This window comes from Takifugu flavidus, chromosome 8 (assembly GCF_003711565.1).
Source record: "Takifugu flavidus isolate HTHZ2018 chromosome 8, ASM371156v2, whole genome shotgun sequence".
Classification (NCBI taxonomy): Eukaryota; Metazoa; Chordata; class Actinopteri; order Tetraodontiformes; family Tetraodontidae; genus Takifugu; species Takifugu flavidus.
The window spans coordinates 862,525-934,613 of NC_079527.1; the positions used below are offsets into that span (position 1 = coordinate 862,525).

The window sequence follows — 72,089 nt, forward strand, 5'->3', positions numbered from 1 at the left end:
CGACCGCCAGAGGAGCGACTGTCATCTTCAAGGAGGGACAGAACGAGCTCATCCATAAAGACGGTATGACATTTGGGATTCAAGTGTATGATAGGCTGTATTATTTAAACACTGCTGAGCCTATAGATGAAAGTAATGATGAAGATGGATGTCATGGATGCTATGATTTACAAACATGGCATGAAATTTTGGGACACTGTAATTATGATGATGTGTTGAAGTTGGAAAGTGTCACAGAAGGGATGAAAATTAAAGGTAAATCTGATAAGTCGAACCTGAAATGTGAGGTCTGTATGCAAGGGAAATTTGCTCAGAGCAGGAACAGAGAACCAGATGAGAGAGCAATCACACCACTTGCACTTGTACATACAGATTCGGCTGGCCCTATAGAACCAGCAGCAAAAGATGGGTTCAGGTACCTCTTTGGCATTCACTGATGACTATTCAGGTGCAATTTTTGTATATTTTTTGAAAGCCAAGGGTGACACAGTCAGAGCTACAGAAAAGTTTATTGCTGATGTTGCACCTTATGGGAAAATCAAGTGTATTAGATCTGATAATGGCACTGAGTTTACATCAAAAGAGTTTCAGTCACTAATCAGTAAAAATGCCATTAGACATGAAAACTCAGCCCCTTATTCCCCCCATCAAAATGGGACAGCTGAGAGAAACTGGAGAACACTGTTTGAAATGGCAAGATGTACAGTATGTTGATTGAGAGTAACCTGCCAGAAGAACTCTGGACATATGCAGTTCAGACTGCTGCAGCTGTCCGCAATAGATGTTACAACAAGCGGACAGGACAGACTCCATACTACATGCTGACTGGGAAAGTGCCTGATCTGTCAAGAATGAAATGTTTTGGGTCAGTATGTTATGCATACAAATATAACAAAAGGAAGCTTGACTCACAATCTGAAAGGGGGATTTTTGTTGGTTCAAGAATAGTTCGGCATATCTAATCTTTTACCCTGAAACAGGAAGAGTACTCAAAAACAGGTTGGTAAAGTTTATCAGCAAATGTGTGAATGAGTGTCAGACTCAGACAGACCAGGAGACTGAATACATCCTGTATAGGGAGAGGGGTGAAACCACTTTTCCAAAAAATTATGTAGTGACACCAATCACACAGGAAATTAAAGCTGAGATTTGTGACACAGACACCACTACAGGTGAGGGTGAGAGTGTTAAAAATGCCTGACCCCAGACAAGCAACAGTGGCAAGGAAAAACTCCCCTTTAACAGGAAGAAACCTTGAGCAGGACCAGGCTCATGTAGGGGGACCCTCCGGCTGATGGCCGGCTGGGTAAAGAGAGGAGAAGGGGGAGGACAGGTAGAGGATAGGATAGGTAGGAGAGGAGAGGAGAGGGGTAGAGGAGAGGAGAAGGAGGGGGAGAGGAGAGGAGAGGAGAGGCACAGAGCACAGAAACACACACAAAAAATATGATATACAATCACTTCAGCGGGGCTGGAGGTCATTATGCAGCTCCGAGGGTGGCGATACCTGTAAATAAATAGAGGGGGGAGAAGCAGAAAAACTACACAAGAATCAGCATAACTAGTCTGCTTGATGAGGAGAGGAGAGGAGAGGAAACCATGACCCAGTGGAGTGACAGAGGCCTGTCAGGTGATCATGTTTCCGGACCCCGGCAGCCTTGGCCTATAACAGCATAACTAAGATGTGACCTAACGATTAGACGACCCCCTAAGTGTGATAATTTGTCTGTCTATGACAGTAACTGGAACTACTGAATTAGTAACAATAAGCTTTTTCAAAGAGGTAGGTTTTGAGTCTGATCTTAAAAGTAGCGATGGAGTCAGCCTCCCGTACCTGGACAGGGAGCTGGTTCCATAGCAGGGGGGCCTGGTAGCTAAATGCCCGGCCCCCCATTCTACTCCTGGAAACTCTGGGAACCACAAGTAGACCAGCATTCTGAGAGCGGAGCGGTCTATTGGGCTGATAAGGTATCACTAGCTCCTCCAGGTAGGATGGAGCTAGGCCTCTGAGGACCTTGTAGGTCAAAAGAAGGGTTTTAAAAATTATTCTAAATTTAACGGGCAGCCAATGAAGCAATGCCAGTACAGGAGTAATGTGATCTCTTTTGTCAATACCTGTCAGAACTCTGGCTGCAGCATTTTGGATCAACTGGAGGCTTCTTAAAGAGGAGTTTGGACACCCTGATAATAAAGAGTTACAGTAGTCCAGCCTGGAAGTAACAAATGCATGGACTAACTTTTCAGCATCATGCCGCGTCAGCAGTTTCCTGATCTTTGTGATGTTCCTCAAGTGAAAAAAGGCACTTCTAGAGACTAATTTAATGTGTGAGTTGAAGGAGAGATTTTGATCAAAAGTTACTCCTAGATTCCTCACAGAGAGACTAGATGTTAATGAGATACCATCTAGAGTGATCCTGTGATCTAATCTATCCCTGAGAGGTTCAGGACCAAACACCATGACCTCAGTTTTTCCTGGGTTAAGGAGGAGGAAATTTGAAGACATCCAGGACTTTATGTCTTTAAGACAGGTCTGGAGCTTCACTAACTTCTCTGTCTCTTCGGGTTTCATGGATAAATAGAGCTGAGTGTCATCAGCATAACAATGAAAATTTATCCCATGCTGCCGAATAATGTTCCCTAAGGGAAGCATGTACAATGTGAAGAGGATTGGTCCGAGTACAGAACCTTGAGGAACTCCATGGCTAACCCTACTGTATGATGAGGGAACACCATGGACATGGGCAAACTGGTATCTATCAGATAAGTATGATCTAAACCAGTCTAGTGCTGTCCCTTTAATCCCAATCACATGTTCCAGTCTCTGTAACAGGATGCTGTGATCAACTGTATCAAAAGCAGCACTGAGGTCCAGCAGAACCAGCATAGAGACCAGTCCATGTTTGGAAGCTATGAGAAGATCATTAGTGACTTTAAGAAGTGCTGTTTCTGTGCTGTGGTGAGCTCTAAAGCCTGACTGAAACATCTCAAACAGGCTGTTCCTCTGCAGGTGCTCCAGTAACTGAGTCACCACCACCTTCTCTAGAACTTTAGAGATAAAAGGAAGGTTGGATATCGGCCTATAATTTGCTAAGACATCAGGATCCAGTGATGGTTTTTTAAGCAACGGCTTAATCACTGCCACCTTGTAGGACCGGGGTACATAACCTGACACTAAAGAACCATTGATCTGGTCCAGGATAGAACTGCCTATCAATGGTAAAACATCCTTCAACAGGTGTGTTGGGATGGGATCTAAAAGACACGTGGTGGTCTTGGATTTCTGAATTAGCGATGACGCCTCAGAAAAATATATAGGGCTGAAGGAGCTTAAGGGCTCGTTGGAGACCCTGTATGTTCCCACAGTCGGCACATCTGGTGATGGTCCAGTTGTTGGGATGGCCTGGTTAGCTTTCTCTCTGATAGCTAGAACTTTATCAGTGAAGAAGCTCATGAAGTCTTCACCACTCAGGGAAGAAGGGATACGTGGATCTAAAACACTGTGACTCTTAGTTAATTTGGCCACAGTGCTGAAAAGAAACCTGGGGTTGCTCTTATTTTCCTCAATCAAAGAAGAAAAATAAGCTGTTCTAGCCTTGCGAAGGGCCTTTTTGTAAACTAATAGTCAGTCTTTCCAGGCTACATGGTAGCTGTCTATTTTACAAGAATGCCACTTCCTTTCCAGTCTTCGCACTTTCTGCTTGAGGGTCCTGATATGTGAATTATACCAGGGGGCACACCTCCTCTGATTTACTATTTTCTTTTTCAGGGGGGCAACAGAATCAAGCGTGATTCTCAGTGAAGTTGCTGCACCTTCAGCAATAGAGTCAACCTCGGCAGGGCTAAGATTATAATGACTGATCCCTGGGGAAACACACGGTGGTCCTGGGATCAGCACAGGGATCACTTCCTTAAACTTAGCTACAGCATTATCTGAAAGACATCTGCTATAGTCAGACTTTGTTCTGAGCATAGAAGAATCCTTAATCATAAATGTAAAAGTGATCAAAGAATGGTCTGACAGGACTGGATTCTGAGGGAACACTGACACATGTTCTACCTCAACACCATAAGTCAGAACTAGATCTAGGGTGTGGTTAAAGCTATGAGTTGGTTGGTTTATCTGCTGGAGGAAACCAACTGACTCAAGTAATGAAATGAAGCCATTTCTAAAGCTGTCATTTATAATGTCCATATGACTTTTTCCGTTCTAAGGACCAAGTCAGATAAGAAATCAGAGAACTCAGACAGGAACTCTGAATGTGGCCCAGCAGGGGGCCGATATACAACTACAAACAGAAGTGGCTTTTCTGTCCTCCAGTTCAGATGAGTGATGCCAAGAGTCAGGCTTTCAAATGAACTGAAGCTATGTTTTGGTCTGGGATTAATTAATAACTTGGAGTGATAGATTGCTGCCACTCCCCCTCCTCGACCAGTAACACAAGGAATATGATAATTAAGATGGGTAGGAGGAGTAGATTCATTTAAGCTCACATACTCCTCCTCCTGAAGCCAGGTCTCAGTAAGACAAAATAAATCAATGTGATGATTCGCTATCAGGTCGTGCACTAACAGGGATTTACACAAAAGAGATCTAATATTTAACAGTCCACACTTAATTGTGATATTAGTTTCTCCAACTTGTGCTTCAGTATTAATTTTAATAAGATTTTGGTGATTGACCACTCCCCTGCTCTGTGCTTGGTGAACTTTTAACCGTGGAACAGAGACTACCTCTATAGTGTTAAATATGTTATTGTTGGCAGATGAGGGTTCTAAGGAAGCAGCAGAGAGGTGTGTAAGACTACAACTCTGCATCCTGGTCTGGACCCTGGATTGTCAGGTCACTTTGGGTCTAATAAAATTAGCCAGATTACTAGAAATGAGAGAAGCGCCATCTCGTGTGGGATGGACACCGTCTCTCCTAATCAGACCAGGTTTTCCCCAAAAGGTGCTCCAATTGTCTACAAAGGCCACCTGGTTTTCGGGGCACCACCGTGACAGCCAGCGACAAAGCGACGACATGCAGCTAAACATCTCATCGCTGGCCAGATTGGGGAGGGGACCAGAGAATGCTACGGAGTCCGACATCGTTTTTGCGTAGTTACACACCGACTCCAAGTTAATTTTAGTGACCTCCGACTGACGAAGTCGGGTGTCGTTGGCTCCGACGTGAATAATAACTTTACCAAATTTACGTTTACGTCTCACCAGCAGCCATAAATTTGCTTCTATGTCGCCCGCTCTGGCCCCCGGAATGCACCTAACTATGGTCGCTGGAGTCGGCTTCACGCGGCGCAAAATAGAGTCGCCAATTACCAGGGTCGGTTTCTCAGCGGGTGTGTCGCCGAGTGGGGGAAAAGCGGTTACCCACGGGAAGCGGTTGGTGGTGCACCGTGGGCCTTTGTTTTGGGCTACGCTTCCTACGAACCGTCACCCAGCCGCCCTGGCTAGCTGGCTGCTCGGCTGCTGCCGGGGGACCGCTAGCTGTAGCTACGCTAGGCGGCTCCGCAGCAGCTAGCTTACCCTGGCTACTTGACGCAACTCCAGCTAACTCCAAACTGCGGAACCGCGTCTCAAGCTCGCTAAGTCTCGCCTCCATAGCCATAAATAAACTACACTTTCTGCACCTATTCCCTTCACTAAGGGAGGCAGAGGAGTAACTAAACATTTCGCACGCTGAACAGACAAAGACACCGGGTGAAACAGACGGTGAAGCCATGCTAACGCTAGTGATCGGCGAAGCCCTGTATTTGTTTAATATGGGTTGTTTCTCACTGTTGATATCAGGTGACTAGAATGTCCCAAGTGTTCAAAATTTTAAGTAAAGTGAATACAACACACCAAGTGTTCAATAGTAAGTGAATACGGCACCCCGTGCACAATGCAACCAACGAACGATAGAGGAGACAGGAAGTGACGCAATACTCACGCAACCAATCAGAACTAAAAGTCAGGACTTTGGGAAGGCCATTCTAAAACCTTAATACTAGCCTGATTTAGCCATTCCATTACCACTTTTGATGTGTGTTTGGGGTCATTGTCCTGTTGGAACACCCAACTGCACCCAAGACCCAACCTTCGGGCTGATGACTTTACGTTTTCTTGAATAATTTGAAGGTAATCCTCCTTCTTCATTGTCCCATTGACTCTCTGTAAAGCACCAGTTCCATTGGCAGCAAAACAGGCCCACAGCATAATACTACCACCACCGTGCTTGATGGTAGGCATGGTGTTCTTGGGGTTAAAGGCCTCACCTTTGCTCCTCCAAACATATTGCTGGGCATTGTGGCCAAACAGCTCAATTTTTGTTTCATCTGACCACAGAACTTTCCTCCAGAAGGTCTTATCTTTGTCCATGTGATCAGCAGCAAACTTTAGTCGAGCCTTAAGGTGCCACTTTTGGTGCCACTTCCTCCTTGCACGGCAGCCTCTCAGTCCATGGCGATGCAAAACACGCTTGACTGTGGACACTGACACCTGTGTTCCAGCAGCTTCTAATTCTTGGCAGATCTGCTTTTTGGTGCTCCTGGGTTGACTCTTCACCCTCCTGACCAGTTTTCTCTCAGCAGCAGGTGACAGCTTGCATTTTCTTCCTGATCGTGGCAGTGACAAAACAGCGCCATGCACTTTATACTTCCAAACAATTGTTTGCACTGTTGCTCTTGGAACCTGCAGCTGCTTTGAAATGGCTCCAAGTGACTTTCCTGACTTGTTCAAGTCAATGATTCTCTTTTTCAGATCTGTGCTGAGCTCCTTTGACTTTCCCATTGTAGCGTTTGTGGGTGTTTTTATCCAATGAGCCCTTTTTAAATGGCCTCAGAGAAGTCACCAGCTGTAGTCACTCATGATCACTCACAAGAAGTTGAGAGGCCATGCTATGAAGCTCATGTCATTGACACAACTTTCTAAGTCTCCAAAATTGCTCGTTCATGTTGCTGTATGTATATTTTTGACCCAGCAGATTTGGTCACACTTTCAGTTTACCCATAATAAAATCATAAAAGAACCAAACTTCATGAATGTTTTTTATGACAAAGAAGGATCTGTTCCAATCACTATATCAGAGAAAAATCAGAGTTGTAGAAATAACTGGAAACTCAAGACAGCCATGACATTATGTTCTTTACAAGTGTATGTAAACCTTTGACCACCACTGTAAGTACTATAATGATTATGAATGCAAGATAAAATGTGTTGATGATGATGATGGTCAAGGGTTAACTGTTGACTACTGTTACCGGGTTATGTCAGATGCACCTCGAACTTTGCAGGAAGCCATGAGCTCACCGAAATCAAATTTGTGGGTTAAAGCTATGAAAGATGAAATGGACTCTCTGAAAGAAAATGAGACATTTACCTTTACCACTTTGCCAGAAGGTAAACATGCAGTAGGGGGAAGATGGGTTTACACTGTAAAAGAAAATCCGGATGAGACAAAAGCCAGGTATGTAGCAAAGGGTTATAGTCAAGTTGCAGGGATTGATTATAATGAAACCTTTTCTCCAACTGCTAGTATGACATCTGTACGCAGTCTGATGCAGCTCGCAGTGCAGCATGGCTTAGAATTGTACCAGATGGATATTAAAACTGCATACCTGCATGCTCCTATTGATTGTGAAGTGTACATGGAGCAGCCTGATGGGTTTGAAGTTAAGTCAGAGATGGGTGAGAAACTAGTCTGTAAACTTAATAGATCATTGTATGGTCTGAAGCAGTCGGGACGAAATTGGAACAAAATGCTTCATGATTTTCTATTTGAAAATGGTTACAGTCAAAACCCGGCTGACCATTGTGTTTATAGTAGACAGACTGCAAATGAGAGGGTTATATTGTTAATCTGGGTTGATGACCTTATCATTGCTGCTAATGACAATCAAACTGTGAAAAATGTAAAAGAAATGTTGGGAGCAAAATTTAGAATGAAAGATCTTGGTGAACTCAAACATTTCTTGGGTACTGATTTTGTGCAAAGAGGAGGTGAAATAAAGATGAGTCAAAAAAGGTACATTACAAAGATTTTGGAGAGGTTTGAAATGATCAACTGTAAACCTAGATTTACTCCATGTGAAAACAAACTGAAATTTGACAACGAGGGTCAACCTGTTGATCAAAAGAAATATCGTGAGGTTGTTGGCAGTTTGCTTTATGCCATGATATGTACAAGACCAGATCTAAGTTGGATTGTAAGCAAACTGTCACAATACCTGTTTGAACCAAAAGAACAACATTGGGTAACAGCAAAACATGTGTTGAGATATTTGAAGGGAACTGTAAATCAGGAATTGTGTTTCAAAAGAAGTGATGTAAATCTTGTGTGTAAAAACTTGTGGCATATAGTGATGCAGATTGGGCAGAAGACCAGAATGACAGGAAAAGTACAACTGGGTACTGTTTTAGTTTGTCTGAGACAGGGCCTGTTATTTCCTGGAAGTCAAGGAAACAGCCCACAGTTGCTTTATCCACATATGAGGCAGAGTACATGGCCCTGGCAGCAACAACTCAGGAAAGCATGTATCTCGTACAGCTGTTAAATGGAATGGACTGTGACAGTGAATATGCACCAGTGACAGTTTTTGAGGACAATCAGGGTGCTATTGCTTTGTCGAAAAATCCGGTATTGCGTCAGAGATGTAAACATGTGGACATCAAATATCATTTTGTTCGGTCTGCTCTCAGTGATGGGAAAATCTGCATTAAATATTGCCCAAATGTTGACATGGTGGCAGATGTATTAACTAAACCTGTAACAAGGGTCAGGATGGATAAGTTTGTGTTTTTTATGTTTGGGAGGAAGTGAAATGTATGTCATGTTACTGTAGATCTTGCTGTCAGTATCAGATCAAATGGGGGTGTTAAACCGTTGCAGAATGTCTGCTACTGTTCTTGAATGTGCCCTCATGCTGACACCAGTGCACCAGGTAAAGCAAATCTACCGTATTTTCACGACTATAAGGCGCACCTAAAAGCCTAGAATTTTCTAAAAAATCTACGGTGCGCCTTTTAACCCGGAGCGCCTTTTGTATGGATTACGGTAATATTGGTTAATCGCGGCTACCGTAGTCAGTAGGCGTGGCCGAGGTAACAGCAGTAAATTCAGTCCCAAACCATTTCTATCTGTAAAGACCCCAAAATGGCTCCTTGCAAGAGACGCGCTTACGACGCAGAGTTCAAACTGAAGGCAATCAGTCACGCAGTCGAACACGGAAATATAGCAGCGGCAAGAGAATTTAACGTGAACGAATCAATGGTGCGGAAGTGGAGGAAGCAACAAGACGACCTGCGCCAGGTAAAGAAGACTCAACGGAGCTTCCGAGGAAACAAAGCAAGACGTGGATTAACAAAGGAACTGCAGCCGCTAGATATTGGTGTCAATGGGGCATTCAAAGCTAGACTGCGAACTGCGTGGGAGCGGTGGATGACGAACGGCGAACACACGTTCACCAAGACGGGGAGACGGCGCCGAGCGTCATACGTCACTATCTGCCAGTGGATCGTAAATGCCTGGGCATCGACCGTGGTCCGAGCTTTCGGGAAGGCAGGGATTGTCACTGAAATGCCAGACAACACCAGCGACACCGACCCTGATGACGACTTTGACGAGACGGAGCCGGCCATGTTGGACGCTGTATTCGCACAACTGTTCAATTCGGACACCGAAGAAGAAGAATTCGAGGGATTCCTGGATGAGGAATGAACTGATAAAGTGATCTTTACGTGTTTCTTTTGTGTGTTTACAACTTAACAAGGCTGGTCATACTGTGAATATGGACATTACCGTTTGAACAACGTTGTTATATTGCTATTGTTATATTGCTATTGCTATCACTTTTCACTACTTCGAGAGTTCGAGTTACCGTACATTGTGTTTGCACTAACGTTTGATTTACCGCAACGGTACTACGTGATAAAAATGTTGCACTAAATCGAAGATTTATTAAACTCCACTATCCACTTGTGATAAAAATGTTGCACTGCCTGTTATAACTCGCTGTTATTAAACGAACTGTGTTACGCGAAAACACTACGTCACTCGGGAAAAATAATAAAACAGCTGTTTATTCATTTTGGGAGTGAATGGAGTTGTGAGAACGCCGGTTTGTATTCTATTAATAAAGTTTGACTGACTTATCTGGCTGTTTTTATTGACATTCCTTTTAGCGCAGCTCGATCTAGTGAATGCGTCATGAAACCACAGGCACTACGCAATTTCTATGCTATGCGCCTTATAACACGGTGCGCCCTGTGTATGAAAATATTTCTAAAATATGTCGTTAATTGAAGGTGCGCCCTATAATACGGTGCGCCTTGTGGTCGTGAAAATACGGTAATAAATGACTGATGGCTTTTCTTTGTGCCAGTTTTCTCCCCAGTCAAAGACCACGATTGTGTAGTCTCTTACTATGTGTACCCGGTTATCCAGCTCTTTATGATGGCTGCGCCAACAGGAACAGTCAGCGCTTTAGCTCGTTTTACGGGGCACTGGTTAATTTAACGTCCCCAAACTGCCGATTGCGAATTAGTCGACGATTATATTTACAAATGATGGGGGTTTTTTTGTTTTGTTTTTTAATCAATCTATGAACTTTTTTGTGCTGGATTCCACTTTTTGTGCTGAAGAGAATGTCTTTATCTTGTTACTATGTGTTCTACCATATGTTTCTGTTTTCTGTTAGAAGTACTTTAGAAGTTAGGAATGGTAGAATCTTTAGTAAGTGTAATAAAGGTCAGTTGACCCTTCCTTGACATGATTGTTGTTTAGGCAGTTGTAATCAGCAGGAGGCAGTCAGACGGGAAGTGTTAAACCCACATCGTAAAACGTGACAGCATAGTTTACTGGTGTTGATAAGTTCCTCTGCAAGAAGGTGAACTTTGGTCTGGCCATTTGGGAAACAACAGAAAACAAGGACTGTGTCAGCATCCAATGGGACTGGAAGAAGAAGACGAGGTCATCCAAGACGAAGGACTGGATTGGACTGAATTAGCAACAAAAATTTACATATGTGTTTCTTTAAAAGACTGGGTCAAGGGATAGTTCGGTTGTCAGACTTCATGCCCTGACAATTGACTCTGTTATTGCAGGGTTATGAACTGGACCGGAGCTCTGTAATATTTGTATCTTGAATTGGTTCTATTTGCTAAATACATTTTGAAATTGGCATTTTTCTTCTTGAAGTCTTCATTCAAAGAACACGTGGATTAGCAGTGACACATGAGAGGTATTGCGATCCAACAGTGCCTAGGAGGCACACCCAATGAATCAACACACTATCACAATCCATATCTTCTTTAATAATACAAACCATAATTCAAGCAAGTCCTTACACTCACACACTATTCAACACAGTTAACTTCCATGCAGCTACAGAATACACTCTTTATATGCCTGCAGACTTTGACAAACCATTTAGAAACTTTAACCTTAAACACGCCTTTCTTTTAAGAAGGTGATTTGCTGCTGTTTTCAGAAGTGGTGGCAGCAGAGTAGTCACTACTGGAGACATCCTCTGATGAATAGCTGTCAGCTTCAGAGGATGCACCATCAGAAGTTCCATTACTGGAGACTGTTTCTTCCTCACATAATGAGGTAGAATTTTCATTTGAGGTATCTACACAAGACGTATCACGAGTAGAATCTTCAGAGGACTCTAGTTGCGAGGACTCTATGTATTCCACTGGGCTCTCTGTAGATTTAGTATCGCTGATTTCCTTCTGTGAGGACTCACTCTCTTCTTCCAATTAGGATTCTGTATGTTTGGCCTTATTGGCCTCCCCTTCAGTTAACTTGCTGTTAAGAGCAAGGCACAGAAGCTCCTCTGAGAAATTAATGTCTTTTGCTGGTAAGGTCCCGATGATTTCCTTCTGTGAGGACTCACAGTCTATTTCCTCTAGAGATTGTGTGAATTTTCCCTTCAAGGACATGATGGCTTCTGCCTCAGAGGTCTCACTGGTTTCTGTTTCGGAGGACTCGCTGGATTTTCCCTTCAAGGACATGATGGCTTCTGCCTCAGAGGTCTCACTGGATTCGGCCTCGGAGGACTCGCTGAATTCTGAGTCACTGGGTCTCCTGGAATGGTGTGAATGTTTGTTTTGCTGTTGGAAGGAGTGGAGGACTGCATTGTATGTGGGTGATAGGAAGTGCCTCAGGCCACCACCTCTGTTTAAGGATGGTTTTTCCAATTTGACATGGATAGCTTCCTTGACACCCCTTTCAAACCAGCTGTCTTCTCTGGCCAGTATCCGGCCAATACTGGCTGCAGGGCTTTCTCAGGAGAGATTCTCAGACGCTCATCAAAGTGGAATAACTTCTTAAGGAGATCATAAAGAGCCCTGGGGTCCTTCATTTCATTTCTGTCATTTGTTGGATTGGCCTGCCATTGGAATCAGTGATTTAATACAAAGATAATCAATTACGAACAATGAAATTAATTATAACTGGTTAAAAAAAAGAGAGTGCTTACCGAAAACAATTGTGTGAGAGAATATCTAAAACACTGAGGAATGTCATTGAAGTTCTTTAAGTTAGCTGGACCATATTCAACTGGTGTCTGAAAGAACAAACCCAACAGTGAACATACACTTTTCCTGCCTTCCCAGCATTTCAGCAGATAGGAAAAGGATTGGAGATGTTACACCCAAATTCAAATATCCTTGGACACTTGGAAATAGTATGAGTGAGTAACATATTTATGTTTGCAGTGGTGGATAAGATCAGCATCAAAATGCAGAGAACATGTACTCACCTTTAATCTCCATGAATAATCAGAATGGTTTGCCACCTTTACAAAATATCTGCTGGTGTATCTCCCAGCATTTAATATGTAGTTTCGGGGCATACCCAGTTGGTCCATCATGTGTCTCATCTGTACACCAAACATTCACAGTTGTTAAGAGGACATGCTCTAATTGCCTATAGATATTTTTGTCAAGTATACTTGCATTTTGATATGATGAGTAATTGCGGATGGTTTGAGGGTTGTATAAAAACAAAAGGATTTGGCCAACTCCCCAAATATCTCAATCTTTATTTATATAGCGTCTTTTACAATTAGAATTGTTTCAAGGCGCTTTCCAGAATCCCAGGGCCTAACCCCAGACAAGCAACAGTGGCAAAGAAAAACTCCCCTTTAACAGGAAGAAACCTTGAGCAGGACCAGGCTCATGTAGGGGGACCCTCCTGCTGATGGCCGGCTAGGAAGAGAGAGAGGAGAAGGGGGAAGACAGGTAGAGGATAGAATAGGTAGGAGAGGAGAGGAGAGGGGTAGAGGAGAGGAGAGGAGAGGAGAGGAGAGGTAGAGGGAAGGGGAGGGGAGGTAGAGGAGAGGAGAGGCATAGAGCATAGAAATACATACAAAAATACATTATATTGAATTAAATTGAATTGAATAAGCTGCTGGTTGAGTGGTTCAGCGGGGTCGGAGGTCAATATACAGCTCTGAAGGCGGCAATACTTGTATATGGATACAGAAGGGGGGGGGGCAGAAAAACTACACAGGAAATAGCATTACTAGTCTACTTGATGAGGAGGAGGAGAGGAGGGAAGAGGAAACCATGACCCAGTGGGGTGACGGAGGCCTGTCAGGTGATCATGTTTCTTGACCCAGCAGCCTTGGCCTATAGCAGCATAGCCAAGATGTTAACCTAATGATTAGACGACCCCCTAAGTATGATAATTTGTCTGTCTATGATAATAACCGGAACTACAGAATTAGTAACAATAAGCTTTTTCAAAGAGGTAGGTTTTAAGCATAATCTTAAAAGTAGCGATGGAGTCAGCCTCCCGTACCTGGACAGGGAGCTGGTTCCACAGCAGGGGGGCCTGGTAGCTAAATGCTCGGCCCCCCATTCTACTCCTAGAAACTCTGGGGACCACAAGTAGACCAGCATTCTGTGAGTGGTCTATTGGGCTGGTAAGGTGTCACTAGCTCCCCCAGGTAGGATGGAGCTAGGCCTCTGAGGACCTTGTACGTCAAAAGAAGGGTTTTTAAAAATTATTCTAAATTTAACGGACAGCCAATGAAGCGACGCCATTACAGGAGTTATGTGATCTCTTTTGTCAATACCTGTCAGAACTCTGGCTGCAGCATTTTGGATCAACTGGAGGCTTCTTAAAGAGTTGTTTGGACACCCTAATAATTACAATAGTCGAGCCTGGAAGTAACAAATGCGTGGACTAACTTTTCAGCATCATGCTGCTGCAGTAGCTTCCTGATCTTTGTGATGTTCCTCAGGTGAAAAAAGGCACTTCTAGAGACTAATTTAATGTGTGAGTTGAAGGAGAGATTTTGATCAAAAGTTCCTCCTAGATTCCTCACAGAGAGACTAGATGTTAATGAGATACCATCTAGAGTGATCATGTGATCTAATCTATCCCTGAGAGGTTCAGGACCAAACACCATGACCTCAGTTTTTCCTGGGTTAAGGAGGAGGAAATTTGAAGACATCCAGGACTTGATGTCTTTAAGACAGGCCTGAAGCTTCACTAACTTCTCTGTCTCCTCTGGTTTCATGGATAAATAAAGCTGAGTGTCATCAGCATAACAATGACAATTTATTCCATGCTGGCGAATGTTTCCTAAGGGAAGCATGTACAAGGTGCAAAAGATTGGTCAAAGTACATAACCTTGTGGAACTCCATGGCTAACCCTACTGTATGAAGAGGGAACACCGTGTACATGAGGAAACTGGTATCTATCTGATAGATATGATCTAAACCAGTCTAGTGCTGACCCTTTATTCCCAATCACATGTTCCAGTCTATGTATGTTGTCACGTAAATGGCAGCTTTAGAAATGGCTTCATTTCATTACTTGAGTCAGTTGGTTTCCTCCAGCAGATAAACCAACCAACTCATATCTTCAACCACACCTTAGATCTAGTTCTGACTCATGGTGTTGAGGTAGAACATGTGTCAGTGTTCCCTCAGAACCCCCTCCTGTCAGATCATTCTTTGATCACTTTTACATTTATGATTAAGGATTTTCTATGTTAGGAACTCAGTCTTACTATAGCAGATGTCTTTCAGATAATGCTGTAGCTAAGTTTAAGGAAGCGATCCCTGTGCTAATCCCAGGACCACCGTGTGTTTCCCCAGGGATCAATCATTATAATCTTAGCCCTGCTGAGGTTGACTCTATTGCTGAAGGTGCAGCAACCTCAATGAAAATCATGCTTGATTCTGTTGCCCCCTTGAAAAAGAAAATAGTAAATCAGAGGTGTGCCCCCTGGTATAACTCACATATCAGGACCCTCAAGCAGAAAGTGCGAAGACTAGAAAGGAAATAGTATTCTTGTAAAATAGATAGCTACCATGTAGCCTGGAAAAACTGTCTAGTAGTTTACAAAAAGGCCCTCCATAAGGCTAGAACAGCTTATTTTTCTTCTTTAATTGAAGAAAACAAGAACAACTCCAGACTTCTTTTCAGCACTGTGGCCAAATTAACCAAGAGTCACAGTGTGACAAAACTCACTCTGAGGACTCTCTGAGCGCAGAGTTTCAGGATGTAACAGTCTTTATTACAACTCAAGACACCTCCAAGGAGGGATGAAACAAAGAACCGACTAAACCAAGAGAAATCTAGAAAAGGGGCAAAGCCAACAAAAAACACTCTCTTATGAGGAACCAGAAAAACTAAGGCTGTGAAAGTTCAAAAATAATCGCACGGTAAGCGCAGATGTTCAAGGACTAGATTCTCGTGACTAGAGAGTACAAGCTGGTGATCAGGACGAAAGACTTGATACACTGGCACAGGACAAAAGGGGGAAACAGACTATAAGCACATTGGGGGGGGGGGGGGTAATAGGGAACAGCTGAAAACAATCAGGAATCAGGGAAGACAATCAGACTGGTGACACATGAGGAAGGGCGAGTGGCCTGAAACGAGAGTAGAGTTAGTTTCAAAATAAAACAGGAAGTCACAAAACCAACATGGAGACAGGACAAAAAAAGGACCAACTTAACCTACAGGTGTGACACAGTGTTTTAGATCCACGTATCCCTTCTTCCCTTAGTGGTGAAGACTTCATGAGCTTCTTCACTGATAAAGTTCTAGCTATCGGAGAAAAAGCTAACCAGGCCATCCCAACAACTGGACCATCACCAGATGTGGAACATACAGGTTCTCCAACGAGCCCTTAAACTCCTTCAGCCCTATATATTTTTCTGAGGCGTCGCTAATTCAGAAATCCAAGACCACCACGTGTCTTTTAGATTCCATCCCAACACACCTGTTGAAGGATGTTTTACCAATGATAGGCAGTTCTATCCTGGACCAGATCAATTGTTCTTTAGTGACAGGTTATGTACCCCGATCCTACAAGGTGGCAGTGATTAAGCCGTTGCTCAAAGAAACATCACTGGATCTTGATACATCAGCAAACTATAGGCCGATATCCAACCTCCCTTTTATCTGATAATGTGTTGATATGTCTTCTAATCCCAGGTGGCCAGCAACCGTATCACAGCAAGACGAATAAGCTGTTATCAGAAGTCCTGTGGCACTGCAACCTGCTTAAAGAACTTCTCCAGTTTTCTCAGTTTCAGCTTCACTTTTGTTGTCACAAACCTGTCATTGGAACACCTAAATGACTCAGGCAGGTTTAACTCATCACCTAAGTTACACGACTGTGCACGGATTACAACACAAGTGGGGAACACTTAAGCAATACCTCAGGACAGGCTGGAGTATTGCTGAGGAAACTTCCTTTACCTACACGTTCCTCGTGCCATTCATTTACTCAGGAAGGAGTAAACAAACAATCAATTCTGAATCAACGAACTCCACAATTTTTATTTATGACAGAAAACTGAAATCACCTAAAGAAACTTCTGAGCACTGTGTCTCAGTTCATGAGGATGGGCCCCGATCATCCTTGTGTCACGTGTATTTGTACCACAGCATGGGGGTCAACTCCTTCTGCCAACAGAACTCTATCTTGATGAATTCCTTTCCCTTATCTGGTCTTGATCCTCTTAAACGAGCCCCAAGAACTGACAATCTCACACACCTCCCAACACTTTCAGTTTCTTCCCTTTAAAGCATTGTGAACAGTACACACAATGATTCTGAGCACAATAATCAATTCTCCCAAAACTCGCACATGACTATATTTTAAATGACTCTATTGAGTTCTGACAGGAACTAGCCAGAGCCCACATGACTCCTGTGCTGATTGCCGATTTGAGGTGTCAGCAGGAGGCAAATGGAGCCCACAGCTTTCATGATTGATGCCTAAAACAGTGGAAGAGCAACTGCACCTGCAGACATCAGGGAGCCACTTCACCTGTTCAAAACAGAAGGTTCTCACTGCCTCCAGCCAACACCTGCTGAGCACCGCATGCTCAGACTGCTGACATCTAGATTTTCTCAATTCTCAATTGCTTTTCTATTATGACTCATTTTACTTATTTTTCATTTTGAATTGATTCAAAGGCACTGTGTTGTAGGTTTGTTGCATAGTAACAACGTTTATTATCAAGACAAAAGGGTGAACTGGTAATACAGAACATCTGGCAGGAATCTAAAATTAAAGCTGTTATTTGGACTCTTCTCACTGAGATGAAGAAGCTGCATCAATATCTGAACTGTGGGTGCTCATGTGTTGCACTAACTCACAACTCTGGGTAAAGGCTTCCCCACATGTTTCACAGACATGTGGACTCTCATCTGTGTGAACTCTAGTGTGATATTTTAATGCAGAACTTCGTTTGAAGGTTTCCCCACATGTTTTACACCCATATGGTCTCTCACCTGTGTGAATTCTTACGTGGACATTTAATGCAGAATTTTTTTTGAAGGCTTTTCCACATGTTTTGCACACAAATGGTCTCTCATCTTCGTGAATCCTCATGTGGACATTTAATGCAATATTTCCTTTAAAGGTCTTCCCACATTTTTTACACACACATAGTCCATATTCATTGTGAATTGTCATGTGGACCTTTAATTCGTAATTATGTTTAAAGGTCTTCCCACATGTTTTACACACATATGGTCTATCACCCGTGTGAACTCTTAAGTGGACCTTTAATTGATAATTTTGTTTAAAGGTCTTCCCACATGTTTTACACACAAATGGTCTCTCACCTGTGTGAACTTTCATGTGGTCATTTAATGAATTACTATTTATAAAGGTTTTCTCACATGTTTTGCACAAATATGGTCTCTCACCTGTGTGAATTCTCACGTGGCGTCTTAATGAAGAAGCTCCTGCAAAGGTTTTCCCACATGTTTTACACAAATATGGTTTCTCACCTGTGTGAATTCTCATGTGGATTTTTAAATTGGAATTTGTGTTGAAGGTTTTCCCACATGTTTTACACCCATATGGTCTCTCACCTGTGTGAACTATTAAGTGGGCCTTTAATTGATGATTTCGTTTAAAGGTCTTCCCACAAGTTTTACACGCAAATGGTCTCTCATCTGTGTGAATTCTCATGTGGCGTCTTAATGAAGAACTATCTATAAAGGTTTTCCCACATGTTTTACACACATATGGTCTCTCACCTGTGTGATCTCTTAAGTGGGTCTTTAATTCATAATTGTGTTTAAAGGTCTTCCCACAAGTTTTACACACATATGGTCTCTCACCTGTGTGAACTCTCATGTGGATTTTTAATGTAGAATTTCTTCCAAAGGTTTTCCCACATGTTTTACACAAATGTGATGTCTTACATGTGTGAACTCTGAGGTGTTTCTTCAGTAAGGTTGACAGTTTGAAACCTTTCCCACATGATTCACAGATAAACAATCTGGCTCCTGTCTGACTTTTATTGTCAGCCGATGAGGAGTGATGCCCTCTGGAACCTTTCCCACATGCCAAGCCAACGTGTGGGGTGTCATTAAGATTGATTGTGGAGTGTCCTGTCATGTCTGCCTTGACCTTTCCCTGTTGTTCACCTATGTTACATGCAGACGTTTTAGCACCCGTGCCTGTATCACAGTCCACTGCTGACTCTGCTGGGATGTTTACATTCCCAGTCTGACATTTAGGATGGTTCTGCTTCATGGTTTGTTTTGGCTCTTCAGCTGTGGTCCACCTGGAGTCTTCGCTGGTCCTGTTTTCCTCATCTTTGCTCTGAGATATATGAGGACTGTAGGAGAGCAGCTGCAGGTCACAGTCTGGATCTGGTAGCACAGGGCTTTGAACTGTTGTGTTCACCTCAGGCTTTTCCTGGCTCTGATCAGGATTCAAGCCCAGTTCACCATTGTCATTTTGCTCATGTATGGGAGTCACCATTAAGGTGTCCATCTCTTGCTTCACAGGCAGCGTCTCTCTGTTCTGATAACAGCAGGTTTCCTCCTGTTCCTCTATGATTTGTGGAGGCTTCAAGTCCTCCTGATCCAGACTGCAGCTGCTATCCTGATGCTGGTCATTATCTTTTTCCTCCTTCCACAAAGGTTGCTGCTGTAAAAGCTCTGGAAATGCAGGAGAAATCATCAAGAATGGAAAGAAGCATGTGAGTATAAGCAATAGGTTTAGGGGCAACTGAACAAAAAGGGCAGTTTTTACCATCCAACGAGCCACAACAACGGGCAGCTCACAATCTCAATGTTCAAACCTGCAGCCTGTGAATTTCTGCATCTCTTCTCCAAACATCTGAAGCATCAGTCACCTCTGAATGATTAAATCTGAGGCTGCCATCTTTGTCGCAAACACACGTTACGAGAGAAAAACATCAGTCCACATCAGCACATGGCTAATGTGGCATCAGTGAAGATGTTTACTTGGACAAAACAGAGCTAGAACAGCAGTGTTTAAAGAAAAGGCTTGTTTACTTCACATTGAAAAACAGAAGACAACGACTCCAGCGGAACACAGCAGGTGTAAATTAGGAGTTGGTCATTAAGGCTTCCAGTGCTGAGGGAGAAGACCCTGCTCTGAGCTAGGAGCTAAAAGAGTCCCCAACTCTGCATGCAATAGAAAAAAGGTCATAAGAACCTTTGGTAATAGAAACTGCAAAAATCCCTCCAGAGCAAAGGGGGTGATGGTGATCAAATCAAGTCTTGATTTAATTTTTTTTCAATTCAATTAATCTTTCTTTGTGTGTTAAAATCAGAACTGTCTCTAGTTCCTTTACAGGACCCCAGAGCCTGACCCCGAACAAGCAGCAGAGGCAAGAAAAACTCCCTTTTAACAGGAAGAAACCTTGAGCAGAACCAGGCTCATACAGAGGGACTCTCCTGCTGATGGCTGGCTGGGCAGAGAGAGAGGAGAAGGGGGAGGACAGGTAGAGGAGAGAACAGGTAGATCATGCAAATACATTAATGACACTGAGCTGGGGCTGCACAGTGTATTAATATTAATATGTGCCATAATCACATCACAGACCAGTCCTTGGAGTGCCACAAGTCAGGAAAAACTAGCTCCACTTGCTTCAGCCTTGTCCACAGCCATATAATAAGTGTGCATGCCACCAAAACTACACTTGGAAGTCGACATGGTCATCTGCAAGAGCAGCAGCAGCAGCTGCTTTGTGATTGGTGACATCAGCAGCAATAAATGTCAAGAGGTTAACTAAGGCTCTGATTATAATGCTTTTCCTCATGTTAGCAGGGTGAGGTGGTGATTGTTGAAAGCACTTTGAAATCTTTTTGAGAAAGTGCCATGCACTGTTACATTGTTATAATTAGAGGCATAGTGTGCAGTTTTGTTTTGTATTTGTCATTGCACTTGGAATTTAAGTTGTTTGTCAGTTAAATGACTGAAAATGTAAAAAAAAACAACAACGATATGGCTCACCTAAACTGGGTACAATTTGAAATACATTGTCTAAATAAAAGACCATGCACTTCTATGATGTTATATGCACTTTGCTTTTATTTATTTACCTTGCTTTTTATTCATGTTGGAGATATATTTGATGCTGTCTGTCACTTAAACAAGTGCAATCCTAAGTGTCTGTGATATGACTGACCTAGACTGATTCTTATGATTTATGTTCAGACTGAACTATAGTTATTACAGTCGTAGTCTATGTGTGGATTTTTGTCCATATGTTGCTGCTGCTGCTAATGTTCCTTGGTGAGCGCGCTACATTTATCTGAAAGAACGACCTCATTACACTTCTGTTACAAAATACCCAGTAATCTCAGTCTGTTTCTGCTATTTCTTTATGTATTCCCATGAATACTCATCTTCTCTGGCCCCTTATTTTGCTTCAGATTCATGAACTGGCCCCAAGTCCAAATTAATTGAATGGCCCTAAACCCAAGATAGTGCACTCAGTAGTGTGTACACCATTTTGAACTAGTGTCTGAATGCTTAATGAGCATCGCTGTACCCTATGTAGTGCACTCAGTGTATCCCACAATGCACTGCGAAAAGTCATGTACTGATGCACCCGAACCCGTTAACATATCCCATCAGCCTTTGCGGTATCATGTGACCAGTTGTTAATGGCTGGTGAACTAGGTCACCGAGAGCTGTCATCCAAATGTTAAATATTGTCCCCTAAGTGTGTAATATGTTACTTTCTGGAAGCATAGTGCTTATTTCACTTTAGTGACGCTATGACATCATTTAGCATGCGCCGGCGTAGTGTATGAAAACAAATTTAAAATTCCAACTCCCCTATTAAGTGAGTAGAGAATAGAGAATGAGTGTGTGGTTTTGAACACAGCGATGATCCATAAACTCTGTAAGCTACGCAGACACAGAAGCGTAATGAGGTCATTATTCTTTGAGATAAATGCAGCGCGCTCACCAAGGAACATTAGCAGCAGCTACAATGGTCTGTTACCCAGCAATATGTGTGCTGCTAACTCTTGTAGCTTTGCTATTGCTCCCCCAGAACATGTGGAGTTGTTGTGTCAATACTCTGAGCAGTGGAGACACATTTGTTAGCTTCACCATCACTAACATCGCCACCTACTGGCCTGCCATGCTCACTACCTTTTCAGTCCTCAGCGGTTTACATTTAAATCGGTATAAATTAACATTTACCATCACATTTCCGTTGCATAAACACTGCTTCAGTGTCACAATGAACATCTTTCCATATTTTGTCTTGTTAAAGTCTTACATACCTGTCCTGTGTAACTTTATATGGGGTCTCCAAACACTTTCCACCAGTCTGCGCTGATAATCGAGCTCTTCTTCATATCCGTCGAGCTTTTGTTGAAACACTCGGAATATTTCTTCAGCAGCAACAGTCAGTCGCTCCATGACGAACGTCCTCAAACACTCAACAGAAGACATTCTTGTTGCTTCCACACCACAAACATACAAAATACACGGTCAAACATGCAAAAACCTTCTGCTCAGAGCCGCTGTTACCAAATGTGTCCCGCGAATGTTACACATTAAAGTTCCGTAAAAACAACCGCGGGAGCATTTGGTTCCGGTGTGGTGAGTGTTACCCGAGGATCGGGGCCGGCAACCGAAAATATTGAAAGAACCATATAGGAACAAAAAAACCAAAAAACAAATCTGTCTGGAGCCGCAAAAAACGAAAAGCCTTAATTAGGCCTTATAATGAAGGCAACGTGTGCTGTAAGTGTCTATATTAGCGAATGCTTCTCCATAATTTTCTGTAATATCCCACCAGAAACACGGTGAATGAGACATTACGTATGAAAAATATGTCCTTTGTCTTCGCTAATGTTGAGGAAGCGGTCGCGGAATTTAGCCGTTTCGAGAAGTAAACGATGAGTCTAAATTACTGCATAGGAGATGGTTTATTCAGTCAGTCGGTCAAGATACATGCACGGAAGCATGCAGAGAGATCTCCGCCTTATGTACACAGTTCTGAGGCGCGGACACATGACGTCTGCACAACATGTGTGTGCTGCATGCATCGCATGTGTTCGGTGCCTGCACAGCACGTGTTCTAAGTTGAATGGCTGAGAATGTCCCCCTCCTCCTTTGAACCTCAGGGCGCCTTTGTTTCCTGTGAATGCATGGGGTGCCAAACAGGGTCATGTGCTCACCCAGTCTCCACCACACCCTTCCTAATTTCCATTTCTTTTCCTTTCTTTTGCACTCAATTTACATTTCAAACCTTCCTAATTTCCATTTCTTTTCCTTTCTTTTGCACTCAAATTCCATTTCAAAGCTTCCTTTACTTACACATTACTTGTGAAGAGAATTATTTTGTCTTGTTAGCATCTTTTATCTTATTAGCATGTGTTATAGTATATGTTTTTGTTTTATGTTACAGGTAGTTTAGAAGTTAGGGATAGTATATAATCTTTAGTAGGAATACACATAAGCAAGTCAGTTGACCCTTCCTTGACATGAATACTGTTTAGACAGTTGGAGCCAGGCAGACAGGACTAGATTGGACTAAATTAGCATCAATAATTTACATATGTCTTTCTATAAAAACTGGGCCAAGGGATAGTTAGGTTGTCAGACTTCATGCCCTGACAATGGACAATGGTTATTGTAGGGTTATGAACTGGCCCGGAGCTCTGTAATATTTGTATCTTGAATTGATTCTATGTGCTAAATACATTTTGAAATTGGCCTTATTCGTCTTGAAGTCTTCATTTAAAGAACACGCGGATTGGCAGTGACACACGAGAGGTATTGCAATCCAACACTTGCATTGTTTGTTTTCTCAGGAATAAATAGACAAACAATCAATTCTGAATGAATCAATAGGTGTGATTTTTTTTGTTTGTACTTACGGAAGCTTTTGGGGTCTCGGCTCTGAGCTTTCAGTTGGTATTGCAGGCAACTGAGTAAACAAGTCATCGAAGTCATCCTCACCTTGGGCCCATATCTGTTTTTTTGTCATGTTACAGCTGCATCTGTGATGCTCCAGCCTGTCCTGATGTTTTTCTTTAAGTGTTACACTTATGTTGTCATACGTGCACAGTCGTTTAAGTTTGGTGATGAGTTAAGCCCACCTGAGTCATCTAGGTGTTCCAATGACGAGTTTGTGACAACGAAAGTGGAGCTGAAACTAAGGATGGGCAGATCGATCCCGTGGTATCGATATATCGATACTCACAAGCTACTCATTTGGTATCGATGTTCTTTTATAAATATCGATACTAACTAAAAAAAAATAAAATTGGGGTGTATGCATCACTTTCCGCCGTTTTAGATTAGTTACTGTGCCAAGACACCCCTATACCTGGCGGCGTACTGAGCTGGCCCATGTCACGTGACAGGAGATAGGGAATGAGCATCAACCTGCAACATAGCCTGCGCCGAGCCGACACAGTCAGCAAAAGGCAGAGCCGGAGGAAATAATCAGCCAGAGACGCAATCGTGTTAAAGCAGAAAATGTGAATATGATACGATTTCTGAAAAGCAATCTGAGACTTCAGTAAAGTGTGATAACATACCTCAAGTGCACTAAAGGTGTGATGGTGTCAGACATTGTTCTAATTATTTTTTTATGGAACAACTGTCTTATGCAGGTTTAAAGGATAAGGAAATCCTAGTAATCAATTGACCATAATACATTGTATATAAATGGTCTGTATTTGTCTTAAATGTAATAATATTTTGACTGACAAAAATTGCCAGTAAGAAATGAACGGTATCGGTATCGGGATCGATATCGATGAAAATACAAGAAAAAGTATCGGTATCGTATCGAATCCCAAAAGTGTGGTATCGCCCATCCTTAGCTGAAACTGCAAAAAAATGGCGAATTCCATTCAGAAGGCTGTAGTGCCACAATACTTCCAATAACAGCTTATTGGTCTTGCTGCATTTTTTGGGCCAGTTCTGAAGACCGATTTCTGACACTTTTTATCGTGTATGCCAAGAAAACCCAATCAAGCCATTCCTCCTGCTCCATCACAGCCCATTCCCAGTATTACAAAGCCTTTTGAACACACAGTGTCAGGGTCTTGGGTATTGTTTTGGTGTTCTTTGTTGGTTGTTTTTCCCTGTCCCTGGTCTGTTCTTTCTCCAGGGGGCATGGTGCCGCCACTTTCCTATAGCTGTTAGGAAAGTTGCACCTATTGCTAATCAACTGGCTATTTAGGCCCTGGGCTTCTGGCCACCAGTGGCTGACCATTTTGTCAGTGTTGTGGTAAATGTGGACTGTTACTTGCCCTTTTGTTTGAGATTCAGGAGTTATAATCATTTTTGTTTTCTGCTCAAGTTCACTATGCCTCCCTCCTTTGGAAAAGGAATGAAAAGGATCTTTTACACATTCCGAGCGTCTTTATCTTGCTGCATTGAGGCTTCTTTTGGTTTCAATAAACCCTATATTGAGACCTAGTTGGCTGTTTTCTGTTGGCATTGGAGTCCTGATCAAGCTAAATCTTAACACAGTCCTTGTTGGCACGGTCCACTTCCTAAAATGAAGTGGGGACATCAGTATTTGTTTAGCTTGCTGTGTACAACCACTTGTTATCCAGAAGCCATTATGCTGCGTAATTTGAAAGCCAAAGCTGTCATTAAGGCTTTTGTTAGTTTCTTTTCCACCTTTAACATGTCCAAATCGCCAAGCATCACCAGAACTTCAAGGTTCTTGGCTTCTATCCATCCTTAGGGTTTGTAGACACAAGTCCCAGGTGTGATTCAGTCTCTATTCTGCTTGTGTTAAATCAACTGAATTGGTATGACTTAATCTATGGTCGTCTTGGTCATCCTTATGTAACAGGGCCTTTGTGTTATAATGCATTATAACGCGTTTAATTACACAAAATATGGTCCGTTGAATGCTCAGCTGTCAGAAATACAGAATTTCCGGTCTTTAGTAATGGGTTTGGGAACTCCAACCTGCATTTCTTCTTCTGTGGTGCCCCTATAAAAGTGATGGCAATCCCTCTGCCTCTCCCCTTTTGCACATAACTCTTGTGGGAGAGGAACTCGAGCGGGCTGTTAACTGTCGATCAATGTTATTATTTGTTGTGGCCAGAATAAAGAGAATCCTGGATACGAGAGTCTCATTAAACACAACGCAGAGTTCCCCCAGTTACACTTAGCAGCAGGAGGGTCCCCCTACATGAGCCTGTTCCTGCTCAAGGTTTCTTCCTGTTAAAGGGGAGTTTTTCCTTGCCACTGTTGCTTGTCTGGGGTTAGGCCCTGGGATTCTGGAAAGCGCCTTGAAACAATTTTGATTGTATAAGACGCTATATAAATAAAGATTGATTGATTACTTACCCCAAAGAGATCCAGGAACCAAAGGGAGAAGGAGCGACAGTGAAGTCGACCTTTGACACAGGACGAGATTCTGGATCGGCGGTGGACAGACTCTTAATCGTACTGCCGCACTAATCAAACTTTGTGTGGTTCCTCCACTATACAGTCATGCTGTGCTCTGAATCCTGGTACTGTACTACCATCTAAACACATAAAAATTTTGTTGTGGAAAGGAGGCCTTTAATGTAGTCAAGTGTGACTTTGACCGGTTCACAGTCACTTACCTTGGTAAGCAAGTAGGTCAGGGTCAGGTGCATCCTGTTAAGAACAAAATCCAGGCTACCTTAGCACATCTTGTCCCCCAAACTAGATTTGAGCTCCGCTGTTTTGGATTGTAGTTTCTAAAGAAACTTCTTTGATGTTACTCCTCTCACTAGCCTAACCAGCATGAAAAAACCTGTGGTTACCTGAAAGTTAACATGCCTTCCAGCCCTACGGTGGTATGAGAAAGTTTGGGCACCCTTGACAATTGGCATTATTTTTATTCACCAATCATTGGGTGTTTTAATTCACAACTTAATTTTGATATATCAAATAACTGATGAACACAATCATATTTCAGCAATAAGGTTTATTGGGTTAACAGAAAATGTGCAATATGCCCCAAAACAAAAAAAGGCCTGTGCATAAATTTGGGCACCTTAATAGAAAAATCATATTAGTATTTAGTAGAGCCTCCTTTTGCAAAAATAACAGCCTGTATGAGTGTCTGGATCCTGGATGATGGTATTTTGGCCCATTCCACCTGGCAAATCCTCTGCAATTCAGTGATGTTTGAAGGATTCCGAGCATGGACAGCCTGCTTCAATCATCCCACAGATTCTCGATGATATTCAAATCTGGGGACTGGGATGGCCATTCCAAAACATTGGGCCAGATTCACGAAACGTTCTTACGAACAAATTTGTTCTTAAATCCCATTTACGAACATTTTACGAAGATTGTGGCATTCACCAATTTCTTCTTATCCTGGATTTATGCGTAGGTAAGAACAAATCCTACGAACACTCAGGAGTACTCTTACGCACATTTCAGTGCCGACATGTTGGCATGGTTGTGTTTTCTTCTCTTATGGAGTTCAATAAAATTCAATATTACAATGATAATTATGTCATATTTATTTATTTCCTATTTTTGGTGATTCACGGAGAATTTTAAAATTACGTAAATGTGCCAATGACTTAACTTTAATCAACCAAATTGGAAACCATGCCAAAACTGTCTTTTTATTTGATTTTATCTTGATTTATTTTATTAGGGGATCGAGGATATGCCCTGGCTCCCTGGTTGTTGACACCACTGACCAACCCTCAGACTTGTTATGTCATATATTAAAAACGACCAACACAACCATTCGATTCGTGAAAAGTTATAATGTATTAATTCTTCACCCAGATTACAACACCATATTTCCCCCCCCCGTAAAACACTCCACTCAATTATAGGTCTGTACCACAGTTCCTTGATGCCTCCGTGCTGTGTGACCGCATGCCATTCGTAGGTTTCCCACCGTTGGAATGTTTGCGGTCCATAAATGTCCTCCGAAAGCGCAGTGGTGTGTCCAGAGGCCTCTACGAGTGAAAAGTTCAAAAGAAAAAAAAAGTATAATCCGAGGACGGCGTCCACGATTAAAATGTTGAATAATAATCCAATCTGGGCGGAAAGGTGTCCATCAGGTTGCTGCCAATCGGCCATATAGTTGAAAAAAACAACTTTCCGTCCCACTGTGTGTCGCTCCTTATGTCTCCGCGGGAGTTCTCCATGTTGATTGCCAATTAACATCAGCTGGGCACCTGCAGTTCGCGGGAACTTCTCCCTCATGAACCCCACCCGTACAACAAATGGGGAACATTATAAACAGTTTTTATACATCCATCACAGACTCCACAGGAAATTTTATTCAATCAGATGCATGCGCGCAGTCGCTCCACCATTGAACGCACCGTAGGCATTTTAAAGGGGCGCTGGATGTGTTTGGACACAGAGCCACAACCCCTTGAGGATGTGTGTCCTGACGCAATGATGGGGTCAGACTGCAGGCACGCGGTTCACATTTGAGCGCGATTAATTGCCCGTTTGTGAATAAAATGCATTATTGTCACAATTTTAGCCATCCTTTCTTGATTGTTCAACACGGCGTCAGAAATCAGGCGTGGAGAGGCAAGCTTTGGGCATTTTGCTGCTTTTTGCTCTGTCTACAGGGTCCTGCTGCAGTTCCTTTTATGGCAATTGGTGGGCGGTGACTTATACTAATCATATGTTAATTAGACTCACCTGGCACGCGCTTTCAACTTACGAACAGTTGGCATTCATCAATCTAAGAACACAGCTGCGAACAATTCTGGGGCTTACGAACGCGTTGGTGAATCCGACGTAGGGTTTTCTTAAGGAACTTCTTAAGAACAACTTAAGAAAGAATCTAAGAAGATTCTTAAGAACATATTGGTGAATCTGGCCCATTGTTCTTATTCCTCTGCATGAATGCTTGGGAAGATTTTGAGCAATGTTTGGGGTCATTGGGCCAGATTCACGAAGCGTTCTTACTAACAAATTTGTTCTTAAGTCCCACTTACGAACAGTTTACGAAGATTGTGGCATTCACCAATTTCTTCTTATCCTGGATTTATTCGTAGGTAAGAACAAATCCTACGAACACTCAGGAGTACTCTTGCGCACATTTCAGTGCCGACATGTTGGTATGGTTGGGTTTTCTTCTCTTGTGCAGTTCAATAAAATTCAATATTACAATGATAATTCTGTCATATTTATTTATTTATTTGTTTATTTCCTATTTTTGGTGATTTACGGAGAATTTTAAAATTACGTAAATGTGCCAATGACTTAACATTAATCAACCAAATTGGAAACCATGCCAAAACTGTCTTTTTATTTGACTTTATCTTGATTTATTTTATTAGAGGATCGAGGGTATGCCCTAGCTCCCTAGTTGTTGACACCACTGACCAACCCTCAGACTCCACAGGAAATTGTATTCAATCAGATGCATGCGCGCAGTCGCTCCAGCATTGAACGCACCATCGGCATGTTAAAGGGGCGCTGGATGTGTTTGGACACAGAGCCACAACCCCGTGAGGATGTGCGTCCTGACGCAATGATGGGGCCAGACTGCAGGCACGCGGTTCACGTTCGAGCGCGATTAATTGCCCGTTTGTGAATAAAATGCATTATTGTCACAATCCGAGCACAGGTTTTACACGTTTATTTTTTTTTACATTCTTATTTTTTTACATTCTCGTTGATTTCTTTAAGCGTGTTGGCTATAGTCATCAGGGTTGAGGCAATTTTATCAAGCGTGTTAGCCATCCTTTCTTGATTGTTCAACATGGCGTCAGAAATCAGGGGTGGAGAGGCAAGCTTTGGGCATTTCGCTTTGGGCATTTTTCTGCTTTTTGCTCTGTCGACAGGGTCCTGCTGCAGTTCCTTTTATGGGCATTAGTGGGCGGTGACTTATGCTAATCGTATGTTAATTAGACTCACCTGGCACGCGCTTTCAACTTACGAACAGATGGCATTCATCAATCTAAGAACACAGCTGCGAACAATTCTGGGGCTTACGAACGCGTTGGTGAATCCGACGTAGGGTTTTCTTAAGAAACTTCTTAAACACAACTTAAGAAAGAATCTAAGAAGATTCTTAAGAACATATTGGTGAATCTGGCCCATTGTCTTGTTGAAACACCCATCCCCGGCGCAACTTCAACTTTGTGACAGACTCTTGAACATTATTCTCAAGAATTTGCTGATACTGAGGGAAATCCATGCGACCCTCAATTTTAACAAGATTCCCAGTACCAGCACTGGCCACACAGCCCCACAGCATGATGGAACCTCCACCAAATTTTACTGTGGGAAGCAGGTGTTTTTCTTCGAATTCTGTGTTCTTTTGCCGTCATGCATATCGCCTCTTGTTGTGACCAAAAAATTCAATTTTTGTTTCATCAGTTCACAGTATCTTATTACTAAATGATATTGGCTTGTCCAAATGTTCTTTCGCATACCTCAGGCGACTCAGTTTGTGGCGACTGAAGAAAAGGCTTCTTCCGCATCACTCTTCCGTACAGCCTTTCCTTGTGCAAATTGTGCTGTATTGTTGACTGATGCACAGCGACACTGTCTGCAGCAAGATATCCTTGCAAGTCTTTGGAGGTGGTCTGTTGGTTGTTTTTAACCATTCTGACCATCCTTCGTCTTTGCATATCTGCACTTTTTCTTGGCCTACCACTTCTGGGCTTAACTGTGCCTTATATGCCTTAAAGAACTGTGCCTGTGTCACACTCTGCTCCAGCCCGTGGACTCAGTACTTTTCCACTGCCCTGCTCACACCACACCCTCTGATCACCACACCTGCTCTCAGTCACTGATCACACACATGCTCTCAGTCACTGATCACACACCTGCTCTCACTCATCAATCAGCTCACCTACCAGTATACAGTATATTCTCCAGCCTCACACTCACTCGGTGCCAGATTGTTCTCTGCAATGCAAGACCTTCCAGCGTTTACCTGCCTGTCTTGCCTGTGTACGACCTACCTGTTCTGCATGACCCCTGGTAAATTAACTCTGTCTTCTGTTTTGACCACGAGCTCAGCCAGTCTCCCTCTGGATTGTTTGCCTCATTTTGCCTGCCTCCCGGTTACTGAACTTTTGCCTGCCTCGACCAAGTCCACTGCCCCGCCCTTGAACTGTTTTTTGTATGCCAGATTGCAGTTAATAAACCTGTTAACTGATCATCAGTTCATTGCCTGTTTTGTACTGCACTTGGGTCCATACCATACCCGTCACAGTACAATCTGGCCAGTCATGGACCCAGCAGAACCACCATCACCACGGGATCGGTTTGAAAGAATCGAGGGAGTGCTCATGCTTCATGAGCAGTGGATGGAGGAGGCGGCTGCCCATGCCCGACAAGCTGCGGAGGCCCAAGCCAGGGCCATCACAGCCCTCACAGCTCAACTGCAACAGCTGACCTCCACCCTTTCCTCTCCAGAGGCCACAGTCTCTGCACCAGCACCTCCACCTCCTGCTCCAGTTCCAGCGCTGCCGAGGATGATATCAGAACCCCGACTGGGGGCCCCAGAGCGCTACAATGGGGATCCCAAGCTCTGTCGTCCCTTCCTGACTTCCTGTTCTCTGCTCTTCAGTCTGCAGCCACACACATTTGCCACTGAGGGAGCCAAGGTGGCATACGTCATCAGCAACCTGACAGGAAGAGCTCTCCTCTGGGGAACTGCAGAGTGGGAGAGGCAGACTCCTGCCTGTGCTTCATTCCAGGCCTTCTCGGAGGAGCTGCGCAAGGTCTTCAGGCTGGGAGCTACGGGTCCTGATGGCACTTCTGAGCTCCTCTCCATATGGCAGGGGAATCAGTCCGTGGCAGATTACTCCATCGACTTCCGGACCAAGGCTCGTCAGAGTGACTGGAACCTGGCTACACTCCGGGATGCCTTTCTGCATGGTTTAGCAGAATATGTCAAGGACGAACTGGTTTCTTATCCTCTACCTGCCACACTGGATGAACTCATCGAGCTCAGCACTCGACTGGATCTCCGTGTCGGGGCCCGGAGAAGAGAAAGGAGACAGAACCCCGCGCTTTCCACGGCAGCTCACCGCCTGAATTTCCCCTCCGCTTCTGCCCGTTCCTGCTGACCCAGAACCGATGCAACTGGGTCGCACCAGACTCACACCAGAGGAGCGTCAGCGTCGCCAGATGGGGAACCTCTGTATGTACTGCGGGCAATATGGACATTTTATCTCTCTCTGTCCGTTAAAAGGCAGAGCTCCCCAGTGAATGAGGAAGTCCTGGTGAGTCATGTGGGAGGGAAATCTTCCTCTCAGATTAAACCCCCCCTCTTTCTAGCCAAGCTGCTTCTCGCCGATGACTCTCACACCCTGGCCACCTTCATTGACTCCGGTTCTGATGGCAATATTATGGACGAGGGCTTGGCTATGCAACTCGGGCTAGAGAGGATTCCCCTCAACCCAGCGATTCCTGCCAGGGCCCTGGATGGTCATCTTCTGGGAACGGTTGCCCACCAGACTGCCCCTGTTCACATGCTGATTTCTGGTAACCATCATGAGACCATCCAGTTTCATCTCCTGCCCTCATTCCAACGTTCCTCTGATCCTGGGCTTTCCATGGCTCCGCAAACACAACCCGCATGTTGACTGGACCACAGCCACTATCCCCAGCTGGAGCGGTTTCTGCCACCAGGTCTGCCTTCGGGATGCATCAATGCCGCGCCAGACTACGCTCTCCAGCACCTGCCTGGACCTGGCCAGAGTCCCTGCTGAGTACCACGACCTCAGGGAGGTGTTCAGTAAGGCCAAAGCTACCTCGCTGCCCCCCCACCGCCCTTATGACTGCTGTATTGATCTGAAGCCTGGCACGTCACCTCCTAAGGGGCGCCTCTACTCTGTCTGGTCCAGAGCGGGAGGCCATGGAGAACTATATTAATGACTCTCTGGCTGCTGGAATCATACGCCCGTCCTCATCCCCTGCAGGGGCAGGATTCTTTTTTGTGGACAAGAAGGACAAGACCCTGCGCCCTTGCATTGATTACAGGGGTCTCAACGACATCACTATCAAGAACCGGTACCCCCTACCACTCATTTCCTCTGCCTATGAGCTACTTCAAGGGGCCAAGATCTTCACCAAGCTTGACCTTCGTAATGCCTACCACCTCGTATGCATCAGGGAGGGGGACGAGTGGAAGACTGCCTTCAACACCCCCACTGGACATTATGAATATTTGGTGATGCCATTCGGTCTCACCAATGCCCCCACTGTCTTCCAAGCCTTGGTGAATGATGTCCTCTGGGACATCATCAATAAATATGTGTTTGTCTACTTGGATGACATTCTTATCTTCTCCACCTGCCTTGAGGATCACATTCACCATGTCAGGACGGTGTTGCAGCGCCTCCTGGAGAATTCGCTGTTTGTCAAGGTTGAGAAATGCGAGTTCCACACCCAGTCGGTGGCCTTTCTTGGCTACATTGTGGCCGAGGGACTCTTGGAGATGGATCCTGCTAAGGTGGAGGTGGTAAAGTCCTGGCCAGTTCCTGAGACCCGTAAGCAACTGCAGCGTTTCCTGGGTTTTGCAAACTTATCGACGCTTCATCCGGAACTATAGCTACATTGCTGCTCCCCTCACCATGTTGACCTCCCCTAAGAGTCCCTTCCGCTGGTCCCACACTGCAGACTCTGCTTTCCAGACCCTGAAGAACCGGTTCAGCTCAGCACCCATCCTCCAGGTCCCGGACATTGAACGACAGTTTGTTGTGGAGATGGATGCTTCCGATGTTGGAGTGGGTGCAGTCCTGTCTCAGCGACCAGCAGGTGACCAGAAACTCCATCCATGTGCCTTCTTCTCTCGGCGTCTTTCACCGGCCGAGAGAAATTATGACATTGGCAATCGGGAGCTTCTGGCTGTCAAGCTGGCCCTAGAGGAGTGGCGACACTGGCTTGAAGGGACTAAGCAGCCCTTCTTAGTTTGGACAGATCACAAGAACCTTGAGTACATCCGAACTGCTAAGAGACTCAACTCCCGACAGGCACGATGGGCCCTCTTCTTCACCAGGTTTGATTTCTCCCTCTCCTACAGACCCGGCTCCCGCAATGTCAAACCAGACGCATTGTCACACCAGTTTCAGAGAGAGGGGGATGAATCCATCTCTGCAGACACCATTCTACCGTCTCCTTGTGTTGTCGCATCCCTGACGTGGGAGATCGAGGAGAGGGTGAGAACCTCTACAGAGGGGGAGGCTGGTCCCAGTGCTTGCCCCCCAGATCGCCTGTATGTGCCTGCAGCCCTAAGGTCAGAAGTGCTCCATTGGGCTCATGCCTCTAGGTTTTCCTGTCATCCGGGGATCCAGAGAACCTGTGACGTCCTCCAGCAACGCTTCTGGTGGTCCACGTTAGGAGGACACCCAGGAATATGTCAATGCCTGCCCTACCTGCAACCAGAACAAGTCTTCACGTCAGGCCCCGTCCGGTCTTCTACAGCCACTTCCTGTGCCGCATCGTCCCTGGTCACACATTTCTATAGACTTTGTCACTGGTCTGCCACCATCTGAGGGGAAGACGGCCATACTTACAATTGTGGATCGCTTCTCTAAGATGGCTCACTTCGTCCCCTTACCCAAGCTCCCATCAGCTAAAGAGACTGCCCAACTACTTCTCAACCATGTCTTTCGTCTCCATGGAATTCCTGTGGATGTGGTCTCAGACAGGGGACCCAAGTTCTCTTCCGTGTTCTGGCAGGAGTTCTGCAGATTGCTGGGAGCCACGCCGAGTCTGTCATCAGGGTTCCATCATCAATCCAATGGCCAGACTGAAAGGGTGAACCAACAGATGGAAACAGCCCTTCGGCGTACTGTGTCCCAGAACCCATCTTCCTGGTCCCAGCAGCTGTTGTGGGTGGAATATGCTCACAACACTTTGACAAGCTCTGCCGCAGGCCTGTCTCCTTTCCAGTGTGCCTATGGGTATCAGCCACCCCTCTTCCCAGCCCTGGAGAAGGAGGCCTCTTGCCCTTCAGTTCAAGCCTTCCTCCATCGCTGTCATCGGACCTGGGCCCGAGCTAGAGCCTCCCTCCTGAAAACTGCTGGCCGCTACTCCTCTGCTGCCAACCGTCGTCATTCCCAAGCTCCAGAATATCAGGTGGGCCAGAAGGTCTGGCTCTCCACCCGGGACCTTCCACTGGGGGTGGAGTCCAACAAGCTGGCTCCCAAGTTCATCGGACCGTTCCCCATCGAAAGAGTCATCAATCCTGTGGCAGTCAGGCTCAAGCTTCCCCGGTCCATGAGGGTTCACCCAACCTTCCATGTGTCCAAGGTCAAGCCTGTCTGAGAGAGCCCTCTTGTGACGGGTGCAGTTAGGACCCAAATGCAGCACTCTGGAAAGCTGGACCGTAGTAATGACTTTTATTAACACACGGGCAAACAGGAACTCAGGCAGACCAGGAAACACAGGAAATAGTCCGTTCTTCAGGCTCTGGGCCCGCACAAAGTCTATGGGTTGCAGGCTCGGGGAGTGGGACGAGCAGCAGCGAAGTCCGAGCCGGGCGGAGAAGTCTAAACCAGGTGAGCAGACAGGAACCAGAGACGCTGAGGCAGAAGTCGTAATAAGGGGCAGAAAGCAGGTAGGTTGTCCGGGGAACAGGCAAGGCAGGCAGAACGAAGACAGGCAGGGTCGGTAACGGGTAATCCGGCAGGGAAACAACGCTGGAAAGTCTTGCATGTAAGCAGAAGAACAATCTGGCACTGAGTGAGTGTGAGGCTGGAGAATATATACACTGGTAGGTGAGCTGATTGATGAGTGAGGGCAGGTGTGTGACCAGTGACTGAGAGCAGGTGTGTGATCAGTGACTGAGAGCAGGTGTGTGATCAGTGGGTGTGGTGTGAGCAGGGCAGTGGAAAAGTACTGGGACAGGAGGGAACTGGGGAAAAGGGGCTGTGACACCTCTGGTGCCTGCTGCTCCTCCACCGCCTCCTCCTCGCTTCATTGATGGGGGACTCACCTATGCTGTGCGCCGCATCATCCGCTCCCGTGTCCGGTTTTCCCCCTCCTCCCGCCCTGGCTCATGGGACTTTTTGGGAACGTCAGGAGCCGTCCCTTGAGGGGGGGAGGGGGGGGGGGGGGGGGGGGGGGTTCTGTCACACCACACCATCTGATCACCACACCTGCTCTCAGTCACTGATCACACACCTGCTCTCAGTCACTGATCACACACCTGCTCTCACTCATCAATCAGCTCACCTACCAGTATATATTCTCCAGCCTCACACTCACTTGGTGCCAGATAGTTCTCTGCAATGCAAGACCTTCCAGCATTTACCTGCCTGTCTTGCCTGTGTACGACCTGCCTGTTCTGCATGACCCCTGGTAAATTAACTCTGTCTTCTGTTTTGACCACGAGCTCAGCCAGTCTCCCTCTGGATTGTTTGCCTGATTCTGTCTGCCTCCCGGTTACTGAACTTTTGCCTGCCTCGACCAAGTCCACTGCCCCGCCCTCGAACTGTTTTTTGTGTGCCAGATTGCAGTTAATAAACCTGTTAACTGATCATCAGTTCATTGCCTGTTTTGTACTGCACTTGGGTCCATACCATACCCGTCACAACCTGTGGCCTTCCATTTTCTCACAATGTTCCTGACAGTGGAAACTGACAGCTGAAATCTTTTGGACAGCTTTTTGTAACCTTCCCCTAAACCTTAATGCTCGGTAATCTTGGTTTTGAGGTCATCAGAAAGTTGTTTTGACACTCCAATGTTGCAGCTCTTCGGAGGAGAGTCAAACAGAATGAGAACTGGCATTTGGCCACCTTAAATACCTTTTGTCATTAAGTTCAAGGCTTAATGAGCTCACCAAACCAACTTTGTGTGTCCAATTATCTCAATCTTTATTTATATAGCATCTAATACAATCAAAATTGTTTCAAGGCGCTTTTCAGAATCCCAGGGCCTAACCCCAGACAAGCAACAGTGGCAAGGAAAGACTCCACTTTAACAGGAAGAAACCTTGAGCAGGTCCAGGCTCATGTAGGGGGACCCTCCTGCTGATGGTCATCTGGGTAGAGAGAGGAGAGGGGTGGGGGGACAGGTAGAGGATAGAATAGGCATAGAAAATACATACAGAAATACATTATATTAATTAAAATAGGCTGCTGGTAGAGTCGAGTTGAGTGGGTCAGCGGCGTCGGAGGTCAACATGTGGCTCTGAAGGCGGTGATACCTGTAGATGAATATGAGGGGTGGGCAGAAAAACTACACATGGAATAACAACGCTGGTCTACTTGGTGAGGAGGAGAGGAGAGGAAAGGAAACCATGACCCATTGGGGTGACAGAGGGGTGATCATGTTTCTGGACCCTGGCAGCCTCAGCCTATAGCAGCATAACTAAGATGTTAACCTAATAATTAGACTCTAAGTATGCTAATTTGTCTGTCTATGATAGTAACTGGGACTACAGAATTAGTGACAATAAGCTTTTTCAAAGAGGAAGGTTTTAAGCCTAATCTTAAAAGTAGAGATTGAGTCAGCCTCCCGTACTTGGACAGGGAGGTGGTTCCACAGCAGCGTAATAAGCCGCACCGTAGAATAAGCCGCAGTATTTAAAGTGTAGGAAAAAAAGTAGCGGCTTATAGAAGTTATGGTATGTGTTTCTATAAAAAGATTGGGTCAAGGGATAATTAAGTTGTCATGCACATAACGGCGCATTCTAGCAAGCTAGTTATTTAGCCTCCAATTTATTTCTTCTGAACTTAAGGATATAAAAATGAGTGGGGCAGCTGGACCAAGTAAAAAGCCAAAAATGTACCATTTCCATATGGAATGGGAGGTGGACCTTTTTTCACTATGTCACTTTCAAAGTGCGTTTGCCTCATCTGCCAGTCTGTCATCGCTATACTGAAAAAGGGAAAAGTGGAGCAGCATTTTAGGACTGTTCATAAAAGCTCCAATACTAACTTCCTTCCGAAAAGCGATCTGAAAAGGTGAAGGAACTAAAATCCCAGTTGTCCGAACAGCAGTCATTTTTCTCACAGCTGACTTCAAAAGCAAAGGCAGCCACCAAAGCTTCGTTCCGGGTGTCACTTAATTGTTAAGAACAAGCAGCTACTGTCCGGACTATGCATCCCTGGCTGAAGCCATTCAGTGCAAGTCATCAGAGTAAGGTAATGACAAAAAATGCACAGATTTGTATTGAGCAATATGGATTCATGTAGTTATGCGAGATACACCAACATATGGTTCACATAAAGAATTCTCAATATATTTATGAAGAAATGTATGTTTTGCAAATTTATAGTAGGTAGATCTTCTTGACTTGGTCATTTGAAAAGTAGCTTGCATGCTGAAAAAGTGTGGGCCCCCCTGGTCTACATGGAAGTTAAAGTCTCCAATAATAATGACTATCTGTTCTAAGGACCAAGTCAGATAAGAAGTCAGAGAACTCAGATAGGAACTCTGAATGTGGTCCAGCAGGGAGCTGATATACAACTACAAACAAAAGTGGCTTTTCTGCCTTCCAGTTCAGATGGGTGATGCCAAGAGTAATTAATAACTTGGAGTGATAGATTGCTGCCACTCCCCCTCCTCGACCAGTAACACGAGGAATATGATAATTAAGATGGGTAGGAGTAGATTCATTTAAGCTAACGTACTCCTCCTGAAGCCAGGTCTCAGTAAGACAGAATAAATCAATGTGATGATCCACTATCAGGTCGTGCACTAACAGGGATTTACACAAAAGAATATTTAATAGTCCACATTTAATTGTGATGTTAGTTTCTCCAATTTGTGCTTTGGTATTAATTTTAATAAGATTATGGTGATTGACCGCTCCCCTTCACTGTGCTTGGTGAAATTTTAACAGTGGAACAGAGACTATCTCTATAGTGTTAAATATATTATTGTTGGTGGATGAGGGTTCTATGGAAGCAGCAGAAAGGTGTGTAAGACTACAACTCTGCATCCTGGTCTTGACCGTGTTTTGCCAGGTCACTTTAATAAAACTGGCCAAGTTACTAGAAATGAGAGTGTTGGGGTTCTGGGTTGTGTCTGTGTTCTGCAGGGGGTGGTGTGGAGCACATTGGCACTGCAGGCAAGCGCACCTGTAGGCAATTTACATCTTGCCGCCTATTTAAGCAGGTGGTGCCTGTCTGTCAGTGCCAGGGTGTCTGTTCGTCCTCGTGTGCTGAGTGTTTGTTTGGGTTCCCTCTTCGCGTGTTGGTGAGTTTTGGCTTTCCTTGTCGTGTGTTGGTGTTCTGTGTTCCTGGAGGGCCGCTCCTGTTCCCGGTTTCCAGTTTCCTGGAGGGCTGTTTCTGTTCCCGGGTGCTTGGCAGTCCTGGAGGGCTGCCCTCATGTTCCTTATGTTGCTTCCCCCGGAAATAAAACCTGTTGACCATTCTGCCACCGTGTCCTGGCCTGCATTCGGGTTCTGTACAAACCCCATCCATAACAGAGATGGACACCGTCTCTCCTAATCAAACCAGGTTTTCCCCAAAAACTGTTCCAATTGTCTACAATGGACACCTGGCTTTCAGGGCACCACCGTGACAGCCAGCGACAACATGCGACTAAACATTTCCATCACTGGCCAGATTGGGGAGGGGACCAGAGAATGCTACGGAGTCCGACATCATTTTTCATTAGGAAGTGATGCACTCGAAGATGTTGATGCCACTGAAGGACGCAAGGAAAGTGAGTCAAAGGTAACAGTCAAAAGCTGCACTAAAGGACCAAAAGGAAGATGGGACAAAATACATTATTGTCTTTCTTGCAAAAAAACACAAAGCAAACTAGCCAGACACCTGCAAATTAAAGACAAGAAGGTAGAGGAAGTAGCCTTTGCAATGTGTCAGCCACCATGTTCAATTAAAACGCAAAAACCTATTTGAGAAGCTCCGCAATAAGGGAAATTATTTTCACAACATTGTGGCACTCAAAGAAAAAAAGGGTGAGATTGTTTCTGGCAACCTTGAAAGGACCTAAACCCAAAGGCAGATGATTATCTGCCATGTAACATTATCTTTTTCCTAAAAGATGTTCTTTGGAAACATGTGAAATCATGTAGGATTAGAAATGATGTGGGGGGGAAAAAAAAAAATCAACCCAAGAAAAGGAGAATTCAAGCTTCTGCTTCAGCTCTTCTCCTCAGCAAAGGCCAGTCATCGCAGAGGTGTACTACAGTAATCAACAGAATGAATGTGGATGATGTCTCCTATGAAGTCAGAAATGATCCTCATTTGTGAATTTGAAAGGCTGCTGGAAAAACTTGGAAGTGACCCTTTCAAAGATGGTTATGTCAGTCAAAGAATGAGGGAGTTGGTAAGATTTGTGCTTGCTGTCAAGTCCCTTGATCCCAAAATCAAGACCATTCAAGATGTTTTGCTCCCACCAAAGTTTTCTTTGGCAGTGGCAGCAGCCAAAAAAGCCTCTGGATTTACCAGATCAAAGTATAGGTACATCACACCATCTCTGGCTATTAAATTGGGATACTCACTGAAGTCAGTGAGTGAAATTCTGATAGGACAGTTTGTAAAAGCTGAAGATGAAGCAGCTGCTGGCAGAGTCAGGAGCTTTCTGGGCTTACTTGATGCTGAGTGGGGCCTCTATGTGTCTTGCCGTGCCCGAACAAATTTGGAAGAAGGCAGATGGAACAAAAAATAAATGATCTCCTTGACAGAAGACATAATGAAACTTCACAAAATTCGGAAGTCTAATGAAGAGAAAAAGAGCAAAAAGAGCAACTTTTGAATGGGCCTAACCCAAATGCCTACAGAACCCTTAGTGAATGTCTCCTCACAGATTATTCTTTTTAACAGAAGGAGGCAGGGTGAGGTAGCAAAGATGCTAGTGGTGACTTACAAGAAAAGATCAATGCAGGAATGGAATAAGGATGTGATGCTGTGTCTCTCGAAACTCGAACGGAATTTGAGACGAGCATTTACTCGACTCGTGATAAGAGGAAAAAGAGGAAGAAAAGTCCCTGTTCTCTTTACAAGGGAAATGACTGAATCCCTGGACTTTTTACTTAAAGTGGGGAAAAAAATGGGATTTCAGACACAAATAAATATATCTTTGCCAGACAAAACTCAGAATCTCATCTCCGTGGTTCAGATTGCCTGAGGAAAATATGCTGGGATGAGTGGGGCAAGCAGGCCAGAAACACTAACATCGACTCGGCTCAGGAAACATGTAGCGTCGCTGAGTCAAATCATGAATCTCAAAGAAAATGAACTGGATCAGCTTGCCAAATTCATGGGACACGACATCCGCATTCATCGTGAATATTATCGTCTTATTGAAAACACGCCCCATTTCACAAAAATGAGCAAGGTGCTGATGGCAATAGAACTGGGGACAGACGTTTACAAAGGAAAATCTCTTGATGAGTTTGATCTCAGCCTAGAAAGTTAGTATACATGTAAATATATAAAATCATACTTTTACTTAACTGTATATTGACATTGTAAAAATATGGAAACATAAGTACAATTTTTGGTTTTTTTCAGTTGCTTCATCTGAACCATCGGGGGATGTAGGATAAGGTCACAGCTCTGCTGAGATCTTCAATGATGACTCTTCCCAAGAAGCTTCAGACATGGATGGTAAGTTTTATTCTATTAATCTTATTTATTGCTGGGGAAAGTATTTGCAGATCCATTTTTTTCTCATCTAATATTTTAATCTCACTTTAGCATTGTATCACAGAAATCAGTGATTGGTGATCAAATATGAGTGAAAATAACACTGTATGATTGTTTGGGGTTTTTTTATACGGGAAGTAGACATTTCTAATAACAGGTGTTACGTGTCAGGGGAGTTGTTGGTGTTTCTTTTTGTGTTCTTTGTTTTCCGGTGACCTCACAGGGTAGCGCCATCTAGAGGCTGAGAACTGGTGGAACACCGAAAGGCAGGCAGTGCTGGTGACGAGGAAGATTGACACCACCTGTGGACTCCCGGGGTATCTTAGGATTGGCTCCCCTGTGTCTATCTGACCAATCACCAGCGGATTCCCGCTTTAAAGGCTCTCCCCCATTTCATGGGGGGGGGCTCTCTCTCTCTCTCGCTCTGTGTTGGACAGGAAAAGTTGGTGGAGGGCAGGTGGGGCTAGGTAAGGACGGGGTACCCCATACATTGCAGCACGTAGATTGTCTGATTGTTATTTACACTAGGTTATGGGCTGTTGCCACCGTTGTGTTTTTTGTTTTAAGATGCCCTGTTTTATGACTTTTGTTTTGGCACAGACCCGTTTGTTCCACCTCTCCCTTCACTCCTGATATATGCACGTGTGTTCTGTTGAGAAATAAAGCACAATTTTGACAGTCTGTTTAAATCTTTCCCTGGTGGTTTGTTAGTCTCTACGTTAATCCCCTCAAAAGGGTTGAACGTAACACAGGCTTCAACTGCTCTGCTTCCTGGTAACGTATTGCGTCACTTCCTGTCTTCTCAATCAAATCAATCTTTATTTATATAGCGTCTATTACAATCAAAATTGTTTCAAGGCGCTTTCCAGAATCCCAGGGCTTAACCCCAGGCAAGCAACAGTGGCAAGGAAAAACTCCCCTTTAACAGGAATAAACCTTGAGCAGGACCAGGCTCATGTAGTGGGACCCTCCTGCTGATGGCCGGCTGGGTAGAGAGAGGAGAAGGAGAATGAGAGGAGAGGCACAGAGCACAGAAACACACACAAAAATACACTATACAACGGGTCAGCGGGGCCAGAGGTCATCATGAGGCTCCGAAGGCGGCGATACCTGGAAATGAATAGTGGGGGGGGGGGGGGAAGCAGAAAAACTACACAGGAATCAGCATAACTAGTCTGATGAGGAGAAGGAAAGGAGAAGAAAGGAGAGGAGAGCAAACCATGACCCAGTGGGGTGACAGAGGCCTGTCAGGTGATCATGTTTCCGGACCCGGCAGCCTTGGCCTAGAACAGCATAGCTAAGATGTGACCTAACAATTAGACGACCCCCTAAGTATGATAATTTGTCTGTCTATGATAGTAACTGGAACTACTGAATTAGCAACAATAAGCTTTTTCAAAGAGGTAGGTTTTAGGTCTGATCTTAAAAGTAGCAATGGAGTCAGCCTCCCGTACCTCGACAGGGAGCTGGTTCCATAGCAGGGGGGCCTGGTAGCTAAATGCTCGGCCCCCCATTCTACTCCTAGAAACTCTTAGAACCACAAGTAGACCAGCATTCTGAGAGCGGAGCGGTCTATTGGGCTGATAAGGTATCACTAGCTCCTCCAGGTAGGATGGAGCTAGGCCTCTGAGGAGCTTGTAGATCAAAAGAAGGGTTTTAAAAATTATTCTAAATTTAACGGGCAGCCAATGAAGCGACGCCATTACAGGAGTTATGTGATCTCTTTTGTCAATACCTGTCAGAACTCTGGCTGCAGCATTTTGGATAAATTGGAGGCTTCTTAAAGAGTTGTTTGGACACCCTGATAATAAAGAATTACAATAGTCCAGCCTGGAAGTAACAAAAGCATGAATTAACTTTTAGACATCATGCCACGTCAGTAGCTTCCTAATCTTTGTGATGTTCCTCAGGTGAAAAAAGGCACTTCTAGAGACTAATTTAATGTGTGAGTTGAAGAGATTTTGATCAAAAGTTACTCCTAGATTCCTCACAGAGAGACTAGATGTTAATGAGATACCATCTAGAGTGATCATATGATCTAATCTATCCCTGAGAGGTTCAGGACCAAACACCATGACCTCAGTTTTTCCTGGGTTAAGGAGGAGGAAATTTGAAGACATCCAGGACTTGATGTCTTTAAGACAGGTCTGAATCTTCACTAACGTCTCCGTCTCCTCTGGTTTCATGGATAAATAAAGCTGAGTGTCATCAGCATAACAATGTAAATTTATCCCATGCTGCCGAATAATGTTCCCTAAGGGAAGCATGTACAAGGTGAAGAGGATTGGTCCAAGTACAGAACCTTGAGGAACTCCATGGCTAACCCTACTGTATGAGGGAACACCATGGACATGAGCAAACTGGTATCTATCAGATAAATATCATATCTAAACCAGGCTAGTGCTGTCCTTTTAATCCCAATCTTTTTCAATCAATTTTTGTCTTACTGAGACCTGGCTTCAGGAGGAGGAGTAAGTTATCTTAAATTAATCTACTCCTCCTACCCATCTTAATTATCATATTCCTCGTGTTACTGGTCGAGGAGGGGGAGTGGCAGCAATCTATCACTCCAAGTTATTAATTAATCCTTGACCAAAATATGGTTCCAGTTCATTTGAAAGCCTGACTCTTGGCATCACCCATCTGAACTGGAAGGCAGAAAAACCACTTTTGTAGTTGGATATTGGCCCCCTGCTGGGCCACATTCTGAGTTCTCTGATTTCTTATCTGACTTGGTCCTCAGAACAGACAAAGTCATTATCCTTGGAGACTTTAATATCGATGTAGATGTTGTAAATCAGTGGTTCTCAACTGGTTTGGCTTCAGGACCCACCATCACCCTTAATGACAAGCTGCGACCCAAATCAAGGAAAATTTTTAACTTCTCAAATTTATTGAATGAAAAGATCGTGCAGTTTGAATTGGAGATAGAATAGAATACCACAGAATGCCAACACAAAAAAACAAGTTGAACCAAAATGACCGGCAAAACCAAAATGACTTCAAGTGGTAATAAGAGAGGGAAATATTTCCTTTGATGCTCAATTAGCTGCATTTTAATTAAATTCAAAACACTTCACTTCAGCCTTTTTTAACAGACTCAACAATCACAAACATGAAATAAAAAAGTGCAACCACTGAGCAGTAGTTTAAAAAAGAACTAAAAATATATAGTTTTAGCTGAATAACCACTCACTGAATATTTAAAATTATCTAGTCACTTATTCAAGTATTAATCATAAGGCTGACATAACAATCAGAACATTTCAGTAACAGACATTTTTAAGACTCAACAGTGCTTTTATGCACAAACATGAAATAAAGTGCAACGACTGAGCAGTAGTTTAAAAAAGAACTAAAAATATATAGTTTTAGCTGAATAACCACTCACTGAATATTTAAAATTATCTAGTCACTTATTCAAGTATTAATCATAAGGCTGACATAACAATCAGAACATTTCAGTAACAATCATTTTTAATAGACTCAGTTGGGGTCTTCATGCAAAATACATGAAATAAAAAAGTGCAACTACTGAGAAATATATATACTGTATATATTTTAAAACAACTCAAGTTATGTAGTTTTTGCAGAGAATCGTCACTCATTGAACCTATACAATCAACACTGCACTATGAGAAAGAAATCCATTTCCTCAGGAGCAGTTTTTATCCACAAACTCAAAATAAATTAAACAAAAAGTGCAATCCAAAATGATTCAAGTACACAAAATGAATTTTCTTCTGATTAACTTATCAATAGGTAAATACTGAAAAACAGTGTGCTTTGAAGAAAATTAAGCAGCACTTATTTCCACCTTAGGTGTAACACTAACATCATAGACCTGAGTTTGGAGGAATTAATGGGAGAACTGGGCATGTTTTTTACTCCTGACAAGAGTCTCAAAGTCTGGAGTTACAGTAGACAAAGCAACTCTGAGGTCATGTTCAATGTCCAGTCTGTTTCGATGCTTTGTCTTCAGCTGAACCAGAGCTGAGAAGCCACACTCAGAGATAGGTAGTGCTGAATGGCAAGAGGATCTTTACTGCTCGAGTGGCAAGGGAAGGATACTCGCTCATCACAATGCTGCACCAGAAATGGGAGAGGCTTACCTCCATGAATTTCTTTTTCAGCGTGCGGTCACATGACAGCTTCACCAGCATACTCTCTTCGTTGCTTGGCAACATGATGCTTTCCATGTCGATTCCAAAGGGGTCGCGTATCCAGTCATCATTCCTCTGTTTCTCGGGAAAGTAGTGATTAAACCGCTCCAGAAGTTTATTCAGATTTTTTCCTGCCGTGTCCAGTTGCTGTCCCTCATGACAGGCATTGGGGAACATGTCGAGCTGGTTTTTAGAAACATGACCTGCCCATAAGGAGATCTTTTTTTTGAAAGCTTCGATTTTGTCATATTGTTCAAAAATGTTGTGCCCTCTCCCCTGTACAGACACATTTAATGCATTTAACTGGTCAAACACATCCGCAAGATAAGCATAGTGTGCGAGCCACACACTGTTACTAAACAGGTCTGCAAGAGGCGAATTGTTCTGGGCAAGAAAGGCTGCAATTTCAGCTTGTAGTTCATAAAAACGGGACAATACCTTTCCCCTCGAAAGCCAACGTACCTCGGCATGATACAACACTTGTACATGCTCACTACCAAGATCTTGGCATAGTTTTTGAAAACATCGGGTGTTCTTTGCACTCCGTTTAATGTAGTTTACCACTTGGATGACATCTTTAAATGTTCCATGAAGCACGGGTACCATATCTTTTGCTGCTAGGGCTTCCCGATGCAAATAACAATGGTTCCATTTTGCATTCGGCGCTTTCTCAAGTATTCTCCTCACGACCCGAGTTTTTTCCTATCATGGAGGCAGCACCATCAGTTGATTTCCTTCAACGGATAAACCAACCAACTCATAGCTTCAACCACACCCTAGATCTAGTCCTAACTTATGATGTTGAGGTAGAACATGTGTCAGTGTTCCCTCAGAACCCACTCCTGTAAGATCATTCATTGATCACTTTTACATTTATGATTAAGTATTCTTCTATGCTCAGAGCACAGTCTTACGATAGATGTCTTTCAGATAATGCTATAGCTAAGTTTAAGGAAGCAATCCCTGTGCTGATCCCAGGACCACCGTGTGTTTCCCCAGGGATAAATCATTATAATCTTAGCCCTGCTGAGGTTGACTCTATTGCTGAAGGTGCAGCAACCTCAGAGAATCACGCTTGATTCTGTTGCCCCCCTGAAAAAGAAAATAGTAAATCAGAGGAGGTGTGCCCCCTGGTATATCAGGACTAGAGGTAAGATCGGTCCTAAAAAATCCAGCCCGACCCGACCCAGGCCCGCGGGTATTAAAGCCCGACCCGGCCCGAGCCCGATCAATTAACTTGATTTGCTGGCCCGAGCCCGAAACAAACCCGAAATTTTATATTTTATTTGTGAGGATTCAGGAGGAGGAGGAATTGTAGATCGCGAGGAAGGGCACCTGGGGTAAAGCCTCCAGGGCGTAGCAGGTTCACTATAGTCTTCGTTACTAAAGGCGGAAACAAACAGACTTTAAAAATCCTCCGCTGGAGACTGCGCGCACGGATGAATCCATTCATACATGTTTCTGGACCAGCTGCTGTTTGAGAAGTCAGACCCGCTGAGGTAGGTGGTCCAGAGCGGTCACCTCGGTGTAAAGTGCGTGTTATTCCTGTGAAATAAGGGAAATAAATAAACCCTCAGGTGGATGGATGGAAAATTAAAAAGAGGGCGGGACCGCGGTGCGCACGGCATGGTCTGGCTCTGTTTAGTAGTTAAATAGCAATTAGCATACAGCGCCTTCTCTGTTTTATCCAAATTATTTATTTATAATAAGTATTCCTTAGTTTAGTATCCACACATCGTTTTAGTGTATATTTTTATAAACAAATATTTATTAAAAAAAAGTCAGCGAGAGAGAAGCCCGGCCCGACCCGACCCGAACGTAATGATTGACATTTTACGCATTTTAAGCCCGACCCGAATTTCGGGTTGGGTCGGGCTCGGACTCGGGCTCGGGCTCGGTCTTAAGATCTTACCTCTAATCAGGACCCTCAAGCAGAAAGTGCGAAGACTGGAAAGGAAGTGGCATTCTTGTAAAATAGACAGCTATCATGCAGCCTGGAAAGACTGTCTATTAGTTTACAAAAAGGCCCTCCGTAAGGCTAGAACAGCTTATTTTTCTTCTTTAATTGAACAACCACAGGTTTCTTTTCAGCACTGTCGCCAAATTAACCAAGAGTCACAGTGTTTTAGATCCACGTATCCCTTCTTCCCTTAGTGGTGAACACTTCATGAGCTTCTTCACTGATAAAGTTCTAGCTATGTAGTAAAAGGTAAAGGTTTCTAAAAGCCTGTGTAAGCATGGTCAGGCAGGTCAAGGACATCTGATGATTGGTGTCCGCGATCAATGATTATCCAGACTAAGTGCCTAATCAATTTTGCTGATCAACACCTGTACGATTGTAAAAGTTTTCTATTATGCTTACTGGGCAGAAAAATGATGTTAAAGGCCTAAAAATGTTGACGATACAGGGGGTTTCAGAGGCGTGGTACCAGGACAAGAGGTTGTCCACCTAAGCAAGAGATTGCCTGTTTTAAAAAAAATATGGAAAAGCACATTTAGCCTCTGATAAGAATGATAAAAAATACCTAACGGTGGAAAATGGGAAAAATTGCATAATGAGAAGGAGGAGCCCGGGGAGGAGTAAACCCAGGCTCCAAATTGTATAAAAGCTGGAGATTTCTTGCTAGTTTTCAGACTTAGCCCGGGCTACTTCTCATGCATGTTGAATTGTGAATCATCAATAAACCATCATTGGACCGTGAACCAGCTGACCCTGACTCATTATTCGACCTTGTTGCGGTAACTCTACATCAACCCATTGGCACTAGCATAGGCACTCTAACTTAAGAAAACGTGTAAGTTTGTTAAAGTAATTAGACATAGAGAAAAAACCACAACACGCTCCGCTCTCAGAATGCTGGTCTACTTGTGGTTCTAAGAGTTTCTAGGAGTAGAATGGGGGGCCGAGCATTTAGCTACCAGGCCCCCCTGCTATGGAACCAGCTCCCTGTCGAGGTACGGGAGGCTGACTCCATCGCTACTTTTAAGATCAGACTCAAAACCTACCTCTTTGAAAAAGCTTATTGTTGTTAATTCTGTAGTTCCAGTTACTATCATAGACAGACAAATTATCATACTTAGGAGGTCGTCTAATCGTTAGGTCACATCTTAGCTATGCTGTTATAGGCCAAGGCTGCCGGGTCCGGAAACATGATCACCTGACGGGCCTCTGTCACCCCACTGGGTCATTGTTTCCTCTCCTCTCCTCTCCTCATCAAGCAGACTAGTTATGCTGATTCTTGTGTAGTTTTTCTGCCCCCCCTATTTATTTACAGGTATCGCCTTCGGAGCTGCATGATGACCTCTGGCCCCGCTGACCCGTTGTATAGTGTATTTTTGTGTGTGTTTCTGTGCTCTGTGCCTCCCCTTCACCTCTTCTCTCCTCTTCCCCCTCCTTCTCCTTCTTCTCTCCTCTCCTCTCCTCTCTCTTTACCCAGCCGGCCATCAGCAGGAGGGTCCCCCTACATGAGCCTGGTCCTGCTCAAGGTTGCTTCCTGTTAAAGGGGAGTTTTTCCTTGCCACTGTTGCTTGTCTGGGGTTAGGCCCTGGGATTCTGGAAAGCGCCTTGAAACAATTTTGATTGTATAAGACGCTATATAAATAAAGATTGATTTGATTTGTGTGTTAAACTCCTGACAACAGAGGAGGACATGGAGGACAGCGCTGGTGTCTAACAGCTTAGACAGCTTGTTAAAATTAATGCATTTGCATGAGCTCTGCCTGTCCTCTCCCCTCCCCCTCATCAGCAGGAGGGTCCCCCTTCATGAGCCTGGTCCTGCTCCAGGTTTCTTACTGTTAAAGGGGAGGTTTTCTTTGCCAATGTTGCATGTTCAGGTCAGGCCCTGGGATCCTGTGAAGTACCGAGAGACAGTTTTGATTGTAAGAGATGCTACGAAAATAAAGATTGATTTGTTGGTTCATTATTCTATACATCCGTGACTGCATGAAGGAAGGATTTCTGTTAGACTATGGGCCAACTTCCGGGAGTCCACCTGGAGGGGAAGAATCCTTCTAAAAACAAACTCATTAATCATGTCTCTCAGGACATCATTGGCCAGTGCCTGGAAACCTCAGGAGCGTTAGGTTGAAGAGCATAACAAGATATTTGTAGTGATCTGTCGGGGTATTAAATACTGTCTTCCATTCATTTCTTCCCTTATCGGAACAAGGTTGTCAGCATTAAGGAGGTCCAGTTTGGAAAAGATGTAGGACCCATGGAGTAGCTCAAATGCTGAGGAGATGAGCGGCAGAGGGTATCGATCCTTAAGAGTGATGTTATTTAGCCCCTGGTAGTTGATACACGGATGAAGGGAGCTTTCCTTCTCAAAAAAAAAAACAAAAAAAATCTAAAACAGCTCTTGGGTGAAGTAGGTTGAATAACGTCCACAGCCAAAGACTCTTGAATGCACTTCTCCAAGGCTAGCATCTACGGCCGAGAAAGGGAGTAGAGCTGACCCCTAGGAGGCACTCTGCCCGGCAGGAGGTCAATACCACAGTGGTACGGGTGATGAGGTGGCAAGGCAATGGCACGAGATTTGCTAAACACAGGCATTAGGTCCAAGTATTTAGGTAGGAAGGCAATAGCTCAGGAAATCTTTCTGCAACTGGAACATGGGGCTCCAGTTCCAGTTGGCTTCTTGAGCCAAGGAATACATAGTATTCATGAGGGGGAATTAATGATATGTGGCTGAATACATTCATAATGACTGCCAGAAGTAAGCGGGGATACAGGGGCATATACATGGGTAATATCTGCCAGCTTCTACCATTAAGGGATCTGGCCACCAAGGTGGAGTGAAGGGGCTGAAGTGAGAGCTCCAATTTAGCAGCTAAAGACACATCAATTAAACTCTCATCAGCTCCGGAGTGAAGAAGTGTCATGAGCTGTTGCCACTCTAAAGTTGTTGGGATAGGAGAGGAGGATGATCCTGTCTCGTCTCGTCTTCTCCCACTTTATCCAGGACTGGGTCATGGGGGACAGCACCCTACGCAGTAGGGGACCCCACTTTCTCCAGCTCTTCGGGGAGTATTCCAAGGCACTCTCAGGCCAGCCAAGAGACAGAGTTGCTCCAGCGTGTCCTAGGTCTGCCTCAGGTCCTCCTCCCTCTGGAGGTGTCCATCCGAAAAAGATGCCTGAGCTACCGCATCTGACTGCTCTTGACTCGAAGGAGCACTGGCTCTACTTTTTTTTCTTCTTTTCCGCACCTACTACCTTTGTTTTTGGTGCGTTCGGTTTGTTTCATTTACCCTCACCATGTACGTAAGACTCATGGAGTTTGCACTGGTGGTTCTTCTCATTTCTTCACTTTTTGATACCGCGTCCGGAGACCCATCGCGGAGCCGCGGCTCGCTTGTTTACAGCAGGGATCAGCTGTTCGCCCTACGGAGCTCTGCGCCGCTGCCCAAGGAGCGACCCGATGTGCCCCCCGAGCTGAGGAGGAGGAAACGGGGATGCCGCGCCGGGGTCGAGCGCCGTGCCTGGAGGAGACGCTGTCGACCCGTCCTGCCCTCCATCATCATGGGGAACGTCAGATCTCTCCCCAACAAGATGGACGAGCTGGCGGCGCTGACCCGGCATCAGCGGGAGTACCGGGAGAGCAGCCTGCTGCTGTTTACGGAGACCTGGCTAACCGCGCTAACTCCGGACACGGCCGCACAACTTGAAGGATTTACTCTCTTACGGGCAGACAGAAGCAGGGAGAGTGGTAAGAGGAAGGGAGGAGGACTGGCAGTGTTTGTGAACGATAGATGGTGTAACCCTGGGCACATCACTATCAAGGAGCAGCACTGCTGTAAGGACATCGAACTGTTAGCCGTTAGCATGAGGCCTCACTACCTGCCGAGGGAGTTCACACATGACCTCGCGGTGGTTGTGTACATCCCCCCCTCTGCTAACGCTGATGCAGCCTGTGATGTCCTGCTCGCACCAGTGAGCAGGCTGCAAACACAGCACCCTGACGCCCTCCTCCTCATCTCTGGAGACTTCAATCATGCCTCTCCATCATCTTCTCTGCCCAAATTCACCCAGTACGTCACATGCCACACCAGGGACAATAAAACACTGGACCTCTTCTATGCCAACACCAAGGAGGCATACCACTCTCTCCCACTCCCTCCCCTGGGCCGTGCCGACCACAACCTTGTACACCTCCAGCCTGTGTACAAACCTCTTGTGCAGAGGCAGCCTGCTGTCACCCGCACAGTGAAGAAATGGTCCGAAGAAGCCGAGGAGGCCCTGAAAGACTGTTTCAACACAACCCTGTGGGATGTATTCAGCGACGCCCATGGGGAGGACATTGACAACCTCACCAGCTGCATCACTGACTATATTAACTTTTGTGTGGAGAACACCGTACCCACCAGGACTGTACGGAGCTTCTCCAACAGCAAGCCCTGGATCACCCCAGACATAAAGGCCCTCCTGAAGGAGAAGAGGGCTTTTGTGTCTGGAGACAAGGAAGAGCTGAAGACTGTGCAGAGGGAACTGAGGAGGAAGATCAGACAGGAGAAGGACAACTACAGGAGGAAGATGGAAAAACAGCTGCAGCAGAACATCTGTGGGGTATGGAAGGGCCTGAAGACCATCTCGGGCTTCAAGGAGCAGAAGTCCCAACCTGTGGGCGACTGGGGGTGGGCTAACGACCTGAACTTGTTTTTCAATAGATTTGATCAGGTACCCACCCCTCCCTCAGCCCAGTCTCCTCTGCTGCTACCCCCGCCACTGTCTGTGCCTGCAACCCATTGTTCCTCCTGTCCCCCCTCCTCCCCCTCTCTCATGAACTTCAGCTCACACATTCCCGACACTTCACACCCTGGCCCATGCCCATCCCCCCCACCAACACCTCCCTGCTCCAGCCTGTCCCTCACACCACACCAGGTGAGGAAGGCCCTGAAGAAGAACAGGGCCAGGAAAGCGACGGGTCCGGATGGCATCAGCTCCAGGCTCCTGAAGTCCTGCGCAGACCAGCTGTGTGGGATCTTCAGTCACATGTTCAACCTGAGCCTGAGGCTGGGGAGAGTGCCACAGCTGTGGAAGACGTCCTGCATCGTCCCAGTGCCGAAAACACCGCACCCCAAGTGTAGTGAAGAAGGATAGAAGGCATAAGGCGTCAGAGGGACGCCTCAGAGGCAAAATGTGTGGTTTCAAAATTTACCTTTTGACCTAGTTCACCTTTTGACCTAGTTTACCTTTTAACCTAGTGAGTAGGCCTTGTGATTAGGGCAGAGTGCTTAAAATTACATATATAAGGTAGAGAGCCAACATAACCTGTGTGTAACCCATACTTAGCCTATGCATAAAGCATACTTAGAGAATCGACATAATCTATGTGTGACCTATACCAGATGTACGAGCCGTCACTATTACTGATTGATTACCGGCAGTAAATGCATGTCACTATTTGAACTCCGGTGGTAAATTGCTATGTATATGTATCCCTGTTTGAAAACATGCTGAAGCTAACAATGGGTTAATAGAAAAGTAGGAGGGTAGCCGAGGTATGGTCTGTTTGAATAAAGAGATGTCTGTTTTTAAAAAACCCTGTAGGGTACACCTGACCTCTGATAGGTATGTTAAATGGTACTTAAGGGTGGAAAATGAGTCAGGAAAACTAACCAAATGAAGGAGTCCGGGGCGGAGTAGCCTCAGACTCCGAATAGTATAAAAGAGGGGTGATTCTTGTCAGACTTCAGACTTAGCCCGGGCTACTTCTCATGCATGGTGAATTGTGGATCGACAATAAACCATTGTTTGGATCGTGAACCAGCTGACCCTGACTCATCATTCGACTTTGTTGTGGTGTCCCCGCACCTCAATTCACTGGCACTGGCATAAGTATATTGATTTAATGTAAACATAAAGTTTGAGTGTATTAGTGTAGGGGAAATCCACGACAGTTTTGGCGAGCCAGCCAGGAGGCAGCGGCTGGACCTGACGGCTGCGGGTGCTGAGCGGAGGCTGGGAACCCCACGGGCCCACTTATCCACCCAATAACAGGTGAGATACCAAAATTCCTTTTTATTTTTGAAATTAATGGGAATCCGGCCTCTGTCGGACACCTGTGGTTTGAAGGTACCAGTAAAACTGTCTCCTAAGAACCTAGAACATAAAAATAAAAGAACACGAATTGTGTGTATGAGCAGTAATAGCTGGTAAGCGAGCCCAACATTGAATGTGTGATTGGAACGTAGATGGATGTGATTGAAAAATGTGTATTTAATCTGTTAATTTGTGTTTGGATTGCCCTATCACTTACAGGTACAGGAACAATAGTGTACATGTTGGTGGTGTACGGGAAGAGCGAACAGGGAAAGTTCAATCAGACGGGCTGGAACGAAAGTTATCCAGGGAGAGAATAGAAAGACGGTGTAAGGAACAAGTAGGCTAAGTAAAAGGTTGTTTTGTAAAGAGTTGTGTTATTAAGGACAATCATACAGGGGTATGTATTGATCAAAGTTAAAAGTACCGCCTGAGGAGACGTCAACCACTGAGCCTTTTCGAGGAGTGGTCCTAGGCAGGGAAAGAGAAAACTGCAGGGGGCAGTGAAGGGTAAAACGGTTTTTAAATGTGTTGAAATATTGTATTGTTGTTGTGTGAATAAGTAATGTGAGTGAAAGGATATAGATGTAAGCATAGAGAATTGAACATAGAGGCATAAAGATAAATATAGTAAAGTGTAATAGTAAACATAAACTAATAAAGAAAAGTAGTAACGTTGAAGCGACTAACTAAAATCACCAGTCTTGTACAAATGAAAGCAAACTGAGTCTGTGTCGGTCAAGAGCTGGGGCGGAAGGAGGAAAAGAAAAAAAGGGATTAAAAGAAAGAATCTGTAAGGTCACCAAAAGGTCACTGTGAATTGCCATAAAACATGGGTTGAAGGCAGTTTTGATCCTAGGAGATGTGATAAGGTGGAGGAGGAGCTAAGAAAAAGATAAAAAGTATGAAGAAACTCACATGTGGAAAAGGCTGGGAAATGCTGAGCAGAGGGACATCCTGCAATACTTCAGGATGGAGGCCACGCGGGACCCGGGAGTACACAAAGGTACTGACAACAGGCCCCCACCTTACTCACCAGACAGGGCAGGACAGTTTGTAATAAGGGATGAGGAGAGAGCAGGAGGAATGATTACAGGTAAAATAAGGTAAAAAAGAAAATGAAAGAATGAAGGAAAGAATGAGGAAAGAAGAAGAACGGCTACAAGAGTTAATAAAAGATAGTGAAGCGGTGGGGACTAAAGTTTCACAGAAAAATCTGCCAGAAGTTTCACAGAAAAGTCTGCCAGACGACCGGAAGGAGGAAGACAAGCCGGAGAGCCAGTTTGAAGAGGAGGATGACGATCAAGGAGAAAGCGACAGCAATGCGGACCAGCAGAGTGAAGACACCTCCGAGGGGAGCTGGTTGATGCCATACCGAGATAGGAGCGGAGAAGTAGTGGTGTCCAGCACTAAGAGGTCAGAACGAACCTATAACCTACAACTACAGATGGACAGAAGGGGAACAGAGAGTCGGATGAGGCTGCGACAGCGAAAGGAACGACCCCGAGACACTGAACCAGATGAAATATGCCAAGGGATGTGCCCACTGATAACCAAGGGAGCGCAGAACGACTATCGGTACGTACCATGGTCATTTATGGACATGATAACGCTTGCAGGAAAACTGACTCCCATGGCAGAAGGAGCTGACAGATGGATCGAAAAACTGGAGGAGATCACTGGAGGAATCAAGCTGGCAGCAGGCGACATCAAAGCATTGTTGATAAAGACGGCAGGACAAACAGCGACGGCGGAGATCTTCAGAGACGCTGGATACGGTGCGATGACAGAGTCACACCAGCATGATGGGGTATCTTTCGACCAACTACGCACACGAGTGTGGGAGATTCTGAGGGAAAAATACCCCTCACGAATGGATCCCTCCAAACTAGAAAAGGAGACCCTAAAGGAAGAAGAAAGTCCCTCTCAGTTCCTGCACAACTATCAGAAGATGTGGAGGGCCGAGACTGGGAGTGAGTGGGACAGTACAGAAACAACGAAAGCTTTGTTCATGATGTATGTAAAGAATGCCATGCCCAAAGAGGTGCAGACCAAATTGAACGGGGTGGTAGATTGATGAAACTGACATGGCCCGTTTTCTCTGAACACATAATACACTATGTAAATGCTTACAGGGCTGAGAAACAGGCCCTTGAAAACCAGAACAAGATGATGGCGAATAAACTGACTCAACTGCAGATCGGGGAGCTGGCAAAACAAAAGAAGGAGCGCGAGAAGCCCAAGTCCCAAGCAGCTGTGAGAGCAGCCAACCCAGAACCCGAGAAGGAACCAGAAATGGAGAGGGTAACGCAAGCACCTGTAGTCACACCTGTAATGTCTCTACCTCCCGCTCCCCAGGCGGCACCTGTTATGCCCCAGATTCTCCCTGCAGTGCCACCTACTGGTCAACCTCAAGCCCAACCGATGCCACCAATCCATTTCTACCTCAATCAGGGAGGAGGAAGCACCCAACAACCAACAGCTGGTAGAGGAAGGGGCGGCCCGCCCATGAGAGGAAGATGGAGGAGACCTCAGGGACCACAGCAAAATCAAGGGCCCCCACTAGGACCAGCGCCATTGCAGTACCCGAATGCACTCCAGTGTTGGGGATGTGGACAAGCGGGACACATGCAACGACAGTGCCCAGTTAACCCATGGGCAGGATCCCAGAATCCTGGCCCAGGGTCCATTCAACCCGGAACCGTGCCAGCTGTACAGACCAATGGACCATGGATGGGTCCAGCGGCGTACTGGCAATAGGGGTGCCCAGAGGAGCCAGAAGGGAGGGGAATTATGCCTATACTAACACAACGGCCAGACGCAGAACCTAAAATAAATGTGATTGTGTGCAATCGTAGATACCAATTCATGATAGACACAGGGGCCACATATTCCTGTATAGGTAAAGACGGAGCCAACCTTCCCCTCTCACACTCCAAAATTCGAACCATAGGCTTCTCTGGGAAAACTCAAGTGATACCAATGACTAAACCGGTTCCATTGCAAATAGGAAAGAGAACGATCCACGCATCTCTTCTATATTCAGCAGAGACGCCGACCAACCTTTTGGGGAGAGACGTACTGTGTCAACTACAGGCAGAAATTAAATGCACACCCGACGGCATCTACTTTGAAGTAGCAGGCGAACAGCCGAATGGAATACCTATGATGTCACTAACAAGTTCTACAGAGTCTCCACAGATGATACACCATACCGCAGAGGCTCAAGTCTTCTGGTTGAGATTGACAACATTGGACTCTTTCCTCTACTACGAATGGGAATCCTGGAGACCTTTGGTAATGAATCACTACGACACATCTAAAGTACCGACACTGCAATTACATTGCACAATGTTGTATGATGAGAATCACACCCACGAGGAATACGAACAGAGTTGGGATGAGAAAGTAAATAACAAAATCACAGTTCTCCAGTATGAAGACATCGTAGTGGGACGACAAGGAGCAGCTGCCATAGTAAAATTGCAGAATGATGTGACCGATTGGTTCCAAGTCGCAGACTCAACGCCACACGTCACTCTGCTGATAACAGACGGATATGAGTCACAAGATCTGGGACCTATGGTAAAGGAGGCAAGGCAGATCAAGGACTGGATAAAAACAGACTACCAACCAATCAGCGTGTCTCCCGATGGACAATTCTTCAAGATCGCATTCACCCTTGCAGATGAGGCTGTAGCAGAAAAAGTCAGACTCCCAAGGGAAAGAGTTAGGCACATGTTAATAACAGAGGAACACACCACACTGTTAGAACAGGTTCCATCACAAGTGTGGTCTCAGCATAAAACTGATGTAGGTTTTGTTAAATCAGCTGAACCGCAGAAGTTTAGCGTGAGACCAGGTGTTAGATTACCCCATCAGAGGCAGTACCCCCTTAGTCCAGACAAAATTGAAGGTATAAAATCTACCATAGCAGGGTTAGAAAATGCAGGAGTTCTGATAAAGACGCATAGTGCATGCAATACCCCGATTTTTCCTATCAAGAAGCCTAACAGTGATGAGTACAGGTTAGTGCATGATCTCAGGGCAATCAATGCTTTAGTGACTGAAGAAATTCCAATCGTGCCTGACCCTCACACGTTATCAAATATACCCCCGGGTACTAAGTGGTTCACAGTAATTGACCTATGCTCTGCATTCTTCAGTGTTCCTGTTCATCCTGAATCTCAATATCTGTTTGTGTTTACTTATATGAATCAACAGTACACGTACACTCGCCTGCCACAAGGGTTTGTACACTCCCCCTCCATCTTTAACCGCATTCTTCCTAACGATCTTAACCATCTAGACATTCAATCAACTACTTTGATGTATGTGGATGACATTTTGATTTGTTCAGATTCCAAGGAACAGTGTGAGAAAGATGCCATTATTGTGCTGACCGCTCTAGCTGAGGGTGGCCACAAAGTAAGTAAGAAAAAGTTACAATTTTGTCAACAAACGGTGGAGTATTTAGGCAGACAGCTAAGTGGGGACAAGAGGCACATAGCCCTGTCCCAGTTGGAAGCCATAAGCAAAATACCAAAACCGCAAACCGTTGGTCACATGTTGTCCTTTTTAGGTATGGCCGGTTACAGTAGACCATGGATTCGTGACTATGCTCTCAAAACAGCCCCATTACGAGCCATGATCCGTGCAGCAGGACAAGGGTCGCAATCAGCCCAGCTGCAGTGGACTGACGAAGCAGACGGAGCATTCCATCTGCTAAAGAAAGACCTCCAGACTGCCCCGGCATTGGCCAATCCAGATTACAGTAAACCATTCCATTTGTACGTGGCAGAAAGACAAGGATATGCATGTGCAGTATTGATGCAAGACAGCCCCACAGGTAAACAACCAATTTCATATTATAGCACCAAATTGGATAGTGTGGAGGAGGGGCTGCCACCCTGCTATCAGGGATTGGCAGCAGCCGCCTTTTGCTTACAAAAAGGCCTCAGTAATCACAATGGGCCATCAGGTGTTTTTATATACGTCTCATCAACTGCATGCAATGCTCACAAGTCCACGATTTGTGATTACTCAAGCACGTCGGACGGGGTATGAGATCCTGCTATCAGGACCCGACCTGACCATACAAAGATGTACAATTATCAATCCAGCTACAAGAATGGTGCTGCCCACAGAAGGGGTGCCGCACGATTGTCTTACAGAAACAGAAAATTTTATGAAAGTAAGAGATGACTTGTATAATCACCCCATCCCATCTGACCTGACACTGTTCGTAGACGGATCATGTGTCAGGGGAGAAACGGGCACCAGGGCAGGGTATGGCATAGTACAGCTCAAGCCGGACGGCACGTATAGTAGAGTACAAACGGTCAGCCTAGACCAACCCTGCTCGGCCCAATTGGCTGAAATCAAAGCGTTGACAGCGGCGTGCGAATTTGCAGCTAATAAAAGAGCAACTATTTATACAGACAGTGCATATGGTTACGGTGTGTGTCACATTAATGCCAGCATTTGGAAGCAGAGAGGCTTTGTGCGTGCAGATGGCACACCTGTAGTACATGGCCAAGCAGTAAACGAATTAATACGAGCCATGCAGCTTCCCACGGCATTGGCCATAGTTAAGTGTGCAGCACATCAAAACAGTAAATCACCAATTGCCATAGGGAATAACTTAGCGGATGAAGCAGCCAAAGAGGCAACAGGCCAAGTAGTACAAGGACCCATGTTGTTTGAAGAAGATTGTGCCCCCATCACCAGTTTGGCCTCACTGATTGAAGCACAGGACAAAGTTTCCGCAGCAGAAAAACGCCTTTGGGTACAAAGGGGAGCTGTTCGAACCTCGCATCCCCATCCAGGGTTATGGCGAGGTTGTCGAGGACATTTTGTTCTGCCATTGTCATTGTTGCCCATTGCAATTAAGAAAATGCATGAACCTGATCACTGTTCTAGAGCACAGGTCATTAGGAAGTTACAGGCAGTCTGGTGGTCGCCATACATGACTCCCATGGTTGACAGAGAGTTCTCATTGTGTCCCCATTGTCCTAAGTATAATGTCCGGAAGATGTTCACTCAGCCATTGGCTCACATTCCACTACCGGACGGGCCTTTTCGACACCTGATTATGGATTATGTGGATATGATTGATCGTGTGGAAAGGAAAAGATATGTTTGTTGTTGTTTGTAGGTTCAGCAGATGGATTGAAGCATGCCCCACCTCTAAAGCTGACCACAAGTCTGCAGCAAGGTTTCTGTGTAGGGAGGTGTTTCCTAGATTTGGGATGCCGGATACAATATCCTCTGATAATGGCCCACATTTTGTTTCTCAAGTTATACAGGAGATGTTCAAGCTTTTAGGAATCAAGCAAAAGTACGGGTGTGTGTACCATCCACAGTCTCAAGCTTCGGTCGAACGAGCCAATGGCGTTCTGAAAACCAAAATAGCTAAGATCATGGCTGACGGCAACGGAAAGTTAACATGGGTGGACGCCCTGCCCATAGCCTTAATGGCTATGCGTTCTCAAACTAACCGACTAACCCATCTAACTCCTCACGAGATGCTTACAGGTCGACCCATGCCTCTTCCCCAGATCAGAGGTCCAGTGGAGGGTCCAGCTATAGCACAACTGGAGCGTGAACTGGGTGACTACCTGCGTGCATTAACTCAAATCCACAGACTTGTGTTTCAACAGGTGAAAGAAGCCCACAGCACGGACGAGACACGCATCCCCGTTGACGTCCGTGACGTTCAAGTGGGGGACCTCGTGTTCATACAAGTGTTTAGACGCCAGTGGAACGAACCGCGTAGGGAAGGACCTTTTTAAAGTTGTACTTACCACCCCCACTGCCCTAAAAGTTGAAGGTAAGCCCTTCTGGTTCCATAAGAACCATTGCACCCTTCACAGACCTCCCGACCCCCCTGGACACCTTCCAGGTCCATCGGAGTCTGAGCATGCTGACAGGGAGACGTATAGTCACCCTCTGGCCGACAGTCCACCGCACTCCTCCACAAGCTCCTCCACCACCTCTTCCTCACGCTCCCCGAGCACTCACTCCCGTTCCCCACATGGAACGCAGGTCCGCCAGGGTGGCGGCCCGACGGCTCCGCCAGTCACATTCCTCTGATTCAGAGCGTGTTGTTACTCCCACTGCCAGTCCTGGGCCTGCTGTATCACCGCTTCTGGACCGCCCACCCACGCCTGGGAAAGACATTCGCCTACATCCTTCTGATGGCAGTGATTCTGAAGATGCTGCCATGGATTCGTCAGCTTCGTCCCCCTCGCCGCCGGGGCCGAATTGGCTTGCTGATTAGTTGCATGATAATGATGTTAACCCTTAACGGCTTAACAACGGGGGAACTCCTGAGAACAACTAACCCAAACACACACCACACACGAGCACTAGACACGTGTGCCTTGGCTATGATCACACTAGCAACTCATAAAGGAATAGTGGATAGAAACAATGGAGAAATCAAACAGATAATGCATGTCAAAGCAGATACTTATGATTTTGTACTAACGGAAATGTTGGGAACCGAGTCAATAGGTAAGCATTGGCTGGGATATCCCCAAAGCATGGACTGCCGTGGGGAAGGGACGGTGATCATTCAGGTGAGATGCACACAGTCAGGATGTCAGAATGAGCAAACAGGACAAAGGCTGACAGTAAAGGAAGCTGAAAGTAAAGTAAAACTGCTAAATTCAAGACGGAAAAGGGACTTAGATAAGTTAAAAACGTCACATTGGGACACAAACATGTTCCAACAGTGGATAATGTACTCGGCGAAATCAATGTTTGAAGCTAGCCAACGGAAGAAACAAGATTGTATTGCTTGCTATAATGCTAAAAAACTGCCACAAATCCAGGGGATACCAGGAGGTGAGCTAGGTGAATGCCCGGACATCACTAAGTGTTTTGCCCTCTGTGCAATGCACATGGCAGGAGGCTTACCGCCATGGGATAATGATAGGAAAGTCTGCCCCACATTTCTGTCAGACGACGATTATGATGTAGTAAAAGCACTACCCCCAGTGGTGCACAAACCGGCTAACAACATCTTCCCTTTCTGTATAGCTCGAGGGCAGGAGGTGGAAGAGGTTGTCCATAGAGGGTCTCCAAAATTGTCGGATGCGGGAGGACTGGTGAGATGCAGCAGAATCGAGTGGTACCCGGAGCTAACCTACAGGAACACCACAGCAACTATCAAACTATGTGAGACCGGCCCAAAGGCCCAAATGCAATGTAAACAGATAGTACCAAACGGGGGAGCAATAATCTACGAACAAACTTCATCCCACATAGCTCAATACAGTTTGTTAGACTTAACGGATGGCACAAGGCCATTGGGAGATGTCTTCTGGACTTGTGAAGGTAATGACACCCTGATGCTAACTTTACCTCCAAATTGGGAAGGGATATGCGCCCCATTAATGTTAACGGGACAGTTGTCATTGATTACGCAAAGGGCGCAACCAAATCAGGCACCTCCTAGAAAAAAGAGAGACACCCAGGACTCTATTGAAAATTGGGACTGGGACTGGAAAGCAACAAATGAAATTTATATCACATGGGATCAGGTCCCATTTGGTGTACCAGAAAATCAGGTAGCCATAGGCTCCACATGGATAAAAGCTGGACGAGGAGCAGGGTCGATTCCAATTTATGGTTCAATTGCAAATGCTCAGTATATAGCTCGAAATAGTCGTTGGATAAATTATTTGTGGTACAATCAGCAGAGGTTCATGAATTATACTGTAAAAGGAATGACATTAGTACGGGAGCAATTGCACGCCACGTCAATGATGGCTTTGCAAAATAGATTCGTGATAGAATCACGCATGGCAGGAGATCAAGGCATATGTGATGAAATTGGGGAGGACTGTTGCACTCTGATACCAATGCACACAGGTGTCAACGGCAGTTTGACAGGAGTTCTGAACGAAATGAGAAGGATGCGCGACGAGCATGTAAGAAATTCCAACTGGAACACTCAAGTTAAGAGCTTTTGGGATTGGATGGGAAGGTTGGGATGGCTAAAGTATCTAAAAATGGCTGGGATAGCATTGGGAGGAATAGTGATGGTGGTACTGTTGGTGGTCTGCTGCATCATCCCATTACTCCGTATACTAATATCACGCATTTTGATTAGTATAACTGGACAGTATCCGGTAGTACAAGTGCAAATTGAACCAGAGTCAGAGTATGTTGAAATTGAACCAGAGCCAGAGTATGTTGAGATTAAACCAGAGTCGGAATATGTTAATTTCACAAGCACACAGGAACAATAGGGAAAGAAATGAAATGATCGCCGCCCACTCCCCACAAGGTATGTAACACTAATAGAGTAAATATGATAGGAAAAGACTAATACTAATCAAATAGGCAGTTATAATCAGTAGAAACTTATGTAGAGAAATTGAAATAAGTTGTTGTTATGAGGAAACTTAATGCCATGTCTTCATCACAGACTTTTGAAAATGGCGGAGGCTTTCTATACTGGACCCCAACTGACCATGGACGATTGGCAGCCACACAGCACTGATACTAGAGACGAAAACACATACGCACCTCTAGGAACACGACATGTAGAGGCAAACACACATACTCCCAACAGGTACCCAAGATGGAGCGAGGGAGTCCCTGACCCGCTGATGGAGGGGTCGGACGGACACCAGACGGGAGAGCCAGCGAGTCTCCTGCCAGGTCTACCTGCGAGCCAAGGAGGGTTGGTGCCCCCCGGATTCCGGTACAGCCCAGAGAGCCCAGAGAACCCAGCGGACCGGGGCCAGCTCGTGATCCATGATGACCAACCAACGGCAGTGGTTCCTCCTATGGCCAGACCATCAGCACCCAGACGACTACCTCCCCTGCTCGTCGTCGGCAACGAAGACTGAGTCCGTCTCTCCAGTTTCCTGAGCCGCCCTATTGAGCAGTACGAGCCAGAGGACCTCCGCGCTGAGATCGGTGGAATGCCTACCAGAGTATATACTGCCATGAAAGTAGGCTTGACCCAAGCAGCCCGACAACAGGTTCAACGTGTTCGGAAACAGGCATACCAGCAGACCCGAGAACGAAGCCTGAGGAGCCTGCAGAATGAACGCAACACGTTGAATAAGCAATTGGAAGCGGCAAGACGAACAGCTATCGACCTGCACAACAGGTTGAGGCAACAGCAAGAAGCATATGATCGAGCCAAGGATACCATATCACACCTGCGTCAAGCCCAAACGGTCCTCATGCGATTTTGTGAGGCCAGATTGCCCCGTGGCAACAATGCCCTACCTGGACTGAGTGGTCACCCACGAAGGGGGGAGGAAAGAAGTTCCCTGCGAACACTGCCTAGCCACCGTCCACACACCCCCGAATACCGTCCAAGCTCTCCCAGCTACCAACCCAGAAGCCGGCGTGAGGAGAACTGATTGTGACAAATGTTATTAATTTCTGATGGAATAACACGGTGATGACCTATGCTAATGTTCATGACTAACGATTAATGGTTCTGGAAAAATTATATAGTATGAGTGAGAGTGTGTTATTTATGATAAGGCGATTTTAACAGGTAGATACGAATGAGTACTAGGAAAAGGGAACATAAGCTCCAAGGTTAAGAGGGTTTCGCTTGAGAGGTGTCTACCTGTATCAGCCTGCCTGTTTAGCGGATGGGCAGCGTGCTGGATACAAACAAACGCTAGCAAAATCCCAATAAAAAAAGTCTCAAGAGGAGAACTCCTCATAAGTGTACCGGGAGATACTCCCAGAGCAAGCTAAGGGTAACTGGCTGTGTAAACAGAACAGACTAGAGTTTGTTAAATGTAAGGTTATAATCAAATATACTCAATGTGTGCCTTAGATAGAAATATATATACTGTGTGATGTAACGCTACCTTTGCCACCTGGTTGGGGTTTTACCTCTCACTGCCAAATGAGAGGAGGTTTCCCTGATCATATCTGCAGAGCGTGGCTAGGGGCCCGTCAGTAACGATCACTGAGGCATCAGTGCGGGACTGTTCCTGGATGATCGCTGGGTGGGGGCATCTGGCTGCCTTTGCAGTTGGACTCCTGTCCTGGGGTGATCCTTACTGAAGGGTAGAAAAGTGTACCAGGATACTGGGTGTAATGGTGTATGCCATTCCTGATGGCTGTAAGACGACCTGCCTATGAAAGATTATTGGTTGGGTGGTCCTTGTCAGGACCATAGGGGGGAAATGTAGTGAAGAAGGGTAGAAGGCATAAGGCGTCAGAGGGACGCCTCAGAGGCAAAATGTGTGGTTTCAATATTTACCTTTTGACCTAGTGAGTAGGCCTTGTGATTAGGGCAGAGTGCTTAAAATTACATATATAAGGTAGAGAGCCAACATAACCTGTGTGTAACCCATACTTAGCCTATGCATAAAGCATACTTAGAGAATCGACATAATCTATGTGTGACCTATACCAGATGTACGAGCCGTCACTATTACTGATTGATTACCGGCAGTAAATGCATGTCACTATTTGAACTCCGGTGGTAAATTGCTATGTATATGTATCCCTGTTTGAAAACATGCTGAAGCTAACAATGGGTTAATAGAAAAGTAGGAGGGTAGCCGAGGTATGGTCTGTTTGAATAAAGAGATGTCTGTTTTTAAAAAACCCTGTAGGGTACACCTGACCTCTGATAGGTATGTTAAATGGTACTTAAGGGTGGAAAATGAGTCAGGAAAACTAACCAAATGAAGGAGTCCGGGGCGGAGTAGCCTCAGACTCCGAATAGTATAAAAGAGGGGTGATTCTTGTCAGACTTCAGACTTAGCCCGGGCTACTTCTCATGCATGGTGAATTGTGGATCGACAATAAACCATTGTTTGGATCGTGAACCAGCTGACCCTGACTCATCATTCGACTTTGTTGTGGTGTCCCCGCACCTCAATTCACTGGCACTGGCATAAGTATATTGATTTAATGTAAACATAAAGTTTGAGTGTATTAGTGTAGGGGAAATCCACGACACAAGGAGCTCAACAGCTACAGGCCGGTGGCTCTGACGTCTCATCTGATGAAGACGCTGGAGAGACTCATCCTCGATCACCTGCGCCCACTGGTGAGCTCCTTCATGGACCCGTTGCAGTTCGCCTACCAGCCGAGCATCGGGGTGGACGATGCCGTCATCTACCTCCTCCACACCTCCCTCACTCACCTGGAGAAGGCTGGAAGCACTGTGAGGATCATGTTTTTTGATTTCTCCAGTGCATTCAACACCATCCAGCCCAGGCTGCTGGGGGACAAACTGGAGGTAGCTGGGGTAGATCACCACCTCACAACATGGATTCTGGACTACCTCACACAAAGACCACAGTTTGTGAGGGTGAAGGGCTCCCAGTCAGATCGGCTTCTCTGCAGCACCGGTGTCCCGCAGGGAACAGTTCAGGCTCCTTTCCTGTTCACCCTCTACACCGCGGACTTCTCATACAGCACATCCTCATGTCACCTCCAGAAGTTCTCTGACGACTCTGCTGCTGTCGGCCTCATCACGGACGGGGACGATACGGGGTACAGAGAACTTATTCAGGGCTTTGTGGACTGGAGCCTGCGGAACAACCTCCAGATCAACGCTGGCAAAACCAAGGAGCTGGTGGTGGATTTCCGCAGGCGTAACAACCCCCCGCCTGCACCAGTGAACATCCTGGGAACGGATGTTGACGTGGTGGAGTCGTACAAGTACCTGGGTGTTCACCTAAACAATAACCTGGACTGGACACACAACACAGACGCCCTGGTCAAGAAGGGCAACAGCAGACTGTTCCTGCTCAGGAGGCTGAGGTCTTTTGGAGTGCAGGGACCACTCCTGAGGACTTTCTATGACTCTGTGGTGGGATCAGCCATCTTCTACGGGATAGTCTGCTGGTCCAGTAGCATCACGGACAGGGACAGGAAGAGGATGGACAGACTGGTGAGGAGGGCCAGCTCTGTCCTGGGATGTCCCCTGGACTCAGTGGAGGTGGTGGGAAATGGGAGGATGATGGCTAAGCTGTCATCCATGTTGAACAACACGTCCCACCCCCTACAGGACACCCTGACAGCACTGGGCAGCTCCTTCAGTGAGCGGCTGCTCCACCCTCGCTGTGTGAAGGAGAGGTATCGTAGATCTTTCCTGCCGGCTGCTGTCAGACTGCACAATAAACAGAACACCCGCTAACACAATCTGAATATTATATATTCTGATATGTATATTGTATTCACCCTCTGTACTATGTACAGGTACACAGAGGCCGAGTATCCATTTATCTGGATTATTGTAAACATAAATCCTCTTTGTATATTCCAAATCCTGTTCTATTTGATTTTATCTTATTTTTCTCTGAGTGCTCTTGTTGCTGTTGTTGCACTGTAAATTTCCCCGTGTGGGACAATAAAGGATCTGAATCTGAATCTACTCCGACCTCCTCCCGAGTGACTGAACTTCTCACTCTAGCTCTAACGGCGAGCCCAGCCACCCTGCAGAGGAAACTCATTTCAGCCGCTTGTATCCGTGATCTTGTTCTTTCCGTCATTACCCAAAGATCGTGACCACAGGTGACAGTAGGAGTGTAGACTGACCAGTAAATCGAGAGCTTCGCACCGACTGCATAACCGCAGAAGCTGCACCGATCCGCCCGTCAATCTCATGCTCCATTATTCCCTCACATGTGAACAAGACCATGAGATAGCTGAACTCCTACACCTGAGGCAGTACCAACCTGTAGAGGGCAAACCACCCTTTTATGGTCGAAAACCATGGCCTCGGATTTGGAGATGCTAGTTTTCATTGTAACTGCTTCACACTCGGCAGTAAATCACCCCAGTACATGCTGGAGGTCCTGGTTTGAGGAGGCCAACAGGACATCATCACCAAAACCAAGGACGAAATCCTGTGGTTCTCAAACCGGAGTCCCTACTGGAGCAACTACTGCCTTACGATTGTCTTCTACTACTTGCTGTTGCCTACCAAGCATGATCCCATGTTGTTCAAGGATGTATTTGAACTACTTCGGATACACTGGCTCCATGTTTGGCCAGATCCTACTGTTACAGAGAAGACCCACAAGCAGACAACGCAGTAAAGCTTAAATATTTGATGACTTAAGCAGGTTTTCAGAAGCATCCATGAGTAAAAAAAACTCAAGACCCTGTATGTTCCCACAGTCAGCACATCTGGAGATGGTCCAGTTGTTGGGATTGTTGTGGCTTTTCCTCTCTGTCTGATTACTTAATAAACTTACACTTTTCCTAAGTCAGAATGCCTATGCCAGTTGCAATGGGTTGAAGCAGAGTTGCCACGACGAAGTCGAATAATGAGTCAGGGTCAGCTGGTTTACGGTCCAATGATGGTTTATTGTCGATTCACAATTCACCATGCATGAGAAGTAGCCCGGGCTAAGTCTGAAATCTAGCAAGAAGTCTCCATCTTTTATACAATTTGGAACCTGGGTTTACTCCTCCCCGGGCTCCTCCTATTTAGCCATTTTTCCCCGTTTTCCACCATTATGTACTTTTTAGTATTATCAGAGGTTAAGTGTACTTTCCCATGTTTTTTTTAAACAGACAATATCCTTTAGCCATTCCCACTTCTTGGAAACCCCCACTTTCAGGCCATGAACAGACAAAGACCTCTTGGTTATCATCACAATCAGGCCTATAAGCACGAAGGCAAACATTGCAACTGTAAGGAAGGAAAACATTAACATGGAAACTTTCCTTTTACCCTTCACTACAGGATGGCCTGGTTAGATTTTTCTCAGATAGAACTTTATCAGTGAACCACTAAGGGAAGAAAGGATAGATGGATCTAAAACACTGATTCTTGGTTAATTTGGCCACAATGCTGAAAAGCAACCTGGGGTTGTTGTTATTTTCTTCAATTTAAGAGGAAAAATAAGCTGTTCTAGCTTTACGGAGGGCCTTTTTGTAAACTACCAGACAGTCTTTCCAGGCTACATGATAGCTATCTACATATTTTAAAAGAATACCACTTCCTTTCTAGTCTTCGCACTTTCTGCTTGATGTGAATTATACCAGGGGACACACCTCCTCTGATTTACTATTTTCTTTTTCAGGGGGGCAACAGAATCAAGCGTGATTCTCAGTGAGGTTGCTGCAACTTCGGCAATAGAGTCAACCTCAGCAGGGCTAAGATAGAAATGGAGAAGGACACGGTGGTCCTGGGATCAGCACAGGGATCACTTCCTTAAACTTAGCTACAGCATTATCTGAAAGACATCTGCTATAGTAAGACTGTTCTGAGCATAGAGGAATTCTTAATCATAAATGTAAAAGTGATCAAAGAATGATCTGACAGGACTGGGTTCTGAGGTAACACTGACATATGTTCTACCTCAACACCATAAGTCAGAACTAGATCAAGGGTGTGGTTGAAGCTATATGAGTTGGTTGGTTTATCTGCTGGAGGACACCAACTGACTCAAGTAATGAAATGAAGCCATTTCTAATGCTGTCATTTAAAACAGCTACAATCTGGTGGTTTACTTTGAGTTTTATTGTTTCTACATCATAGATCCAAACATAGAATTTAAACAATGATTATACTGTAAAATAAAACTGATGAAGACAGTTGTCGAGGTCAGGATGTAGAGGAGGAGGAGGGCTTTGGGAGCTCTGGAATTGTTGTTTACTTTTTCCAGAACTTCATCTTTTTCCAGATCCATATCCAGAAGCATTTTTTCTTCTTCTTTGATACTTGAAGCTGCAGAAAAGAGAGATTGTGTTTTAGATTTCACTGACCATCTGACATTTTCTGGAAGAGGAACAAAGGCGAAAGTATCTCACCTCAAGTTGGATTGCTTCAGAGAGCCTCTGGAGCTCCTCTTTGGTCTTCTCCTCCTCATGTTCCCTCAAACTTTGGCTCTCCTGGACCTTGTGCTCCAGCTCTTCCTTCATCTGGACCCATTTCTCAGCTCTGCTCTCCCACCGCTGAAAAACATCAGCCAGCATCTTGTTAAAGTTGTGTTCTTTAGCCAACAGCTGCTGCTTCATTGACTCTTCTTTTTCCAAGACCTTCTCATCATATTTTTGTTGCTCTTCATCCAGCAGTTTGTTGAACTTTAATTGTAGAAAGAACTGCTTCCTCAAGGCCTCTTTCTCTTCAAACCTTTGTGTTTCTTCCTCCAGCTTCCTCTCAAATTCCTCCTTGATCACAAGGAGCTTGTGATTCAGACCTTCCTCCTGCTCCATCAGCTCTCTCCTGTGTGTCTCCTCTTTCTCCTGCTGCTGACTGTGGAGGGTTTCCTCCAGAGAAGCACATTTGAGTTTGCTCTCCTTCAGAGCAGCTTGTGTGCTGTTCAGCAGGGTCAGGGTCTCCACATGGGCCACAGCTCTCATCTGTCTCCTCTTCACAGCCCTGCTGAGCTGCTCCTCCTTCTCAACCAGGAAGTCTCTAGATCAGTGTTTTTCAACCACTGTGCCGCGGCACACCAGTGTGCCGTGAGATATTATCAGGTGTGCCGTGGGAAATTATCAAATTTTTGTGCCCGTGCGGTCTAGCGCCTGGCAGAGTAACCATGTAGTACTCTTCCATACCAGTAGGTGGTGGTAGGTAGGTAGCTAATTGTTAATTGCATTGTGCTTGGAGACAAGCAAATTAGTGACGCATCGATGCCGCGGCAGGTGACGTTTACGGTGGCGTTGTGGATAGCGGGACAGCGGTGAGAGTGATGGATAAGTTTTTGAAGAGAAAAAATTCTGGCTCTGAACTGGACCCTGGACAAAATCCAGACCCAGATGAAGGCCCCAGTATGAGTGGAGGTCAAAAGAAAGCAAAGACGGTGACGTCGAGCAAAGTTTCTGGCGCAAGGCAATACAACGAAAGCTATCTTTCATTTGGATTTACTTTTACCGGAGATACAACGGCGCCGACTTCATTGTGTTTGGTATGTGGTGAAAAGCTCTCCAACAGTGCTATGGTCCCAAGTAAGCTTAAACGCCATCTCCAAACGAAACACCCTTCACTTCAAAATAAAAATGTTGAGCTTCGTGTGTGTCTTTCATCGATTCCTGCCAGGATATCAGCTCTGTGTTCATCCAAACAGGCCCAGGTTTCACACTGAGTGAGTAAAAAATGGAAAGATTATAAAATACCTTTTTCGTTTTGTTTACTTGATTCCTATTCAAGACACTATAATATAACATAATTCTTTAGTGTTAAATAAAGCTTTTTTTCTGCTGGTGGTGTGCCGCGAGATTTTTTCAATGAAATAAATGTGCCTTGGCTCAAAAAAGGTTGAAAAACACTGCTCTAGATCATTGGACGTGGAGACGGGGATCACGGTGGGCGGACAGTTCGTCCAGGTCACTCCGCTAACACAGCCGGCTGCACGGATTACCCTGTCTAATCCTCACTGAGATGGATGCTCTGGATGATGGAAGAACTGCTGCTTTTGCACATTATAGGAATACACATTACCTATTCCTTACTTACTGCCCCTAAGGAAGCGGGCAGTGGAGTTCTTTTCCTCCCTATACGAGACCGAGTACTGCAGGGATGACGGCCTGTTCGACAAGTTCTGCGGGGACCTTCCTCGGGTCTCTGAAGAGACAAACCCGCGGCTGGACAGGCCGTTGCAACTCGACGAGCTCCACGCTGCACTGCTTGGCATGAAAGGAAGAAAAGCTCCAGGTGTCGATGGGCTCACGGTCGAGTTCTTTAAAGCCTTCTGGGACATTGTGGCCCACGACATGCTGGAGGTCTTTAACGAAAGCCTGGCCTCGGGTTCCCTGTAATTGTCCTGAAGGAGAGCGGTGGTCACCCTCCTGCCAAAAAAGGGCAACCTGCAGGAGATTAAGAACTGGCGCCCTGTGTCTCTGCTGTGTATGCATTACAGGATTCTGTCCAAGACTTTGGCTTCCAGGCTCAGAGAGGCTATGGAGCAGGTCATCCAACCGCACCAGACTTACTGTGTGCCCGGCAGGTTCATAGTGGATAACGTCCACCTAATTCGAGATGTTTTGTAAGTCTCTAGATCATTGGATGTCGATACTGGTCTTATTTCGCTAGACCAGGAAAAGGCTTTTGACCGGGTTGAACGCGTGTTCCTCTGGAAGGTGATGGAGAGGTTCGGTTTCAGCCCTGGCTTCATAGCGATGATCCTGTACAGTACTGTCCTGTGACATTATGAGTATGCTGAAGTTCAATGGTAAGTTCAACAGTAATCCGTGAGTTGCGTGAGTATTGCGTCACTTCCTGTCTCCTCTATCGTTCGTTGGTTGCATTGTGCACGGGGTGCCGTATTCACTTACTATTGAACACTTGGTGTGTTGTATTCACTTTACTTAAAATTTTGAACACTTGGGACATTCTAGTCACCTGATATCAACAGTGAGAAACAACCCATATTAAACAAATACAGGGCTTCGCCGATCATTAGCGTTAGCATGGCCTCACCGTCTGTTTCACCCGGTGTCTTTGTCTGTTCAGCGTGCGAAATGTTTAGTTACTCCTCTGCCTCCCTTAGTGAAGGGAATAGGTGCAGAAAGTGTAGTTTATTTATGGCTATGGAGGCGAGACTTAGCGAGCTTGAGACGCGGTTCCGCAGTTTGGAGTTAGCTGGAGTTGCGTCAAGTAGCCAGGGTAAGCTAGCTGCTGCGCAGCCGCCTAGCGTAGCTACA

General features: G+C 45.2%; 1 protein-coding gene and 1 long non-coding RNA gene across 3 annotated transcripts; one reads left to right on the plus strand and one right to left on the minus strand.

Annotated features, from left to right (window-relative positions):
• Positions 1 to 10,336: 10,336 nt before the first annotated feature.
• On the minus strand, positions 10,337 to 22,853 carry LOC130530226 (zinc finger protein 345-like). 2 transcript variants are annotated; one of them, XR_008951773.1, is made up of 4 exons: positions 22,023 to 22,853; positions 12,738 to 12,857; positions 12,456 to 12,542; positions 10,337 to 12,365 (listed from the first exon to the last, which is right to left on the minus strand). XR_008951773.1 is itself a non-coding variant. In XM_057041232.1 (2 exons), exons 1-2 carry the CDS (start codon positions 22,192 to 22,194, stop codon positions 17,545 to 17,547), a joined length of 2,040 nt encoding a protein of 679 aa, XP_056897212.1. In that variant the 5' UTR covers positions 22,195 to 22,812; the 3' UTR covers positions 17,435 to 17,544. The 2 variants fall into 2 exon arrangements, 1 of the variants encoding a protein (XP_056897212.1); XM_057041232.1 differs by lacking the exons at positions 10,337 to 12,365; positions 12,456 to 12,542; positions 12,738 to 12,857 and adding an exon at positions 17,435 to 19,412 and having other exon boundaries at positions 22,023 to 22,812.
• A 17,771-nt stretch (positions 22,854 to 40,624) lies between these two features.
• Positions 40,625 to 41,962, plus strand: LOC130530271 (uncharacterized). Its single transcript, XR_008951783.1, has 2 exons — positions 40,625 to 41,044; positions 41,145 to 41,962. It is a non-coding gene; the product is annotated as an uncharacterized LOC130530271 (long non-coding RNA).
• Positions 41,963 to 72,089: the final 30,127 nt, after the last annotated feature.

Coding starts and splice junctions, on each gene's coding strand:
- LOC130530226 (XM_057041232.1), bottom strand. CDS start 22,194: ATGTCTTCTGTTGAGTGTTTGAGGACGTTCGTCATGGAGCGACTGACT. Junction 19,413..22,022: donor TATAAAGTTACACAGGACAG/GTATGTAAGACT, acceptor CTGCATTTCCAG/AGCTTTTACAGCAGCAACCT.